Genomic DNA, 63,222 nt, shown 5'->3' on the forward strand with positions numbered 1-63,222 from the left:
CACAGGAGGCGCATACGTGAGGCTTTGCGAATAGTAGTAACGCATGGTGGCCATGTTGCAAAATTCTTCATAGCGGCCTTACCCCACCTCGGAGAGTGGTAGACTTTTCGTCATCATTTTCCTCAGGTATTTTTCCATACGAACCTATTAACAGAAATTGTATTGCAATTTGTTCCCGGTTCAACAATAATTTGCCTAGACTACTTTCCATCTTCCTAAGACTTCACTTCTCTTGCTATCTCCCCATTCTTTTCTATTGCCATCGTAATACCCCCTTGTTTCCTCTTAAGTTCCATCAATTTCATATCCTTGTACATTTCCTCATATTTCCCAACCCTTTTTAATTCTTCTATGTCCTCGCATTTTCTTCTTATACTTCCTTTCCCTTCGTAACTCGTTGTTTAACTTCCTGTGCATGTTTTTGCCCTCTTCTGTATTAACCGGATTCCAGGTCTTCCTTTCCCTCATTTTCTGTAACCCACTGTTCCTTAAACGTGTTGTGCTCGTGGTAATCTACTGCTTTTTTCTACATCCTGCTGTATGCAAAGTGTAATATGCTCCCATCATCTGTTACTACCATCACCTATCCTTTCCTTGTTTGAGCATTTCTCTTAAAATTTTTCAACGAAAAGATTTCTTACTTCCTCGCTTTTCAACTTTATATTATTCTAGATCTTGTTGCCTATTTTTTTTTCTGACTACATTTTTCAGCGGAATATCCACTTCAGCCGGCATACGGTTATGATCATGGAAAATGTCAGTCCTGAAAAGAGTCTTCCTGTTCTTCAAGCTATTCTGATACTGTCCTGAATTATAACATAGCTTTTTTTTTTTTTTTTTTTTTTTTTTTTTTTTTTTTTTTTTTGTATCTTCGGTCGTTTGTGGAGGATTTTCGGGTGTATATTCTTCTTCTGTGCTGATTGAACCACGTGTTCTCAATTACTAGCGAATTTTATCTACAGAAATTGAATAATTCCTCTCCCCTTTCATTTCTTTCGCCTAAACCATATTTGCCTACGACACTATTTTCCTGTTTTTCTCCCACAACTGCATTGAAATCTACAATTACAATTACACATGCACCCCCTTCTTCCCGTCTATAATTTCTTCTGTTTTCTCATAATTTTCCTCTACTTTTTCAATTATATGCGAAGTCATCGTTGCATATGTCTGTATCACCACTAGATCCTTATTTTTTTGATTTTAAGTCTTAGGTAAGGATCCATTATACCTTTATATACGTAGTTTATTATGGTCTGTATAAACTTAAACTCATATGTTGATCTTAACGTATTTTTTGATTATTTGTAATGTGCCATCACGCAAGAGAAACAAAAAATAAATATAGTAAATATTTTTCGTCAACGAACTATTACGTTACCTCAGTCACTGATATGAGTACTACGAGAAACTCAGTTGCTTGTCTTTAAGCATTATCTATTATACACATACACAGAACTCTTAAAATTTACGTACAATGGTCACCCATGTTGAAACCGCTCTTACTACCCAGAACCCTCAGATATTTGAATGTTATGAGTTATTTTTCTCTGATAAACTACAACGAGATACTGAGAATACAAGCGAAGTTAACGAAAAGTACAAGTTTATTGTACACAATCTTATATACATAATGTGACAATACATTACAGCTAGAATTTCTTCTACGGTTTGTATCTTCAGTTACACCTACGAATTGTAGTACTCTTGCAGCTCTGGATCCTTTGGCTTCAAAATAGTTTTGTCTTTAAGATTAACAACCCAACCTGGTTCAAGGCCATAGAAAACTTGTCTGGGATCTTTACGTTCTTGTAACATTTCATACGCTGGGTCCTTTTCTATTTCTGGTAATTGGTAGCCATATTTCTGAGAAAGAACTAATCTTTCCCAAGATACCTTTTCGGGATCGGCTAAGTAGCCGCGATTTTTGGGGTCGGTGTAATATTCCACTAAATCAGGTGGTGGCAGCATTCGTTTCGGAATTGGCTCTCCTACAAAATACATATAAATATACATTTATTTAAATTTTATTGCCATTTAATACCCGAAAGAAGAGATAAAACAAATAAGATAATACACTAATGTATGTATTTTAATACATTAATTTATGTAAAAAGCAAATATTGTAATTTGTATCTTATGTCGTGGAGCTTTATTTTAATGCAATAATTCACAAACTTCATTTTTAATTTTTGTGTCTACTGGTATTTACAAGGATTAGAACATTTACTAAGTCTAAACATATCATAAAACAAATAAACATTTTACACAAAACTTCCTTACTTACAGAAAGTCAAGTGTACTAATCCTTCTTCATTAGGACCAAAGACCTTAAATTGAACTTCAATAAAGGCTAGATAAGCATGGAACAACACAATGAGTTACAGCTAATAATAATAATAATAATAAAATACTTATACCGAATGTTATTGCACCAAAATTTTCATAGCATTTGAGTAGGTAAACGACATAAAACATTCATTTAGTTTAGGGTAACCAAACATCTTTAACAGGATTGTCCCCTTTTTCAAAAAGTCATTCGATGTCCAGGGAAAGATGCAAACGGGACGAAATGTGTATCTTTTTATATAAAAAGCATCCTGTTTTTGGCTCGTAGTTACGTAACACAATTTTAAACTCTGAGTTTGCGTTCGGAAAGATTCTTAAATTTTGTAAAATAGCTCGTATTTTTCGGACATTTGACTCTGTAGTAAACTCTATGTTTCGATATGCAATAGCCTTTCATAGGCAGATAATTGAAGATTACTTCCTTCTCACTTGCTTGAATAATGACATAACAATAACTATACCAACGTAGATTGACAAATTATGTCAGTTTGCCGATTGTCCCGTTTCATTATTCCCCCCCCCCCTAAATCTGGTTCCCCTAAACAAGAAAAAAATACTATAAAAGGTAGAGGGAAAAAAGAACTTATGAAAATGAAGGCAGAGAGAAAGAGACGAAAAAGAACAGGGTACACAAAAGAGATTTTAAAATTCATACAACTTTTGTATAAGGAAGTTCTTGCAAGAAGCCCCGATAGCTGAAACTAACTAGCGGTATATACCAATTAACAATCCTTGAGATGGAAGAATAAGTCTTCCAATTTTTAATACTGCAAAGACTTCATACACAATAAAATTGCTCGATGTGGGCACCATCTTCTATATAGCAAAGCTACCAAATGGTGTACTGCATGTCCAATCGGTAAACAAGTGTTTCCCACAATATGTTCACTATTTTCGGTGTAATGGATGCAACACCGCAACAATTCTGCATCTCAAATCAGATAGGCTCCTAGTTAGTTGTGGAACATGTTTTACATATTCCTACACACAGGGATCCCACGAGTGAATCGGAGGGGCTTGGAAACCACAAGAGCAAAATTACGTTGTTCGAGCTGTGAAAAAATATGTTCTCCGCGTTCGATTGCTAATGTTAGGTTCTTTTTTATATGGGACATTCTACACACGTAACAGATTTTAAAGTACAGCAGAAATTCATATTAATAAACGCAAATTTTTTCCACGTACGTACATTTTAGTAAAAGAGTGCTGTCGGGGTAACTTTCGTCGTTAAGAAACATACTCTAAAACCAATTATATTACAGATCTAACTAACAAATTATTGAACAGTTTATATGCATGCTACAATCAGAAGAACAAGAGGTAAATTATTAAAATTTAATTTCTGAACTGGGAAAAAGTGGGTCTGCGACTTATTTCCGAAATTAACAGAGATATTTTACACTACTTCATGAGAAAACATATATACATATTTACGCAACGAGAGAATCGTGTGGAAAACTAAAGTACAACATTGATGAAACTAAAGTAAGAGTTTCATCATTTATATAATCATACGAATGCTATTTCTTTACCTCAAAAAATCACAAAACAAAACCCATATACAAGTTTCCTTTGTTTGGAGTTTCAGGTCTGTTTTAGAGCGTGGATCTGCAGTCTGTGGATGGAAAATTGGCCTCTCGCACGAAAAGACAGAACCTTAACCATTTAGCAGCGACCGAGCTCTCCTAAATATTTAAGAGCTACTACATGAAATTCAGTTTCCCATATTGGAATTCTATACCTAAACATCTTACTCCACTTACCTTTTCTGAAGAATCTCTCAGGGTTGAGAAGAGCAAGAAGACTGCGAACGTCGAAATAGGCGGTCGTAATCACTCCTCCATTACGCTCAATCGCAGCTATTACAGGCTCCGATGCCCACTGTACTTCAATATTCACTTTAGCTTGAAATATATCAGCACCCTAAGAAACAAAAAATTACTTTTTAAAAGAATATACTACCAAAATTACTTACTTGATATCAGAAAATTTTCATTTGTCTTTATTATAGACAGAAAACGCTCGGAAAGCACTTTTTATAAGCATTGTTTTAGCACTGAGACTATAGAGACATGTTCAGTAATGGAGGCTTACTGATCTCAGTCTATCACGCGAATCAATTTGAAATAAATTATTATTTTCAGCAACAAAAAATCTTAGTTTATACATTATGGAAAGTACTATAGTATATAAATAAAAGTTAATTATTTACAGTTAACTACAGAAAAAAGTGAACAAAAATATTGTACTGGCAACATCAAAGTAGTAAAAGTAGCATAAATCTATGGCTCAGGTGGGCGTCATGTAGCGAGAATTAAAAAAGTAGAAATGCTTTCAAAATTTTAAGTGGAAACTCATCGGAAAAAGAAAATTAGGAAGACCTAGGCACAGATAATAGGACAATATTAAGATGGGTCTCGCAGAAATGGAATCTGTATTCAGTTGGCTGAAGACAGAAGTCAATGGAGAGCTTTTTCTGAATGCAGTATTGAACTTCCTAGTTCCCTAGACCATAAAGTGAATTACCATAAATCTACACGTCAATATCTTTACACATTTGAACCAAAACATGTAAGTAAATATATTGATACTGAATTGTTTCTTTGTTCCCCTCACAAATTTTACAATATATTATAAATATACACCTTTTCATTCACATCAATTTGTACCTGCCTTTCAAACATTCTTCCTGTGTCGATAAAATCCACGAAATATTCATAATTACTACTGTTGACACATTCACACACACAAAAGTGAAGATCATTTTATAAAAAGGACTTAAACTATTGCATACCCCTGAGGATGAGTGACTGGAGTGTCATTCGAAATATTAGAGGAAAGATTGATGAGAAACATTACTAGAAGAGTGATTTGAGATATAAACATTTTTTTTTTTTTTTTTTCAAATAATTTTCAACATACCTCATCTGTAAGTTGAACTCCGAATTGTCGTGAGTCAGGATAAAATGTATATAAACAGGTATTGCATATAGCTGCAAGGTCAATGGGTTTTGAACAATCAATTCTGTTTGTATCAATCATCTTCTGAAGCTGAAGAAGCGAAACAGGAGGATATTCTCGCCTTAGGCTAAAAAGAAAAATACAATTACTGTAGTTCTTGTACATTTTTAACTTCTGCAGAAATTTCACACTTAACTAACGAAAACTATTTAAATCCCTGACAAACATTAATTACGAGGTGCATGTAAATATTATATATATCTTTTACAAAACAAGAAAATGATAGAAGAAACTTATTGTGATTGATATGCAAGTACATACCCTGCCTATTTTCGAAGTGATCACCATGAACCTCAGGCATTTTTAGTAGCGTGGCACATACCCTCTGTGTAAAAATCTACTATATGAGAATGCAACCAATCCAGAACTGATGTCTTGAGCACTTCACTGTCGTTGAAACGCTTCGACGAAAGCCACCTTTTCAGGTGACGAAATAGAAAGAAATTGCTGAGACAATCACGGGGGTGTAAGGGAGATAACTGAATATTTTCCATCGAATTTTCTAGACAGTACCAGCAGCTGGGTGTGGGCAGGAGTTTTCATGGATCAGAATAATTCCAAAGCGTAGCATTTCTCTCTGCTGATTTGGATAGCAAGTCGCAGGTTATTCAGTGTTTGCCAATACACATCTGCTGAAATTGTTCGTCCTGGTTCCAATAATTCCACAAGATCACACTCTTTTGCTTTTTGCCAAAATTTTGTGAACTGATGATGTTTATTTGAATTTCTTCTCTTTAGGAGAACCACAGTGCCGCCACTTCATTGACTGCAACTTCGACTATCCAGTGGTGTAGGATATCCAGGTTTCATCCCCTGTCACTAAAAGAGGTCATCCCCCATCCTCTCCCTAGCGGGCCAAAAAAAAAAAAAAAAAATCACGTGCAGTTGTCATCCTTTGCTCTTTGTGAGCATTTGCCAGTATTTTTGGCATCCATCTCGCATGCAGTTTGTGATAACGCAGCTTGTCAGTTAAAATTACATGCATTATTTTCACAAACTCTTCTGGAAACTCTCTGGCGAGTTCAGTTATTGTGAACCGGCGATTGGATCTCACTTTTTTGTTAACCCGTTTCACCAAGTCATCTGTCTGAACACTAGGCCTTCCGCTACGCTCATCGTCATCGAAGATGGTCAACATTTGAACGCCTTCCCGAAAATCTTTGTAGGCACAGAATACTAGGGTATGCTCAACTTCATCAGTGTTACCAAGCCCACATAAAAGGTTATCGGTCTTTTTTGATATGCTCCTTGTAGTTAACTATATGTTTGGACCTTTAATATTCATAAATATCAGATGTTCAGTAAATTCGAGCTTCTCGAAGTCTTTTGTGTGTATGTGGGTGGGTGGGTGCGCGCGCGCGTGAATGTTTGCGTATGAACGAAACAAGATTTGATTTGCATTGCTTATATAATATGTATATCTGAAGAGGTTTATCATATTAAAAGCTAAAATCCTATCGTTCAAAATAATAATAAATTTACTTATCAATTATTTACATTTCCTTTTTCTTATGCCATAACGCTTAAGCTATAAAGTTAAAATCAGTTTTGGAAATACATGTCAGGCTACTTTAGATAATTTTTTTCCTTTTTCTTAAGCAAGAATGGCTCTATTCTTCTGGAGAAACAGAGAAAAATTTAAGCAGGATTTTCTAACAGATTTTTTTTTTATTCCTGGCAAGTACACGATACTGATACGCAAGTATTCGTATTCACAAGCCTATCCAATTAGAAAACAAAGTGATGTACACATCATTATTATGTATTAATTATACTGGGAATTACATTCATTTAGGCAAGTCAGCAAAAATCACTGAAAACAATGTTTCGAAGGGTTAACACTTGATCCCGCACCATTTACACTGCTCCACAAAACTTAAGCAACTCGAAGAAAGTGGCAGAAAATAAAACGACACGATCACTGCACCAAGTATAATGAACAAGCGGACGGGCCTGATGCACAATGCAACACAAGTGAAGACGAACAATACAGTTAGGATGTACAGAGTGACCAAAAAGTTCAGCACAACGATACCTCAACAGGTGAAGCTGGATTGTGTGAGGGCATAGGCAGTTAATATGGCGTGTGACCACCACGAACAGCTATACAGGCACGACATCTGGCCTCCATGCTGCAAATCAGAGTGTTGATTAAGTCTTGCGGCAGATGGCGCCACTCCTCGAGGAGAGTTGTTTGCAGGTGATGGAGAGTGCGTGCTGGTGGACTGCGCTGCGCTATTCGCCGCCCAAGAGCATGACACATATGCTCGATGGGATTCAAGTCCGGCGAATTTGCACGCCATGCAATACGCGTAATGTCTTCGCTCTCCAGATACTCGGACACAAGATGTGCACGGTGTGGGCGGGCATTGTCATCCATGAACAGGAAGTCTCTGCCAAATGCTCCGCGGAAATTGCGCACATGTGTATTGAGAATTTCATCCCGGTACCGTTGTGCTGTCAAAGTGCCATGTTGCACAATATGGGTCCGTTTTCCCATCCAGCATAGTTTCACCCCACACCATAATGGAACCACCACCATAGAACGGCCGTTCAGCGATGAAGTTTGGATGACAGCGTGTCCCTGGCTCTCTCCATACTAAAGTCCGACCAGAATATGACGACAGGCTGAATCTCGACTCATCGGAAAACATGACACGCGCCCACTGGTGTTCCCCCCATGCAACATGTTCCTGACACCATGTGTAACGCGCACGTTTGTGCTCTAGTTTCAATGGCACACACAGCAAAGGCCTTCTAGCATACAGTCCTGCTCTATTGAGCCACCAACGAACAGTTTCACAAATCACGCGTTGTCCTGTAGCCTGAAACAACTCATTGGCCAGTTGAGAGCATGAAGCTTGACGGTTACGTTTGGCAGAAATTGTGAGAAATCGGTTCTCGACGGCCGACGTCTTCTTCGGACGGCCTCCTCCATGACGTCTACTGACTTCACCTCCTTTTTGGAAGCGACACCACAGCCTCGGCACAACAGGTTTGTTCACGTTGAATTCCTGCGCCACTTCCACTTGCGATCGGCCCAATTTCAACCGCCCAATTATTCGCCCGCGGTCAAAGTCACTCAAATGTCGTCTACCAGCCATTGCAAGGTGTGTACCCCACACAAGAACCACTAACTCAATGCTTGGAGCATCGGACACTACTGGGCTGTGGTGTACGCATCATGGCATAAGTTGTTCACCGCGCTTGCAACGGTGCTGCTTATGCGATAGAGTGGGTGTTCGCCTTGCCTGTGTGTCTCTGTGTATGTGCATGCCACTAACCAGTGTTGAATGGCCCCACACGTCACTTATACCAAGTTCTCTCGAGTTGCGTAAGTTTTGTGGAGCAGTGTAAATGTCCCGCGATCAGCCGGTGTATCTATATACAAAAATAATAGGTTTATATGTTTGTGGTCAAGAAAAGTTTATATGTTTGTGGCCAACCCCTTCGACAATGAGATCTCGAAAACCATAAGTACTAGAAACATGCCGTTTTTAGCTAGTCGATTCCAAATTTTGTGTAGATTTGCCAGTTTCAAAAACTTGACTTTATTTTTCTATTCCACATTAGGCGTAATTTTGACCTTATTAGTTAAATATTGCCACTAGGACGTCAAGGTTGATGGACATTTCAGGCCCTTTGCTTTAATCTGAGTGACAAAACCTATTGCAAGCTGGCAACTTGGAAGACTTGTGGATCCACAATGAGGCGTACTCGGATATGGAATTATAAGAAAAAATATTTGCATCTTTATTAACTATTACTTATCCAAATTTGGGACAAACTCACCCCAACAATTTATATATTAAAATACTACATTTATATGTTTGTCTATAGCAATTCACTCACTTTGACAGTCTTCCTGTCCTTTACTTGTTTGTAAAGAGACTTGTACAGATATAGTGGGAAGGATATTCACGTTCATATTAGAACTGTGTGCTGTGTAAAAAGCGCAAGTTCAGCTAGTATTAAAAAACTTCCATACTTTTTTGGAGTACCTAATCTTTACGAAATACGAACACACACACACACACAAAAAGACAGCCTAACATTCAGACATTTTATTAATAGTTTCAATGTTAGCAAATATATGAATAAATACTTCACATTTGTTAAAGATATTTTCTTGTTCTTGTGATCATGGGCGGCGATTAGGGGGGGGCAAAGGGGGCAGTTGCCCCCGCACTTTTTTGAAGTAACCCATTAATGTATATAGTTTCATTGATAAAAGTAAAATTTTGTATGTATTTACTGGTTCATAGAAAAAATTGTGCCATATATTTGCCGTTCCGTGAGTATGTATTGGTTGTCTTCCCATGGAGTAAAGAAAACTACAGGAATTGCGTTTTAATTGCCACAGAAAATAACCCCAAAATTAATCTATTGGAGCACAACAGTTTCAGCATACTTCCACTTCTTACAAGGGCTCGATATACAGTGTCTTCCAAAAGTCCTGCAAAAAAGTAAAAAGCTGTAACTTTGTAACCATTTATTGTATTTGTACAAAACTTTTAGTGGACCTGTTAGAAAATCTGAAATTTTGTTTCCAAGCATTTCTTCAACGCCAAACCTCCAGCTGAGCACCATTTACTTCCAAACATTGCTGAAGTCTTTTCGGGAATCCAAGAATGGCATTTCATCCGTAATACTCCCAATCACATCACGTATCTTCTTCCGGAGGTCCTGAACATCTTTCGGTTTTTGCTTGTAAACTTCTGTATCATTTTCTTACGAACGATATTGTGCAGCGTTGTTATTGCCACTCGCAGCTCCAAGGATCTGCGTTTCAACGATTTCTTTGGACTTCGCAACACGCTTTCCTGCACGGACTGAATCACATCAACACTGGTTGTTGGCCTTCCACTACGAGGCAAGTCCAAGGAACTTCCGGTAGCTAGGAACTTATCGTACCATCTCTTGATACTTGAACCTGCAGGTGGTTGTTTCTGATATTTTTGTCGGAATTTTCTTCTCACCAAAACATTAGATTTTAACTTACAAAACCACGCCACACACTGCGCTTTCTCTTGAGTAGACGCCATCTTTGTCACGTGATTTGCAGTTATGATGTCAACGTTTACATCCGCTCATTGTTGCCAACAAAAATTTTAACATTTCCACTAAACATTACAAACAAAATACAAAATTGTAAGTAGTACTTTCAAAGTTACAGCTTTTTACTTTTTTGAAGGACTTTTGGAAGAGTCTGTACAGTATTAGTGAGCCGTTTTGAAACTAATTCAGAGAGCATTTCGCGAAAGAAAAAAAAAAGTTTTTCACAAGTTATTTGTTAATTGCAGAAAAATTGACAGTTCCTAAAATGTCTTTTCTTCTTTCTAAAGTAAGGGAAAAAAGCATACCGTAATAAGAAACAACTTCTATCTTTTCCATTCTTTTGTAGTGCAATACATGAGTGAAGTGGTGTGTTAGGGGTGTACGAGTGTATATACAATTAAATTTAGTGAATTCAACATAATTCTAGGTTTTAGTGTTATTTTGAATAACTGGAGTATGGAGTGATTCTAAGTATTGTTGTGTTTTGATGTGCTCTAAGAAAGTGAAAACTGCACCTAATGGCAACGAACATGTTTCGGGAAGTTGCAAAAGCAAATATTTCTTTAAATGTCGTAGCATATGCTTGTAGTATTTACTGTCTTTCATTTTCTAAGAGTAATAATATTCATTTAATAGCATGTGTGGAATTAAATATTAAGTTGTTCATTAATCCCTGTTTCAATATGACTTTTGCAAAACAAACATCATCATTTATTACTATGATTAATATTATCCTTTCTATTTATTTGTTATTAAATAATCTGATCACACAATTTTCAGACAGAATTTTAAGATATTCATGAGCAAGGAATCAAATCTCTTCTTACACTTTTGTTATTTAAGAGTACAAAGGGCTAGTACCTACTGGCGTTGCTCTTGCTCTTGTCAATTTACTTAATAAAATATGAAATACAAAGTATAGTATTTTAACTGAAAAAGATAGTATCCTATTAGTTATACAACCTTTCGTCAAACAAAATATTAGAAACAAGCAGGAAAACTAACATTTATATGCAAATATTCAGATCATGTCTTGACCCCCTACTTTTAACGTCCAACCGTCGCCACTGCTTGTGATATCAGGTTGTCTAAAAAGTATTGAGCTTTAGAAGATCAAAACTGAGAAAATACATTCATTGTAATAAAAAAAACATTTGAAAACCATTGCATGCACTATTTTTCGATGATCTTCTGCAGCTTTTCCGGTAACATCATAATCCCGTTGCTATAGAGCTTTTGTGGTTCAAAAAACTGTGACACATGGTTTTCAAATCCTCATTTGAAACTAAGTTAATACCAATCCGGAGTTCTGAAGAGATTGAAATAGATTATAATCTGATTGTGTCGGGTCCGGGCTATTTGATGAAAGCATTAAAACGTCCCAGCCAAGTTTTCTAATTAAAATATATGCGAACTGGCCTTTCTGTTGATTAGTTACGGCCATGTACTGCTAGATGGACTAGCACTAACTGTCGTGAGTGCAGGTCCAAGTCTATCGTTCTTCCCGGCAGCAGCATTTAGTGGTTCACGATGCCTTCCCAATCTCTCAAAACTCATAGCATCACTTTCCTGGGCGTCAGTGTTCCCGCCACAGACTGAGGAGCTTCTCTTCGCTTCGATTACAACCTTTTTCGTACAGTTATCGTACGTTATCCACTTTTCATCACACGTGATCAACTGCTTTTGAAACAGCTCGATTTCTTTACATTTCAGTAGAGATTTACATATAGAAATTCGATCGATTAAATTCTTTTGAGTCAGATCATGTGGCACACAAACATCAAGCTTCCTTTTTGAAGGCCGCTTTCTCCAAATAGTTAACTCTGTTCGTTGGTGGATGTTTAGGTCACTGACATGCCAATCTTGCTCGTCTTTTGCCAGGATATCATCCACTTTTGCTATGATTGGTCGCCCACTGCGATGAGCACCTTGGATATAGAAATTTCCAGAACGAATGCGACTGAACCATCTTTTGATTGTTGCTTTTGACAACGAATCTTTACGAGCCTGTGCAGCACTTGCGCCTTTACTGAAATAAGATTGTAAAATGTAGCCCAGTTTTGTAGAAACAACACTTATCTTCCCGGCGTAATACCTTGCGTCTAATCATAAGAATTCCAACAATTTCTGCACATCTACTGGCTTTAACTATCAGCTTTCGAATAACGTTAAAACTGTCACGACTCATGTACTCTAATATTTGGAGCACTAACATCATCTCACGCGCAAAGGCTCAATACTTCTTAGACAACCTAATATGTACCTTACGCTAGTAAATGGACAGGTTTTTCAGCACAATAACGTTTGCTGATGACACAGCACTGATAGCGGAGAACGAAAATGACTAAGGAATCACTTTCAAACTTGAACGACCAAAAGTGCACAAGACCAGGACAGGAAGAGGCAAACGTATGGCTACATGGAGAGAATATCGAAGACGTTAAGACGTTCCCCTATTTAGGAAGTTTAATATCCTCGACCGGAAGAAGAGAAAAAGACGTAAATTCCAGAATAGCGCAGGCTAAACAATCTTTCAATAGCAAAGAGGACTGCTATCATCAAGAAATGTGTCGTTGGACGTTCGTAAACGATTTATTAAGACACTGGTTTGGAGCGTGGCGCTTTACGGAAGAATTTTCCGTGGACATTGAGAAAAGCTGAAACATCCAAGCTGGAAGCATATGAAATGTGGTGTTGTTGCAGAATGCTGCCCATATCATGGATCGAAAGGAAAAGGAATGAAGACGTACTAAGGGAAGCTAATGAAGGACGACATATCATGACGATAATACGGAAAAAGAAGAAACAGCATGCTTTGCCACCTTATTCGGCACTCCGACTGAATCACCGTGTTGATAAAGGGAAAGGCAGAAGGAAAACCAGGAAGAGGAAGACCAAGGATAGAATATCTAGATGCAGTTACGAAGAGACCTTATCAAAGTATAAAACAGCTCTCCCAAGGGAGAGAAAAGTTTTAAAATTTCCATGTTGCTCACTATGCTCACCTATGCTTGAGATGAACAAGATGATGTTTAAATCGAAAATAAAGAAGGTGCAAATTTCCGGAAATTTAATTTTTCTTTCGAAAAGAGCTCATATAATTTTATTTCAAGAATTTTCTCTTCTTTTACGTATTTTCTGTTCCAACATATATAGAACTGCTGCAATCCTGACTCCGTCAGATATACACAATGTATATCTATACAAAGCAACGTTTTCTTGAATAAACAAAAAATTTGTGTAAATTTGTCAATACTTGTGCTTTCTTCTTCGGCGACAAAGACTCTATTTCCTTCTTAGGATAAGTTTTGCTACATTCAGATACAAAAGCATTATCATGCATTTACATTTACCTTTTGTGGCACCTTAATTTGCAAACTACCCTTTCCTAAATGCTTCGAGAAAGACGACAAACTGTAAATCACCAAAATTATAAGGCACTACACAAGACGAAGACACAAATATTGGCAAGTTTATACATTTAAAATATGTACTCTTGGTACGCTGTAACATAAGATTAATGCAACTCTTTCGTTTATTTCACCATTAGCAAGTTTGAGCCTTTCTTCTACATTGCAAAGAGTTGCGACATATTGCCAAGATCACGGTGTGTGAAAATTCAGTCAGGAACGCTAACTACAAGGATTTTCCTTAATTATTTAATATTGAATATGTATCTTATTAAATAATTAAACAATCAAGCATTGGCTGAAAACCAAAGCAACCCTTTCAAAAATATGCAAATTTACGTTGCAAAATTGAATTCATCTCTTTGGATATGTGATTCCTAACAAACTTTCTGGGCACTTTTTGTAAACCAGTTTTAGTCAATATTGAATATGCGTTCTATTGAATCAGTAAGTAACTTCAAGATCTCACTGCAAATTACAACTTTACAAAGTTTGGGAAATTACGCTACAGAGTTAAACTCATCGCTTTGAATATACAATTCCCACATACATTCTAGATGCTTAAGTCAGCTTTAGTTAATACCAGATATTTGTTCAAACTACATTTGAGGTTGACTACACTAGACGACTGGCAAAGATTAAACAATAAACGATCATAGAACAAAACGATCATTTACAGTTTTAATCCTATCGTCACCTAATGTAGTTCCATCTCTAATTCTGAACCCATTCTATAATTTTTATTAGTTCAGAGTATACGATAATGATTTTTCTCTTTCTCTAAACATCTTCTGAATAATCAGTTATTAGGATATTGAATAACTCAATATTAATTTACTTTTTAATCAATGCTTATCAATATCACTACAAAGAACACACGAAACTGAACAAAAATATTTAGTGATTGAACTCATAAGTATACAGATACCACTCACTGAAACCAGATTGAACTCACTGAAAATAAATTAATCACACCATAATCTTCACAGCACGTCAACTCACGAGTGCTCGTGCCCTATGAGACTTGTTGGCAGTCAAATGAACACAACCCAACTAAAGGTGGCAGAGTGGTAGAGCAGTCACCTCTGGTACGTGGAGTCCCTAGTTTACTTCCAGGCCTATATAACACCATCATGTTTATGGATTTTCTCGGGATCCTCCCGTTTCTCTCACATTCTCTTTCTATCAATTCCTTCACAATTATTCATTTTCGCGAATCATCTATATCCTTTAGCCTGAAAGCCATATTCGTGGGATGTGGGACTAGAAATTTCATTCCACGTCATTTCTCAATCCAAACAACAGATCACAAAGGTTACGTTTCCTCAGTTTCCATGAAAACGAAACAAAATATTCGTTTTGTAATTTGGCACGCAATTCTTCTAAAGATTAAACTATCTGAAACACCGAATAAAACTACTGAATCCCTTTAGCCAATACTTACTGATGTCCTTTATAGTATGACAGTTCGTAAGGAAATCGTAAATAAAAGGGATTGCTTCCAGTTTCATATCCAAGACGCATATAATTCTGGCGTTGACCTGATCCTTTATTGCCACAGCCATGCTTGTCTCCTCCATGTTGTCCACGACCACGCTTCTTCTACAGAAAGAGGAAAAGAAAATCTAATTAATATAGCAAATACAATACAAAAAAGTTCTATTAGGTATGATCTTTATTAATAAAACTGATCTTGTAATGCCTATATATTTATCGTATGAAAACTTTCAGGAACTCTTCTGTTTCCTTCATCAGTAACGTGCCAGACATTTTCCTTACACCTCATACGACTATTTAGCGCTCTATGAACATATTTCAGAGAATGTGTAAGATAACTTTAATTTAGTACAATGATCGCATATTCTCTTCAGAAATTAATAATAATTTCAAATAAATTTTAGACAAACCCAGAAGATCTCGACAATGACATCTCGAAAGCCATAAATACTAGAAACATGCCGTTTTCGCTGGTCGATTCCAAATTTTGTGTAGATTTGCCAGTTTCAAAAACTTGACTTTATTTTTCTATTCCACATTAGGCGTCGTTTTGACCCTATTAGTTTAATATTGCCACTAGGACGTTAAGGTTGATGGACATTTCAGGCGATTTGCTTTAATCTGAATGACAAAATTTATTGCAAGCTGATAACTTTGAAGGCTTATGGACCCACAATGAGGCGTACTCAGATATGGAATTATAAGGAAAAAAATATTGGTATCATCTATTACTTATCCAAGTTGGCCACAAACTCCTCCCAACATTCTCTATATTAAAATAATACATTTATACATTTATAGGTTTGTCTATACCAATTCACTGCCTTTGAGAGTCTTCCTCTCCTTTACTTGTGTTCGTAAAGGGTCTTGCACAGATATAGTGAGAAGTGGGAAGGAGATTCACGCTCATATTAGAACTGTGCGCTGTGTAAATAGCACAGATTCAGCTAGTTGGTATAATCTGGTTAAATAACAGAGTGAATTTTACCATAAGACCTCCATTTCATTCCATGAAATTCCTGAAAGCTCTTAATGGATTTGACCTTCAAAAACTAAATATTAATTAGGAATACTTTCAACTTAATAATGCAGGAGCTAAACATTCTTGACAGTATGTGAAGACAGAACCACAAGTTGGACGAAATGTACCAGTAAACTATCAATAAGGGAACAAATGTTGTTTATGGAATTTTGATGGACTAGAAATATTAGTCTCATATCGCACACACACACACACAAAAAAAAAAAAAAAAAAAAAAAAAACCTGAATACTGAACAGACGGTTGTATGGACGAACAACGAAAAAAGTTGAGGAATTGTTCGGGTTCAAGAGAGATAAGGGCACAGGAGATGCAATTGGATTATTAAGAGTGATCGATGAAAGTTTTTTAGAACAAAGAAGAGAGATGTATGTTGTATTTATTGATCTAGCAAAGGCCTTCATACCGTGTGAACTGGAAATTGTTGTTGGAAGTTCTAAGAAGGTAGGTTGGAATAGAAAGATCAGAGGCTCATAAGAAACTTATATATAAACCAACAAGTAAGTGTGAGAATAGGGGAGGAAATGACAAAGAAACGTGTAACTGGAAGGAGTCCAACAGGGACGCTGTCTCTCATCAACATTATTTAATATGTATCTGGAAGAGAGAGTGAAAAAGAGCCAAAATGATCAAGACGGCATTACTATAGGAAGTAGAACGATTAGATGTATAAGGTTTGCAGATGATACGGCACCTGTGGCAGAATCTGAAAAGAAAATCGATAAGATGTTAGACAATTTGAGGAGGGATTGTGAAAAATATGGGATAAAAATAAATGTTAGAAAGACGAAAGCCATGATTATTAGAAGCAGTTGGTGTCAAATATAGAATAGGAAGAAAGAAAATAGAACAGGTGACTAAATTTCGATACCGGTACCGGCTATTATTATTACTGATGATATGAAGTGCGAACGTGAAATAAAAACACGGATAGGAATGGCGAAAGGAGACTTCAGGAGGAAGAGAAGTCTATGTTGTGGGACCTTGAATAAAGAGTAGATATAAAGACCCATAAAATGCTTCGTGTAAAGTATTGTACTGTATGGGACAGAAATATGGACATCACGTAAATATTACTGGAAGCTTTGAAATGTGGGTGTGGAGAAGATTTGAGATAACTTGTTGGGTCGAGTGGAATGAGAGAGTTAAAAATGGCGGAGAAAAAACTGAGAAGGAAAAAAACTGGTTGGGACATGGGCTAAGAAGGAACTGTATCATGAGGAACGTATTAAAGATTATGGTGGCAGGAAAACGAGGGAAGGAGCGAAGGAGAATACAATTGATGGACGATATCAAAACAGAAAAACTGTACGTGAGACGAAGAGGTCAGCGGAAGACAGTGGAGGATGGAAGCTTCTCAATTATGGCAAGTGACCCTACAATAATGGCAATATACTTCTAATGATGATGTAGGTCACAACTCTTAACGTCATACACTCAGTACAGTCCAGCAAATAAGATGGGATACCCAGACAGTCAGAAGGTAGTGCGCTGTTGAACAGGGTCGTATGAACCTGCACCATGAAGAATATATAAATGCGGGTGATTTTTGCTTACGAATTGGAACTTATGACATTTTGCACAACAGGCCGCAAAAAACATCAACAACGTATTTGGGTCAGAAATGACGAATGTGCGTACCATTCGCCGTTGATTTGTCAAATTTCATTACGGTGACACAACACTCGTTCAGTGGTCCTTGGCAACAGCCAACATATGCGTATGTACGGATACGCTCTTCAGGAATACCGTGGAAGTGGACACTCTGAAAAATATTCGTCCCACTGCAGACGAGATATTCATACACCGTATCCTGTGGCTTATCGGCTCCGACACGCTATAGCGCGGGCCCACCTGCTTCCCCTGCGCTGACTCGGTTAAATGGCATTCGTGGCTCGGTTAAATGGCATAGGGATCACTTAACATAGGTTGGTTTGTTTTCTGTAGTTTTTATGGCACACATTCGGACGTCGTATTTATACACAAATCGTAAAAGAAAAATAATTTTTCAACAATTATTTTAGGTGGATCCTGAATCTCATCTATGTCAAACAAGATATTTTTATGTCGCCAAGCGCAAACATTTAGGGGACAATAAGAAGGTAATAAGCGAAAGAATTACCGTAAACTGGAGTTACTTGGAAAGTTTATTACTATTATTATTATTATTATTATTGTACTACCACTTGTTAGAGCTTAGTCCATGTTACCTTTTCCTGCAACCATAACAAAATTTTACTGTGATTGAAGCCTTCCTGGTTCACCTCCGGTGCTTGGGATCCCTGGTTCGATCCCAGCTCGCGCCGTGTGGGCTTTGTGGTTGACAAACACCGTGCTCTAGGGTTTCTCGGGGTTCTCCCGTTTCCTCCCACTTTCTTCATTCTACCATTTCATTCATTTCTCATAATCACCGTCTCCTTTAGCCTAACCGGCATGACCGTGGGACGTAAAACTCAAAGATTTCATTTCATTTTTGAAGCCTTCCTGCAGCCACGATGTGCTGTTTCCAAGTAGCCCAGCTTTTGGGGGCTACTTGGAAAAAAACACTTGCAAAATCACACTTTCCTGAAAAGATTGATATGCAATATGCCTATGTTTCTTTCACAGTAATGTGTTTCTAGGCTGTTTGTAATATGCTTTTATAAACGTGGTAGATTTTTAAACTATGCAAGAGAAATTTCGGCAAATGCCAATACACGCAAAAGTTCTTGAGACTTATTCAAGACACTAAATAATTTTATGAACTTTATGTATGTATCAGATCAGTAATTGCCTTACATTGGTTTACAAAACTGCCTGGTACCATTTTTTACAGGTGTACATTTACGTTAAGTCTGCAAGAATATCATTATGATACTGTTATAATAATAATAATGTAACACAATACGATAAGGACAAAAATAAATGCCAAGCTAGGCCCTACTGGTAGAAATTCACATATTGAAATTCTTTGCTGCGAACTCATATGGAAAAACAACTTGTCAGTGAATCTGCTGAAAAGGGAAGCAGTAGGCATCTCGACACTCGTACTTGCACAAATTGGTTGGCGCAGCAGAATGTTGTTATATCTCCAGATCATTTTTTGTCCTGTTACAAGAACTTCTTTATTTGTTTCTTCCTCGACCCATCGACGGAATATTTTAGAATCATTTTTTAAGCCTGACGATAAGAATATTTTTATCAAATCACTGAGCATAAGATGGTCCTCCGGGAAAGAGGCATACAAAAGCTTCAACAGAGATTTTGAGGCAATTGCGAAGGCTCTCAAGTGTATAATTATCTGCCAAGATCTCAAGCTTGTTGTAGTCACTGACAAGCTTCTTTCCGAATTGGACAAGAGAATCGCGGTCTACAAGAACTTCTCAGAAAATTTTCCTTCTCAAAAAATCTATGCAACTTGAGTGCTGAAAAAATCACCACAGCAGCGACTTCTCTGTAGGAAGTGTATGTAGCTGACATCGAGGAATCTTCGTTTGTTGTTGAGTGGCTTCATTTAAAAGGACTTTTAGCCAGGGTTTGAAAAAAACGGGTTTTTTGAAAAAGCCCAAACCACCTGGGCCCATATGGTTTTTTTCGGGTATTTTCGGTTTTTTTTTTGAAATATTTCAAAAATGTGATTTATATTTCAAGATTGTCACAACTTGCAACAATTTTCTATTCACTGCTGTTTTGAAAAAATGGCCGCCATTTTGAAATTTTACATTGGATCGCCGAGAAAATCTATATAGCAAATTTAGAGTATCTCGTGCTTCTACTCTGAAAATTTCAACTTGAAAGACCGAAAATTGCGCTTTGTAGCGTGGATAACAGCTATTTTGAGGAGAAAAAAAAGGCCGCCATTTTGAAATTTTACGTTGGTACGCCGCTAAAATCTATACAAGAAATTTAGAGTGTCTTATGCTTGTACCCTGAAAATTTACACTTAAAAGACCGAAAGTGGTACCTGCAGTATGTGTGGTACACCAGAAGCGGATAGCCTCCAAGGGAGGGGGGGGGGAGGGCGGTCAGAGCTAATGGAGGTGAAATATTCATCTAATGATCTCAAGGACGAATGAACAAATGTAGATCGAATCATCCCAGGGGCGCCAGTGACATTTGCCAAATGTTTTGTTGAAGTTCATTTCCGATACTTTGTGCGTTGAATTACGGGAATTTCTCGAGCACTTGTTGCAAGACAGTTCTTTCCAGAAAATTAATTTAAAACAATTAAAGATATAATTCATATTTTATAAAGTAAGCGTTTCAAAATGTCTTGAATGAAATTAAATATTTTCCAACGTAAAATAAATGGTTTTATTGTTTAAGTATTCACTTCTGATGCATTGTGCGTTCAATTGCGGGAATTTCCCGAGTACTTCTTTCACGACGCCTCCCCCCCTCGAAAATGCAGCTTGCTTTCTTTACTGTACATCGAAACTTCAATTATATAGTACAGAATTTTGAATTGAGCACTTGAAATAGTACGTGTTAAGTAGTTTTCTGAACTCCGAATATTAAGCTTTTAAATTTGACAAGAATTTTTACGCTATTCCTGGTGTTGATTCTACCGAATGCTTATTTCAAGAGTGGCAACAAATAACTGAACTAAACTTCTGTTGTTGGAAAACCAAATTTCACTGAAGAATACTTGTGTTACCATCAAAGGTAATAAAAAATAATACTAGTAGTTTTTCTAATACACTGCATATTTATTGGTAGTATCGGCATCTATGACCTTAAACCCGTAGACGGATAACGTCCCTCGGCGTTGCCGAGCACACTATTCACGGAAAGTATTTCTAACATATAAAATTGCATATTTTACTTCAAACAGGCTATAAGCGTAGTCCATACATTAATTTGTTCTATAATCATCTCAAGCTAAGGTAAGGTTTCTTATTCATTCAGAACTTTATAAAGGTCTTATGTTGAAAGGTGTTGTATACTTTAACGCGAAAGCATCTAATTAGCCCAAGGAAAGACCAAAATCTGATAAAAACCACTTTCAATCTGATCACCTTAGTTGTACCAACAATATACTAACAAAAAGCTCAAAAGCCCAGGTGGGTCCACTTGGGCAAATCTTTTAGTTCAAGAGAAGTTCGGAAGTGCTGAAGAAATGTCACTATCGCAACTTAACCGATTTCTCATATCGAAAGATTTTCATCTTTATATATTAACATAAATATTTGCCTTAAAGTGTTTTTATGTACACCAACAACTAAGTGTGCGGCGGAAAGATCATTTTCCACACTGTCATGAATCAAAAACTATTTGAGATCTACTCTTTCTCAGAAAAGACTGTTCATCTAGTTGATTTAGTCATCGAAAATGATTTGATTGTTAAGGGTCTTCACTACAGCGAAATTAAACTACCGCTAATTTTAGAGATTTTCTTAGTATCTTCAAAACAAATAAAAATATTCGAAAAGCAGAAACGTAGTGAACTAGACAACACGATTTCGCATGTGATACCGTTATCACAACTCATCTATCTGCAACTGTAGATAGATTTAGCATTTTTGGCGAGTTCTGTAAATAGTGGCATACCAAAAGCAGATAGGTGAATTGTGGTAAAGGTATCACAAGTAAAATCATATTGTCTAGTTTATTAAGTTTCCGATTTTCGAATATTTTTATTTGTTTTGAAGATATTACAGAAAAACTCTAAAATTAGCGGCAGTTTAATTTCGCTGTAGTGTAGACCCTTAAACTTGATTTTGATGACGTTATTAATGATTTTGCCAATGTCAAAGCAAGATGTAAACTATTTTGATACACAAAAATTTCAGAAACATCATTTTGTAAATTTTTAGGTACAATAATATAGCTCTATATAATTTAAGATTGTTTTATATTCTGCCGTTTTTACACCCTGTAATGTTGAATAGGTTAGGCAAAAGCCAGGTAAGTTTTAATGAATCTACTCCAAATGCTGGTCAGGTATAGGAATTAAAGTATATTGCATAAAATGAATTATAAGAAATAAGAACAGTAATAACTAGTAACAGTAATAATTATAATTTAGTAGCAAACGTAAAAGTAATATTTTTAGAAGTTGATGCAGGAGAATGGACGTTTTCAAGAGCGATGCAATTGGTGTGGTTAGGGACGGCAATTTCGCTAGAGCCCATGGGCGCAAAACATGGAAATCCATGTTATTAATTTTATCAATAGATCGGACTTACCCTAGGTCAAGTGTAGGTAAATGCCCTAATGACCACTGGTTTTTAGATATGTTTATTCAAGATTTAGGAGTAAGTTAATTTAATTTATTTCCTACCCGTGGTGAAAACATCCTTGATTATGTGGTCTCCTCTATAAATGATTTTATTATCACTCTATACGTAGAAATTTGTGTTTATCTGATCATGAATTTCTGGGTATTCGGACAAATTTCCCCCGACGGAATCAACCCAAAAGATACCGGGTAGGACATAATCCCCTGTAAAAAAATGCGCCTAGGACAAAATCCCCCTGGACAAATTCTCATCAAGCCCTTCTCTTCAATGGGTTTATATATAATTAAAAAAGAAATCGCACGCGATAATATTTGCTGACTTGTAAGAGGAAATATAATAGAAAATTATTTAGGAGCAATAACATCGGACAATGCGGTGACTAAGTTTCAAAATCCTGTGGGTATAACCATCTGCCGGATGGTACGAAGATCGACGTAAGTCCAAATAACCTATGTAGACAGGAATCTCTGGAAAAAATCATCCCTTCTACATTAGTGCCTATCCTTGAAACTGTATTTACACATTACCCATGAGTATGATTTTATGGTGAATAATTCATTTCTAGTTAAGAAATTTGGCTATTCATTAGTTAAGATTGCCAAACTTCAATCGAGTGAAAACACATACGTCCATATTTGTCACAGCAGAAGGATACCACTCATGTATTTTTTTTTTTTTTTCGTTTACTAATTGATATAATCATTTAATTGAATATGGTAATCTGATTGAAGACAATTTATTATTTCTGTTTGCTTAACTAGAAGTAAAGATTTCCTTTTCATCTCAGATCTCCACGAAACAATACAATAATGATGAAACGTGCCGGTTCGCCTCATGAAGCCACTGCTGTAATATTTGGAGAGATTGTAAAAGGAATATTGAAGAAGCAATGTCATTGTTGCCTAAAGAGGAAAGCGCAAAACTGTTACTTAGGCGTCAACATTTTGTCAAGTAATCATATGCACCTGATTCCTTACACGAATTAGCAACTGACCCATAGTGAATCACGACGGGGACGGAAGATGCAGAAGGATTTCTCATTTCTTATTTCTTATTTTTTATTTCTTATTTAAAATGGCGGAGTTAAGGCATAACTTTTTCTTTCACTCAACCATTTACATTTGTCTTTTACAGTCGGATCACATAATTTTCTTTCTTTTTTTTACGACGAGAATAAATGTGATATACAGTTAGGCACGTTAAAGAGTTACCGACATACAGAACAGTTACCGACATACAGAACAATACATAAAATAAAACATGAAAAATGAAAATGAAACTTATTACATATAAAACAAACACTAAAACAAACAAGAGACAATGCTAAAGATATGTTAAACTATATAAGGAGAAACAAAGACACCAATCTTGATTATATATAACATGAAATACATTTCTATGATTCACTACCTATAGATAAAATGATGCACCACTTAAGTGATTGTGTATAATGTATACGTTCATACACATGTATCAGAAGGGAATAGAAAAGAAAATAAGAAGAAATAGAAAGAGAAATAAACGAACGACTGCATGGTAGCGCAAGGAATAGTTTCGTGTGTAACAACTTTTTTTTTTCTTTTAACTTACTGAAGACCTTCATTAGAAAGATGTTCTTTAAGTCGACGTTTAAAAGTCAATACTGAACCAGAGTTTCTGATGCTTTCAGGGGTGTCATTCCAAGCTTTGGTGGTAAATATTGTGAAAGATTTGGAAAAGAAATTAGATTTGTGCGTTTGAACGGCGAGTGTTGTATTTCCTTTAGACCGGGTATTTAGTGGGTGAGTATCGCCGAGAAATTTAAATTTAGAGGATAGATAAGTAGGTTTCTTACAATTAATTATTTTATATAAAAGTGTTAGAGAATGAATGCGGCGGCGGGTATTTAGATTGCACCATCCTAGTTGCTGATAACAATGGGAGATGTGGTCGAAGCGCTTTTTATTAAATATGAATCGAACGCAGGCATTCTGCCAGATCTTCGGTTAAATCAACATATGCTGCATCACAATAATTTAAATGAGAGATTACCAATGACTGAACCAGGGATGCTTTAATGGATTCCGGAAGAAGGTTTTTTAAACGCTGAAGAGAATGGAGGGATCCGTAAGCTTTCTTGCATACTCTATTAATATGGTCTGTCCAATTTAGGGATTTATCGATCTGGAGTCCTAGGTTATTGACGCTATCGCTTACAGGAATGGCTACGTTGTTTACAAGAACATTCAGTAGGCTTGTAATATTGATTGTGGAGAGTAGTTTTCGAGAACCAAGCATGATAAATTTTGATTTGGTTGGGTTTACTTGCAGTCCATTGTTACGTGCCCATGTGCAGATACTTTCAATGTCACTGTTTAAGTGATCAATCGCGGTGGTTAAATTTAGGGGATTAGTGGTTAGATAGCATTGTATATCATATGATAATGGTCCAGAAAGTGTGAACAAAATATTGATTTTTGCACAAGATATGTTTTTGCAGCTATTGCACGAACAAGACAGATTATATATGAAAGGGACATTTGAAGTTGCTCCCAGGGATTTCCGCCAACTTCATACTATACATGTGGAGGTTTGTGGAAAATCAATTTCAATTATATATGCCTTGCTTGAATGGAAGAATCAAGATACTCACGTCGAGCTGTTTCTCAAATTGAGGTGCCTAGTATCAAAAGCCGCAAAATCATTTTTTTTTAAAGGAAACTGAATTTTGTTTAAAAGCTTAATATTTCATACTAAAAAACTAGTTCAAATATGGGACTTTGTATATGGAACTTCATTGCACGTTTTGCGAGATTACTCGAAACTAAGCGAAACGGATGTGGCGGAGTTTGATACTAGGTGCTTTAATTATTGTTCTTTAAAAAAAAAAAAAAAAAAAAAAAAAAAAAAAAAAAAAAAAAAGCACCGAAGAAAGTGATAGGGAATTTTAATATACTACGTACAACAGCTGTGAAAGAAGTATTTGGGAGATGCAATGTAAATACAAGGGTGCTTTTTCATTTGTGTCAATCAGCGAAGGTACCAGAGACGTTTGAAAAGATTGTGTGAAAGATATCAAGGGTGAGAAGTGTCTCTAGAAGACTTCCTTAGAAGTGTCAGTCAAATTGCAAGAAAACATTAAGGGACCTCAGTAGGGCAAAATTAAACTTAATGGACGACCCAATTATAATTAATATAGTGACTGGTTGTAGTATACTGAATATATGTATGTTGATTTTTATATTATTTTATTAGTGTACCTTTAGTTTTTAAATTATATGTATATTTTCACCTTTATTCACTATATTGAATACCTTTATTTGTTCATTTTGTATAACTGTATGATGGCACTTCATATTGAAGAAGTTTGGAAAGCACGCTTGAGTATTCGTTTGACTTGCTGTGAATGCTAGGTCAGCATGTTTTACGAATTTTTCGGTGTACTAATCATTTTGTTGGAGGCGAAAAAGTAGATATAGGTAATAAGGAAAATATTTTTCTGGGATGATAGAGGAGATACGATGGTACTTGCTGTACAGATGCCAACTTATATCACATAAATATTATTATTATTATTATTATTTATTAAAACTTACTTTCCCGGGGGAATTTGTCCAGGGAGATTTTGTCCTAGATTTGAATTTCTGGACGTCGACATTCCCTTGCCTAGGCCGTCATCCAAAAATAACATCTTTGAGTCTAAGCAATTTACATGGTTATGGAAGAAGGCATCGTGGGACAGTATTAATCGTGCCCTTGATTTACTTTCTTGGTGTGACTGAATGAAGGTAATATTAATGATGCTGTCTCACTATTTACGGACATTGTTTCTGCAGTTGTTAATGACTTTGTGCCGCGTATACTGAAACGATCGCGTCAGTTCCCTCCGTGGATTGATGCAGAAGTACGTTTTGCTCTTCGAAATAATCAGAGGGCTTGGTTGCTGTGGAAGCGGTTTCCGAGTGAACAAACGTATAGGTCTTTCTCTAGTGTTAGAGGGCATTCGAAATATCTCTTCCGTATGAAATATAAGAATTATGTAGATAACCTATCAAGTCAATTCACCTCTCAACCGAATAGCTTCTGGATGCTCATAAATTCCCGGAGACAGAAACCCCGTTTCCTGCTAGAAGTCGAATACATCTAAAACAGTTTTGACGGGAAATACAGATCTATTGCCTTTAATGAGTATTTTTGCAATAGCTTTTCTAAGCATGGGACTCCCTCCTTGCTTAAGGTTCGCACTCGCTGACTACAATACTCTCAGGATGAAGTGAAATCATTTATCACTTCACTATCTCCTCGCCGTTCTTCTGGTCCCGACAATATCAGCACAATTTTTCTTTGTAACACAACGCACTCTATTACCCACCCTCTGTCGTTATTATTCAATAGATGTTTCTCGGAAGGTACCTTTCCCAACTTGTGGAAGGCTGCCAATATCATACCTCTCTTCAAGTCCTGAGAGAGGAAACAAGTTTCATCCTACAGACATATTTCTCTTCTTTCTTCTGTGCCTATCTGCGAAAAATAGTTAAAGAAAGATTGTACGGCTTTGTCAAACCTTTTTTAAGTAGCTTTCAACATGGTTTCCTACCTGGACGTTCATGTCTAACTAACTTGTCAGTGTTAGTCACCCATGCTGCACAAGCATTTACGGATAACTCCCAGTTTGATGTTTACTTTGACATTTCAAAGGCCTTTGACGCCATAAACACCAAGTTGCTTCTTTATAAACTCTCTAATAGATACAATATTCATTGACAGATCCTCTCATTCTTGGATTGTTATCTCTCAAGGAGAGAACAACGCGTTACTCTTTCTGGATCCCTATCTCCGTACAGTCCCGTCTTATCCGGAGTCCCTCAGGAGAACGTGCTGGGTCCACTTCTGTTCTTACTGTATATAAACGATTTACCTAGTATCTTTTCGTCCTCTTCTACAAATATACTGCTTTTTGCTGATGACTGAAAACTTTTAGTCATTAGCTTTGTAGATGATGCTTCTTTATTGCAAGCTGACATAGATATGCTAAGTGACTGGTGTATTAGCTGGAATTTAGCATTAAACACCAGCGTATGTTCTATCCTTTCTATTTCTTTAAAAAAGAATGTACCTCTTCAGACTTACAACGTCAACAATATACCTATTAAATATGTGTTCCTTTATGGACCACATCTCATCCAGAGTGATGAAATTATAGATTTCCCAAAATACAAAGTCTCCGTGCCCTTACAATATTTTATAAGGCTTATATTTCCCCAATCATTGAATATTGTTCATCTGTATGGAATATGGCAGTACCCACTATTAACCTATATTGACTCGGTCTTAAACTTGTTTATAGCCACAGTTAGATTTAGAATTCCCGAGTTGCGTGATCACACGAGACAAGAAATAATGTCTTTAATGAACTTATGTACCCCAGACAAACGACGCCGAACTGCAGTCCTACTTTACCTATATAAGGTTATCAATGGTAAAATTGATTGTGCATTTTTGCTATCACAGATTAGCTTTCGGGTTCCTCCCCGGCGCACTCGTTCTCTTAATTTGCTAACTTACGAGACACCTAGATTGTCAATTGTAAAACGCTTGCTGTTTTATAGACTAGTGAATGACTACAATACATTGCTAACAGGATGTAATATTTTTACTTCTGAACAAAACTTTAGAACTCAGCTAAAAAGAACATTCTAAATTTAGAGGTTAACCTTCTTTGTATTTTTTATTGTTTGTTTTTATTTTATTTGTTATTCATGGTGTCTAGCAAATTTCTCTCAGCAATTTCCCCACTTTTTCCGAATATTTCCAAATTTTTCCCGACTCATTCTAAAAAAATGTTTCCGTAAAATTTTTCGTAAAAAAATGTTTTCGGAAAATCCACGGTGTACGAGATGCAACGCGTACCACGTAACCGCTTCTACGTAGAAAATAGCAAAACGGTTGAGATGGATCGCGATGTATTTAGGAACACTTTTTTAAAAAACACGATGTAAACGTACTATATCGCGATGCATTTAGGAACGCGAGGTTTATCGGAGTCGCTCCGACAAGCGTCAGCATTATTTCCAACATGTGAAATTTAATTCCATTTTTCCCGACTTTTTTTCGCAAATTCCAGACAAATCCCCGAATTCCCGACCATTTTCTAAATTTAAGACAAATTCCCGACTTTCCCGACTGCTAGACACCCTGGTTATTGTTATGTTGTTCAGTTTCAATCAATTAGCTTAATGCTGTATGAAATTGTGAATAAATAAATAAATAAATCCGGCCCTGGGTGCGACCGTAAGGAACAGACGCGTCACCGACAGTGTGTATTCACATACACGAGAATAGCGCAAAAGACCATATATGGTATAAAAACATTTAACGGCAAAAGTGTACTTTGAGCAGAACATTCATAGGAACTTATTACGAACCGAATCGAACAGAACCTAATTTAACAGAACCGTACTTATTACATACAAATAATATTGACTTTATTCCTTCTCCAATACCACATTCTGTGACAAAATTACTTATTCTGCTCAAAGTGTACTCTCACCATATACCTTTCGTGTTGGATTATGTATCTGTACGTTACCAAAGACGTTATAGGTAATATATCGATAGGGTTTCATTGCTTGCACATTTGTGTTCCAAAGTAACGTAACACATTACTAACGTATATTTCACATACAGCTTATGTAGATCCTTGACTCACGGACACTTTTATGGTTAAGCGTTATGAGTTAGTACATTGACTTTAAACACTTTTGAGTGATTCCATTTCAAATCGTCCAGGGTGGTCCACACGACTGTCTCAGATTTAGTTTATTTTTTAAAATAAGAAACTACATACAAAATTATTAGACCCATATTTTTTCTTTTTGCTGAAAAAATTTTTTCTTCGATATACAGCCTTCCAAAATGGCTCCCCTCCTCTTGGATTGCTCTAAAAACTGAAAAACATGTCAAACTAAAAATTTTATTGTAGAGAAACGAGTGTACTTAATAACATAATCTCAATAGCGGGAAGAGTATAAAGTTGTATGTTTCGGTGGACGGCCAAAATTCGTCTATTGGTCCAATAGGAATCGCGCAATTCACTCGCAATGTTGCCAACTTTGGTGAAATTTTTGCTAATTTCAAACATATTTTTTTCTGTCCTCACGAGCAATATCAACCATCTGCTTCTAGCATCGAAATCTACTCCATAAGGTCTCTTGAAAATGTAAAGGACTTACGTTTCTGATTATTACATCCCACGTTATAGCATGATGAAAAGCTGAAAATTTCATTAAGACGCCATGTTTGGACGCCATTTTCTCAAAAACCCCACCTTTTAAAAATCTGAATTTTTTACATGTATTGGAGAAGTACCTAAGTATTTAATATCCGTTAACCGTTCATGCGGCTGAAGCCCCTAACATTCGCAATTAATTATTGAAATTTCGATTTTTGTACTTGGAATGTAAATATTTCCTATGGGCATTTAGGTCCTATACATAAGGCAATTTGAAAGGGAGTATGAAAATTTTGAGAGATGAATCCTGACATCAAATCCAGTAAAAAAGTTCCTATAAACATGAGTCAAATTCCGCTTTGTTTTCGAGTTACAGGGTTTCCAACTCGGGACCCAAAATCGGCTTGGGACAATGGAAAATAAAATATATATTTCGCGTTAAATCAGAAACTGTGTGTTAAAACTTTGATAAAGTTCAGAAAGTTGATTTGTATCACTATGATGATTTTTACGTGCGTTGCAATTCGGTTGGCAGTGTTGCCAACTTGGTAGAACTTTGTTTCCAAATGACACTCCGTGGATTTTATTTGATATTTGGTATTCATTAATGATTGTAAACATCACGTGAAGCACAATTTTTCATCGTCACAGTTTTCGAAAACTTACATGTATTTCAGTAAAAGGTATTATCTTGTGCGTTATTGATAGTTTGTGTGATTCGGTGTCGTGACTATCGTCCTAGTGTTCTCTGGAACCATGAAAATTGTATTCACTGGTAGCATGACATTATAGTGCACTAGTTAAGTGTTTGTGTAAATAACAATGGGGAAGTCCTATTACAGTAAGAACCGTATTAAATGTGTTGATTATGCTAAAAGCCATAAGAGGATTGTGCACAAAAAGAGTTATAGACAAAAATTTTATCTTGCGGTAAAATATATGGATTGCGTACAGCGTGTCTGCCCAAACGTACTATTAGGGGAGGATGATTATTTGTGTCCTGTACACAAGGCGATTTGAAAGGCAGTATGAAAAATTTTGAGAGGTGAATCCTTCACCGTAGTCTAGGTTTCACCGATAACGGCCGTTTTAATGGCGACACATCCATGTTTAGCATGTTAACTGTCTGGTTAATGGTTTCCAAAACTACATTCAGAAGAACAAATTCTTTATCTTGCTGGTGCATAATTTCATATTTATACCTTTCGTGGTCACCAATATCTCACACATATTCACGTTATTCACGGTAAATATTCAAAGCATCCTTTAAAGAAATAATCATCCTCTCTTAATACTACGTTTTGGCAGACGCGCTGTACACAATACATATATTTTACCGCAAGATAAAATTTTTGTCAAGAATTTTTTCTGTACACAATTATCTTATGCCTTTTAGAATAATCAACACACGTAATACGGTCCTTACTGTAATAGGACTTCTCCATTGTTATTCATACAAACACTGTAACTAGTGCACTACAATGTCACGTTACCAGTGAAAACAGTTTTCATGGTTCCAGAGAACACTAGGACGATGTTCACGACACCGAATCACGTAATAAAGTGTTACGTGCTTGCAGCAGAACTTCTTGAACAAGTTCGAACTTGATGTGTAGTGTTACGAGATGTTTTGCAATAATAAAAAATAAATGTTTTTCTTCTTTTTATTATTATTATTATTATTATTATTATTATTATTATTATTACAACTTACACAGACGTAGTTTTTATTCGACATTTTGGTTTTACTAATGATCGCAAACATCAAGTGAATTTCACACTTAATGTTGCAAACTATCAATAACGCACGAGATAAACCTTTTAATGAAATACATGTAAGTTTTCGAAAACTGTGACGATGAAAAATTGTGCTTCACGTGATGTTTGCAATCATTAATGAATACCAAATATCAAATAAAATCCACGGAGTGTCATTTGGAAACAAAGTTCTACCAAGTTGGCAACACTGCCAACCGAATTGCAACGCACGTAAAAATCATCATAGTGATACAAATCAACTTTCTGAACTTTATCAAAGTTTTAACACACAGTTTCTGATTTAACGCGAAATATATATTTTATTTTCCATTGTCCCAAGCCGATTTTGGGTCCCGAGTTGGAAACCCTGTAACTCGAAAACAAAGCGGAATTTGACTCATGTTTATAGGAACTTTTTTACTGGATTTGATGTCAGGATTCATCTCTCAAAATTTTCATACTCCCTTTCAAATTGCCTTATGTATAGGACCTAAATGCCCATAGGAAATATTTACATTCCAAGTACAAAAATCGAAATTTCAATAATTAATTGCGAATGTTAGGGGCTTCAGCCGCATGAACGGTTAACGGATATTAAATACTTAGGTACTTCTCCAATACATGTAAAAAATTCAGATTTTTAAAAGGTGGGGTTTTTGAGAAAATGGCGTCCAAACATGGCGTCTTAATGAAATTTTCAGCTTTTCATCATGCTATAACGTGGGATGTAATAATCAGAAACGTAAGTCCTTTACATTTTCAAGAGACCTTATGGAGTAGATTTCGATGCTAGAAGCAGATGGTTGATATTGCTCGTGAGGACAGAAAAAAATATGTTTGAAATTAGCAAAAATTTCACCAAAGTTGGCAACATTGCGAGTGAATTGCGCGATTCCTATTGGACCAATAGACGAATTTTGGCCCTCCACTGAAACATACAATTTTATACTCTTCCTGCTATTGCGATTATGTTATTAAGTACACTCGTTCCTTTACAACAAAACTTTTAATTTGACATGTTTTTTAGTTTTTAGAGCAATCCGAGAGGAGGGCAGCCATTTTGGAAGGCTGTATATCGAAGAAAAATTTTTTTTCAGCAAAAAGAAAAAATATGGGTCTAATAATATTGCATGTAGATCCCATATAAAAAATAATAAATGAAATCTGACACTATGATGGGGACCAATTTTGGTTTGCCTGGACGATTTGAAATGGAATCGGTCTTTTACTTTGTTACTATGGTTAATGGCTACCTTATAGGCGAATCCGCGTCTAACCGGTTAGACTTTCGTTAACGTATTTGGACGATGTTTACCAGAGGGTCCAGCTATTTTTTTTCACATTATGGTAGTTAGATTAGTTTATATTATATTAGAGGCTACGTTAGATTATTTTATATTAGATTATATTAGTGTACGGGTCCAGCATAATTTTCGAAATAATGAGAAAATCATGCAGTTTTATTGTACAGATTCATAATCTAAGTAGTAGTAGTAGTAAAAGTGGCGCAGTTTTATATACGGATTCATAGATGGTAAAATGTACAGAAAAATTTGGTCAAGTCTTTAATTTGCTCATATCAAGAACAAAATCCAACCAATCCTGCTGGGCTTCTAACCCGTTCCTACTACTACTGCTACTTTTCCCGTCAGTTTTACTATACGGATCACAGTATTAGTAGTAGTAGTAATACTAGGGCAAATTAAAGATTTCCCCAGATTTTTCCTTCATTTTACTATCTGTGAATCCATATTGGAAAAAGTGCACCTAAATTTTTGTAAATTTTACATATATGTGGATTACTACAGTAAATCTGCATCATTGGCTATCCACATTGATTTACTATACGAATCCATTGTATAAGTAGTAGTAGTACGAGTAGGAACGGGTTATAAGCCCCGCAGGGGTTCGTTAGGTTCTGTTCTCGACATTAAATGGTCAAATTAAAGACTTCCCCACATTTTCCCGTGCATTTTACAATCTGTGGATCCGTAAAACTGCACCGTGAAATGTGGGGAAGTCTTTAATTTGCCCATTTAATGTCGAGAACAGGGATATAGTATACATGACGCTGCATCAGTTCCCGAAGGAGCAGGACGCTCATACTTTTAGGAATTATTCATTGAGTATGTACGTACTTACAAAGGGGGTAACAATGCGACTTCTGTTTACTTATCGACTGATACGAAAATAAAAAAAAGAACGTACGTGTACTTTATATCTGCATGTGTAGTGTCCTTGTACTTTATCTATGACTGTGTGTGTGGGTGGGGGGAAATTTAACGCACACCGCATGTCTTGTGGATATGGATATTTCTTACTATTGCACTACGTAGAAAATTTATGGTATTTCATGTAGAAGTGGTAATAGAACACAGAAGAAACGCAGATCAGGGGGTTCTCGTGTATACTGAGGCTTTTAAGCTTTTCCTACTGCTACTACTTATACTATACATTCGTATAGTAAAACTGCACGCATTTCACAATCTGTGGATCCGTATAGTAAAACTGCACCAAAATCATACTACTAAATGTACACTACGTGTCTAAGATGTACAGCTTGATCTCTGTAAATACGTTCGTGTCTGGAACTCAACCACAATTACCTTCCTTCTTGCACCTGGAATATCACGCAAATTGGCTAGTGATACACGAGGAAGACCTCGTAGAACAGTTAAGGCATTATCAACAAGGTTTTTACCAATCGAGCTCATTATTATTACTGATACTTTACAGTTATAATACACTTATTACTCATGTTCCACCCATGCTTGGAACATTAACATTTCTTCTTCTTCTTCCTCTTCTTTCAAAACAATCGTTTCTCAAGCACAAGGGAAAGAAGGAGCAATCTGGCGTTTGTCGAACGGAACTTCGCGTACGTTGAACAGTCTTTGTTGGCAACTATAATATTAAATTTTGAAGTACTATCATAGATAATGGTAAAGTGCAAATTTTATTCATGGTTCACATATACTGTTTATTTGAAGTTTAAAGTTTTTGTGCAAATGAAGAATATGCGTCCCAGCAGATGCACATTTAAATCTGGCGTAAATTAAGAATATGGGTCCCAGTAGAGTATACACTCTTCATTATTAAAAAAAAGCGTGGAAAATTAAGCGTGCAGTTTTACTATACGGATCCATAGTATAAGTAGTAATAGCGTAGGAGTAGGGGTAGGGGTAGCATTAGAAGTAGGAACGGGTTAGAAGCCCAGCAGGGGTTCGTTGGGTTCTGTTCCGGACATAAAATGGCCAAATTAAAGACCCCCAAATTTCGTACATTTTACAATCTGTGGATCCGTATAGTACAACTGCAACGTCAGACTGTCAAATTAAAAATACTTCACTTTTTAAACTCTAAATGATTCCCTAAGACATTCTACAACTGTATTTACTTGGCATATGCATAAGTAATTGCGTACCGGTTGACAATATGCGTATAAACTGATGTGAACGATCGTGCAAGTGTACTTTCGGCATACTACTCGAAATAATTGTTAGAAAATGTTAATTCTTTCAATAATTCCCTTCTTATTGTATCCTAAATAATTTGCGTTGAGCGACATGAAAATATCTCACTTCGCATAGATAAAATTCAGGGGACCATTAGAAGTAATTGTTCAAAAATTACAATTCTTTTTACGATTTGCGTATAAAATACTTCGTCCGGATGAATTGCATATTAACTATAGTTTAAAATAACCCAACCATTAAAAAGTAAGAATGTTATCTAACTTTAGTGAGGGCAGGGCGAGGTTTTGGGCCTGTTTCCGAAAGTAGCAGGCGTGTCAGCAACTGTAGGTATATGCGTATGCGAGGGTAGTGAAAAGAGTTTTGCCAAGGGTATGAGTTTCAATAACAATGTCTTCATACAAGATTTGCTCCACTTATACACAAATTATAGCTTCTGTACACTATGCTAGGGTGAACAGATTTTGACAAGCGAAAAGTAGGACACAAATAGTAAAGTATATGATAGTTTGCCACGTCGGCACTACGTATGCCCTTATTTCATTAACGTTAAGCTTAAGCTAATCATCCGTTTTTTTATTTTTAAAAAAGTACTGAACAAAAGTATTGACATAATTCAACACAGTTCCAAATGTTTTCGTGAATGGTAAAGTGGTTTATTTTTATGAATGTACTGTACAGTGAAACTTCCTGTAGGGCTAAAGACTTTTTTAAAAATCGATTTTGGGAGTGGGGGCTTTTTTTAAGGAATGAGAGAACTTTTAGACCGACACGAGGGAACTTCTACTTGTACTTCGCCAGCATCATTGTCGTAAGTTCAAAAAGAAACCTCTCTTACCTTACGATATCTGGAAAACAATGGTTTGTCAATTGTTCTGAGGAGTGTTAAAAAAACACATTGGTTCATCATTCACGAAAAGAGTGGCTGTGATTCACAGTGTTGTAAATAAAGAATGAAACATTAAAATATTGCAAATAAGTTAACTCAGGACATTTTTCGATTTTCTAGGCGTCTTCGGAACACGCAGGACAGCTCTTTGAAAAACGGCACTGTACTGCGAAAATCTTACACACAATCATAGTCAACGTCTTGCGAATAAAATCAGAAAAATAAATACACTGCTAAACAAGACTGCACTTATTTAATATAAATGTGTAAATAACGTGTAAATGTGTTTTCATATTAAATAAGTGCAGTCTTGTTCAGCAGTGTTTATTTTTCCTGCGAAAATCACTATGCAGGAATACTGTGCCGGTGAAAGATAGTATCTAATACGTCATCTTCCTTATGTACTCACAATTTCCATCTGTCGAAAAGCACTTGTAATGAATTTACACTAGTAATTCTACACTTGTAAACGTAAAATATAACTTCTTCTATCGCCTGCAAAAATTTGTTCTCTATGAAAATTTTGTTTTCATACAAAGTAGTGAATTTTATCCGTAAATCTTCCAGAATGTGGTGTGCCAAAAGTAAACCAGCACCGAAATGATTACATGCTATTCTGTTACACTATATGCGATTGTTCCATAAGGGAATACACTCGTACGGCCTTAGAAATGATAACTTAAGGGTGGCAATTGCACTCATGGGAGCAGATTCACCTTCCCCATACAGGTACAAGAGAAGGTTCTAGAATGCTGGTTTGCATATATTGGTGAAGGTTGTTTAAGCCAGGTTGGTTTCTCTCTTTTTTCAAGGCTTAATATTCAATTCACATAGTGATTAGTTGAAGAAGGCCATCTTTTTTTTTTTTTTTTTTTTTTTTTAATACAATTTCGTTAATTTCTGATAATATTAGGTTAGGACGTGTTATGTTAGGGGTAACTACTTGTATCGTTGTATTCATATTCCCTTATGTTCCCTTTCGGTAAGCATGTACAGTCTTTACAGCATTTGTCATTTCTACAACATGTACTTCTATTCCGTTCCGTTAAATGACATACACATTAATTACGTTTTCCCTAATCACCTTCCCTTTTAAATTTATTAAATTTATTTTTTAACTAGTTCTGGCTCCCTTCATCTAAAGATAGCCCCGAGCGAGTGAAAGTGGGTTGGTAACCAGGTTGATTACTTTCTTAATACGACTCAATTGAATGCGGACCAGTGTTCTAGAACCCTGCCCAGGTTAAAATATATATATATATATATATATATATATATTCAAGTGTGCAGGCGGGACATAGAGCCCGGTTCCTCGATTTACACCTAGCATTCTTTTCCTTTGCTTCAAGAGAGCTCGGTTTCTCCTTTATACCAGCGTTTGTGTGCAAAGAGTTATATATACATATATATGTGTGTGATGTATATAAAATCAGAGGGGTGCTTTAGTTTTTCCCTGTATATCGTCCTTCCTTTCCCTTTTTCCTTCTGTTTTTTCGGGTTCCTCGGGTTTAATTTATTATTGGTATTATTACTGTTATTATTATTATTATTCGTTAAAATAGTTTGGTTTATGTCGATGTGGCCACACGTGTGGCTGTTTCACTATAAATGTGGTTATTGTTTCTGTTGTTTCGTAATTTTGTTGTTCTTCTTTCTGTTTTCTTTATTATGTATCGTCTTCCGTGTCTCGGTACTTTTTCTGTTATAATTATTGTTTCACTTGCTTCTAATTCTTGTTTGTTTGTTCTTTGGTTCAATCTTTCGTCTGCGTTAAAGCCTTTTTGTGCGTGTGTGTGGTTTGTTTCCGATCATCTCTCTTTTGTGGTTTCTGGTTGGGATGTTTGACTGTTTTGGTTATGTTTTTTTTCTTCCCTCATGAGTTCTACCTTCAATTTTTTATTCATTCTGTGTTTCCAGTTTCCTTGGTTGGATAGGTTTCTGTTTATCCCTTCGTTTGGTATTTTTACTTCTCCTGATTTCCCTTCTTTTCTTTATTATTTTTCCTTGTTTAGTTTTTCAGTTTTTCTTTTTTTTTTTCTGAGTCCTCTCCTAGAGTTTCTCGTTTGTTTGTGGGCTTGTGGTGTATTTTTGTCTCTAGGAGACAGCATTTTCTTTTATCTTCCTACATACCGGTAGTTTGATCGGGTTTGGTTTGTTTCCATGGTGAGTCCCCACACACCTATGATTTTTGGCAGGTTTTTCTGTTTCAAGTTTTTGTTTTGTGCCAAGTATTATTTTCACGATGGACTTCAGTTCTGTTTTCGTATAAAGGTTTCTTAGGGCCCGTTTCTGTCTGAGTTAACTCCATGTGAACATAGTCGTTCGCATGGGCAACCGACAACCGGTTCCCCTATGGTTGTATGTTTGCGCAGGAGAAATGTTTTGTCACCAAGTCTAATGTAATAATATACATAAGACTATCCAGCCCTCTCTTCTCTAGTGATTCGGCTGGTGGTTACAGAATTTCTCCCTCGCATTCTTTTTTCGCCCAGCATGTCTCGAGGTGTGATGGTTTGGTGCGAGTGCTATTCTTTTTTGCTTTTCATGCTTAGCTGTAGAATTTAGGTGTCTGTGGTATATAGGAGGTCTGTGGGATTTTTTCGAGCTGTCATTATTCTTTGAGGAGTGTTTGTTGTGTCTTTTATTGCTATTTGGTAGAATTATGTTTCAGTTTCTGTTTGAATTTCTCGGGTTCCTTTTCAGAACAATCTGAATTGTTTCGTGTGTTAAGAAGTGGAAAGTCTTTTCCCACTACTTTCAGTTGGTTGCGGGTTGGAGTTTTGTTTGAGAGATTGCGTATTAATGATTCTTCTCATTTTTTGTTTGTTTTCTGGTTCCACTTGCTTTTCTTTTATCTTCTTTTTTCTTTTCGTCGTTATTTCGTTGGGTTTGTTGTTGGTGGTTTTTGAGTATTGCTTGGGTAGGGTATGTAAAATTTTAACTCTGTTTTGAAGTTTTCGTGGTCCTGAGAGAGACCCTTGTTCCTTTGGTGTTAGCTTTCTTTGTTTTATTTTTGGGAAGTTCTTCAGAAACTCGTAAGGTCTTCTATCGATTCCCTTCTTGGTTTTCGTTGTGGGGTGTTTTTGTTTCCGTCTTTCTGTGATTTGGTTCTTTTCGGTTGTGGTTTCTTGTTGTGGTGGTTGGAATATTTCTTTTTGGGAAGTCCAGAGCTACTTGTTTTTCTCTGGACTGCCTCTTTTTGTATCATGTGGGCTAAAGCAAGACTTGCGGGTCTCTAGGGCAAGTTCCCCCCCCCCTTTTTTTAAATGTTTGTTCTAGTTGTCTGTGGTGTTCAATGACTCGTCTTTTTTTTTTTTTTTTTTTTTTTTTTTTAAAGTATATTTTGTGTGTTTGGTTTCGAAATTGGTTGGTACTTTGGCGTATTCAACCAAGTTCATATCTGATTCTTTGAAGCCGTATTCGGGGTTTTCCAAGTTGGGACCCCTATTTTTTGTTTGGCTTCGTAGTGTTGCGCAAGGCGTCGTATTAGACTAGCTTGCGTAGTGTTTTTAATGTTCTCTTTCCTTTCTCCGCTCAGCTTTTAGTTGGGCCAAGGGGTTCCAGGTTGTTTGCTGGTTTTGGAGTATTGCTCCTTTACTCTTCTTTTCTTTTCTTGTTTGGCCTTGGTTCACTTCCTCCGGTCTTTGGCTTCTCCATTGTGTTAAAGGGTATTCTTTGTTTTGGGTTTTCCGGAGTTTCACAATCTTGGAGGGTTCGTATTAAAAAAGTAATACTACCTTTTAGTGTTCCTAGGAGGCAGAAATAGTTTCCAATATTTCGGGTACATAATCGAGAACCCATTTTCAAACTATAGAGGCTTAAAACATATGCAGTAAGATTTTTCCACTATTAGTAGACATTTTAAATTTCTGAACGCAATAACGTAATTTTATCAGACAATTTATTTTTAAACAATTAACTATTATCTGGGAGTGGGCGATTCACAATTATATCCATCCCTGTAAAATTATGTTACATGTGAAGTCCACTTCCACAATTATTACCGGTTACAAATATGCAATATGTATACGTAAATATAGACCATGTATTCATGACTTTTTTTTTTGCTTATATCTTGCAGATATACTACCTCTGTTTTACACACCTGTTGTAACTTTCAATAACCTTGTGTATATATGTAAGCATAAACCTGTCCTTACATTTAGACGTACATGTAACTTGATATGTTTTGATAAACCGTAAGAAGATAATAAAAACGATAAATAAATAATTCGCATACTACGTTATAGATTTAATATTTTGTGTACTTATGATATAATTAAGTAAATAAAGACCATCTTATGTGCCTTATTTGTTTTCATCTTTTCACCCTGTATTTCGCTTTCGTCTGCTTTTGCCAAATTTCCTAAGAAAAAAATCTCTTATGTGACATCGTAGTTTCATTCTTCTTAATATCGGTAAGTAAGAATTAGTTCATAGTTTTAAATTTGTGAATATTAAGATAATGTTTGAGAAAATCGTGTAAAATAACACTGACCCACAGCAGATACTGTATTTGGTTGTTAGTAGTGGTTCTTAAGTGTTCTCATTAATTATATTAATATTTATTAATTTAAGACTGTTGAATTCTTACTTACCGGAGAGGAGGAAGAAAAATGAAACTGCAGTGTCACGCAAGAGGACATTCGAGAGTTTTCCTTAGGAAACTTTTAGGAGTAAACGAAACAGAAATATCGGGTAAAATGATAGCAAATAGCACACATAAAGTTAGTGTTTAATTTAATTAAGTAATTCACAATTTTAATCTTTTAATAAAATAGCATTAACACTGTAAACTGATACTTCAATAAAACGTTGCATAGAGTATAATAGAAGAAAGAGAAAATATGAAGACAGTAATTTTTATATGCCAGTGTAGAGTTGTTTTAGGAGTTTATGTATATTAATATATGTAGCATATTTTTATCATTAATCCGAATACATTATTCTTTATTAAATTTAGAAATGATGGATAAAGCTAAATTTAGCAATTTATTTATTTATTTATTTATTTATTTATTCGTTTTGCGTTCAAGCGAATTTACTTTTACCATTTATTCACGATTTTCCTTATATGTTATTACTGAAATCGCTGTATTATAAGTAAGTTTTTTCTTTCTTTCTTTCAGGGTGATTGGTTTCAGAAGGAAATCTTGAACAAAGAATGAAAATATTCCATTCGAAAACATTGCTATATTGTTTGAAGATTGAAAGAGAAATTAGGAAATTATTTAGTACCAGTGTTGGAAATATGGCTAAAAGCAAGTATGAGTATGTGAAAAGCTTTGAAGCAAACGATAGTTGTTTGCCAAATACGTGGATTGTTGTTCGAATTGATGGTAAAGGTTTTCATAAATTTTCAGACGTTCATGGCTTTGAGAAACCTAATGATAAGCGTTCATTAGACCTAATGACTCGTGCTGCCGTGTGTGTTATGGAGGAATTCAGTGATATCATAATTGGATATGGACAAAGTGATGAATATAGTTTTGTTTTCAAGAGGAACACAGGCGTTTATAAACGACGAGCTTCCAAACTTATGACAAATGTATGCAGTCTTTTTTCTTCTTCCTTTGTGTATTATTGGAAGGAGTTTTTCGTGACTGTTCCGCTGAAATACCCTCCTGCATTTGACGCCCGTGTGGTGTTGTATCCAACTGATACAAATTTAAGGGATTATTTAAGTTGGAGACAAGCGGATTGCCACGTTAACAACTTATACAATACAACATTTTGGAGCCTTCGAAATAAAGGAGGAATGAGCAGTTCAGAGGTTTGTTTGAAGTTTAGATTTTTCATATATCTAGTTACAACGCTTCATCACATGAAGGGAAAAGTAGCTGTAAAGCGTCTAGGTCGGAAGTGATTTTTATTGAAGGTGCACGTTTATGCACCGAAGCTAAGAGAGATGGAATGAAGAGATGAATGATAATGGTGGAATGATGAATGATAATGAGGCGGAACTGGAGGACTCGGAGAAAACCCATGCACACGGTCTACCACAAATTCTACTTGATGGGAGCTGGGATCGAACTTGGGATTTATGTGAGGAAAGAGGTCATCCCTATCCTCCAACCAGAGGGTCAAGAAATTAAGTGCAGTTATTGTTCTTTTCTCTTTGTAAGCATCTGTCGGCATTTTTGACACCCACCTTGCAGACACTTTGTGATAACTCAGCTTGTCAGTCACAATATGATGCACTGTTTTCGCAGACACTTCCGGAAACTATTTAGCAAGTTCAGTTATTGGATCGCATTTTCTCGTTAACATATTTCACTAGATCGTCCGTCTAAACACTAGACCTGCCTCTACTCTCATGGTCATGAACATCTGAACGCCCTTCCCGAAACTCTCCGTATCATTGTCTAATCTTTCCTTCATTCGTTATTGTCGGTTCAGAAATCTATGACTGATCTTATTTCACATTTGGCGAAATTTTGTGTTATGGCAGCCATTTCACCTTACTCCTGCTCGCACGTACACAGCACCACTCGGATGATTCTCTCTCTGTTGCAAACACAGAATACTAGGTATGCCCAACTTCTCAAGTTTTGCTAATCCTACGTAAAAAATATCGGCATGCATCTCTAATAAACTGAGTAATGGCATTTAAAAATGCATTGAGTTGGCAACATTGTTAACCTTGTAGTGTGAAACGTTGTCCCTTTGCTAATATTTGCATGGTACAGAATTTCAGCGTTTTTTGTTCATTATTCTAAAAATTATATAGGCGTATCAAGATAAATAGTCCACTCGACATATATATGTAATTATTTCATAATATTGTTAGAGATTTTGACTGCCGTTTGACCATGCTGGGTATGAGTCAATGCTGCTACCTGGGTATCGGGCGAAATGGGTCCCTGAGCTATCAATTTCACGGTGATATGCGTGGAAATGGGAACTTGTTACGATGAAGTAGAGCGATTACAAGAATCGTGTTGTAGTCATAGCGCTACACAAGGTGAGTATGCCACCACCACGAATGTTCGCCACTCTGAAACCCTTGCAAATCAATAAACGATTTTTATACCACACCATCCATCGTTATAGTGAAACGGGAAGTTCAGTGATTTGGAGCGTAGTGGCAGACTGCGCAAATGAAAGCACCACGGGCAGTTAAAGCCATAGCTGTAAAAATTCGGTGAAATCCCGTCATGACTCAATCAGAACCTGAGACTCAGAGCCTACAAACAATGTACAGGTCATTTCCTGACCGATGCATTACGCTAGCAGCGAGTGCGAAAGCCAAACATCTCCTCAAGCGTTACACAGGAAATGGCCACAGGACAATTTTCTTTCCGACGAGAAGCTGTTTACAATGATCAAATTACTCAAATTTATTTTAATGCTCAAAATGATCTTATATACGCATCAGCACATCAGTGAGAGCTGCTGAATATGTTTCCAAGGTGCAAAGCCCATCACCCAGCATCAGTCATGGTCACCGAGCATCAACGGCACAACACGGCTCATCTTTCTGAGCAAGGGGTGAAGACATTGGTTATCAAACCAGTGTTGGAGTCCATTGTGAAACCACTGTGTTACCCAACCAACAGTGAACCTTCCAACAAGATTCAACTCCTGCGTACAAGGCAGGTCAACACAGGAGTCGCTACGTACAAACGTGTCAGACTTCATCTCCACATCAGACTGGCCTTCTATCAGTCCGAATCTGAACCCACTCGACTACAAACTGTGGTCAATTCTTCAGTCAATGGCCTGAAAGAAGTTCTTCAATCAATGGCCTGCAAGAAGAGACACCCAAGCTTCCATGTATCCATCGTGCAAAGGATATCAACATTGCGTTTCATTTCAGAAGCTCTGACAGTATTTATCAAATAGAACTAGAATACAGTCATTTTGCAGAACTGTATTTAAATAACATTTCATAACTTTTATATTGAGAATAGCTTTCGCACATTTGTTTTCACAAGAACATGGAGCTTTATCTTACCTTGTCCTCATATTTGCAACAGTGAGTAAAAATATTACTAGTTGATACCCATATCTTCTAATTGTAAATAATAGTGTTCATCTCTGGTGTGTGAGATCACTGATTCGACCCAACTCGCACCATTGTGGCTTTGTGGTAGATAAACACTGTGTACGTGGGTTTTTTCGGGGTTTTTCCGTTTCCTTTCGCTTTTTTCATTCCACAATTTCATTCATTTTTATCATCACCGTCTCGTTTAGTCAACACCGTATAACCGTGAGACGTAAAACTAAAAGATACATCAATTGTAAATAAGTAATTCTCGGTCACTATAAACAGCAGAGGTAATCGTTGCGTTTTTCGAAGTTCATGGTGAAGAACGCCATCTTTATTCAACCAAACACACATGATTTTCTGTGAACGGGCACCATACTCGGCACGGGGAGTTGATTTCTATGATAGGCTGAACCACTCTTTCCTCTTCTTCATGTTGACATACAGGCATCATTTCTCGTCACCTGTGACAATGTTTGAAAGGAATGCTTTGTGCCTATCACAAGCCAACCAGTACGGGGCATGCAATGACGAACAGATGTTTACTCGTTGATTTTTGTTATTGTCATTTAACACATGTGATACCCATGTACCCAATTTCTGTACCCTACTCATCGAATGCAATTGAAGTACAATAGTTGATTGATCACATTCAAAAACTTGCACAATTTTCCGCGTTGTTTGACGAGAATTCTCATGAAGTAACTCATTCAAGCGATTTTCGTCAAAATCTGAAAATCTTCCAGAACGTGGATTATCAGACAAGTCAAACTGTCTTGCTCGAAAGCGGGAAAACCATTTCTGTACTGTTCTTTCGGCAATTGTTTCATTCCCGTACACTGCACAAATTGTTATCGCAGCTTCTGCTGCACTGGATCCTCGGTTAAACTCTTAGAGTAAAATGTGACGAAAATGATCACTTTACTCAACTTGACATTCCATATTAGTTTGTCTGAAGTATATACAATAATATGTTCACAATCAAGAAAACCTGTGTTTCACAACACACAAACTCCAAACTACGGTAAAACAACGGAATAACGATAAACAATCGCTTCACACCGCACTGTTGCCAAGCCAAAAGAAAATCTCACGAACTTATGCATCTACCTTGTGCTAAAAGATAGAGAGCTGCTAGTTGGTGTCTTCCTTTCTAGTCTCTAGTAGACTTCTGCGGAAGACTTCTTTTTTTAAGATTGAATGCTATTTGTTTAGGAAAAATAGTAGAACTTGCATTACTCTTGAAATAGTATAAATATCTCGTTGTAATTTAATATATTGAACTAAATTTTATTTAATGTCTGTTAAAATGAAGTTTAAGTCTTTGACATATGTAGAATTATTTGATAACGTAGTATGATTTATCAGTATGACAAATTATCCATTTTACTTTCTTTGCTCAACTATGTAAACTTAGTATAGTATGTTTAATGAAATATCTTCCAACTCCATCTTTTCTCTTTGATTATAATTATTAGAGTGATGAAGTATTATTACTATGTTTTTCTATATTTCATTTTGTATAGTAATTGTTGCTTGTATTTTATTTGTATATTTATTATTGTAAATATGCCTATATTCCGATGTTGTCTATTGCTAGTGAAGCTCAAACTATTCGATTCGATTCTATGCGGGAAACGTTAAGAATGATGTCTGTGTGTTAATTAAATGTTATTTATTGCTTGTAAAGCTCAATGGCATATACTCTTCAATTCTATTCTACTGTAGGTGGGAAATGTTAAGAATGATGTCCATATTTGAATGGGACGTTGTCTATTGCTCTTAAATCTCAATGACAATAAATTGTTCGATTCGATTGGATGGGACAAGCTGTAAAGTTGATGGGAACGAAATTTGATGGTTGCGAATTTTTTCCCAAGAAGTGGCTTATTTATGTCATACTAGAAAAATATTATAAACGGTAAATATATAGGTCTAAATATGAACACTTAAAATAAATAATGATAGATATACAAAACTTATTAAGTGGGAGGTTACTTATACAAGAGTTGAGCATGCCTATTCTTTTGACTAGCATAGATTTCAATTACTCTTTGTTGAAGTTAGGAATTTCGCCAATTTCCACTTTATGAATTGAACACACAACGAGTGAATTTAACTTACTTTGACCCACACTATTCCTGAGACAAATTTTATTTACTTTTAAAGTGTTGAAACTTCGCTTTGCTTCCGCTGTTAAAACTGGAGTAATTAGTGGAATTTATAGTTTGTATACTTCAGACAACGGTTCTTCAAAGGAATGTTTCATGAAATAGTGAACAATTAACAGACTGAAGGAAATATCTTTAAATGTATAATTGAGATAGATCACTGACAGTTCATTTTTCAATTCGTCTTATCAAATAATCGGACTATAACTTGAAAAAAATATTGACTAAGTTGGCTGGAAAATTTTCTCTGAACGAAGCAAAGTTTTTCGGGTCAATAATTTCGAAACTACTAAATATATGAGAGTTCTGGAACCGTCCCACAGTGGGGCGAAAACGCAAAAAGCTGGCCAAAAGTGAAAAAAAACGAAAGTTAATAATATAGGATTTTTTTTATGTAGTTGGCTAGAGTGATGTTAGAAGGGCCCAAATCCATAAATAGAATAGGGTTTTTACTTTATTCCGACTACCTGAGCCACTCTTAAGTAGACCCTTCAGAGGTCAAATGTGTAGAGAACAATAGAAGAATTGTGACCCGTCCGTTTAAATGGTTGTAACTTTCGAACGCGTTCATAGTTTTTAAATCTGTAAAGTTTTCCTATATCGTACTGGTAAGTAGAATAAGTGTATGAAGTGAAAAATTAATAATAATGATGTAATAATTTATAATTTGAATCGCAAGTCAGGCAAAATTTTCACATTTGTTTATATATTTTATTAACTTAAAGCGTTGAAAACATTATGTGCACCCTCGTGCACCACGTTCATATTTTGTAGAATGGTAGTCTGAATATTAATTAATGCTGTAAACAAAAACGTAGCTGCCAAAACGTGCCAATTACGAAGCGTGTTGATGTTAATTATTGTTCATTTAATGTTACAGTGACAATCCGTTGCAGTTATCATAACGGAATCAAATACCAATAATTTGTGTCATTTAAGTAATAATACATTTCTAATAAATAAGAACGTAAGTAACAAGTAATTGTTCATCAAAATATGTGAAAAAAGTGAATGTTGTTAAAGATACATTGTGAAAATTACGAAGTATGTTGACATTCTTTTTATTCCGCCCTTTTGATTTTATTAACTTTAGTTGCAGAATCGTAATCAGCAACCTGAATAACCCCTTTATCGCCACTTTTGAGAACATTTCTACGACCTTTTCGACTTTTGCAAATTTTATTCCGCCATTTTGGATCCGCCATTTTGTGTTTTTCAACTTAAGTTGCAGAATCGTAATCAGCAACCTCAATAACCCCTTAATACTAAATTTCATTCAATTTGAATATAGTTATCATATTTTGGGCATCTTTTTGCGTTTTCGCCCCACTGTGCGTCCTTTCACTTCGTTGATCACTATGTCACACACTTTTTTGACATTTGTTGTCAGTTTTACTTCAGAGCTAAAGTTTAGATCTTTTTCTTGAGGGAGCAGAACACTTATGTTCATAAACATATCATCTTCCAGTAGTTTCTCTTATTTCAGAAACAGTTGATTCCATATGTTGTAATGGATTACATATGGTAACTGCATTGGCAGTCTGCTTCTGAATAGTGCTATACAAAATAACATGTTTCATAAGCTCAGAAAAAAAAATAAGTCTAGATTGCTTAGTAAGGCAAAAGACTTCCTTATTGTTATAGCATCCTAACTATCTTCTTCCTCAATCTTCTCAAAACATTCCAATAAATGTGATTTGTTTTTATGAACTCTGCTTATAATCCGAGTCTAAAAATTAATCTTGTTTAAGAAACTAGGAATCCTTTTATTGCAGACTGATCGCAACAGATCACCTGGCTTAGGCTATGAAAAGAAAAACGTCCTATAAAAGATGGTATAGGAATAACGGAAAACAACTAAGAAGAAAAATTTCGGGTGGGTCCTTGAATAGAATTAATAAAGAAAAAATGATGTTTTTAATTTAAAGTTAATAAAAAGTTAATTTAAAGTTAATAAGTTTTAAAAGTTAATTTAAAACATTTCGTATCAAATATTGTTCTGACGCGGCAGAAAAATGGACACTCCGCAGATGTGACTAAAGTGATTTAGAGGCTTTTCGAAATATGGATATGGAGAAGAGTTGAAAAAATTTACTTAGCAAGGGAATGAGGAAGTGCTGAAATAATAGAGGCAATAAGTATGGTGGATGTAATGAAAAAGAGGAAGAGAAGCTGTTTGGCTGAGAAGAAAGTATATTCTGAGGGACTTGATAAAAGATACAGTAAATTTAAAAAGAGGGAAGATCAAAATATTAAACCAGATAGTAGCTAGTAGGGGACCATCTACATGGAAGCTTCTCACACGGGAAGGTCTCACAAATTGTCACTCAAATCTGTTTGCCACATAGCACATCTGATAGAGCATTATGAGAAATGAAAATGAGCAAAATTTAAGGTGGCATGGATCAGAAGGATAGGAGCTACGGGGCTTCAATATTTGAATATCATGGAATTATGTACGTTTAAAGTAAATATCTTCAAAACAATTAAAGCAATCAAAACAAAAGTTGTACAATATAATGAGAATAAAATACCCTATCGAAAACCAAAACAGTGTTGCTTAGGAGAAGCAGTGTTGCCAACTCAGCATAAAAATATTTTGTTTGAAATAGCACCATATACAAGTGTGCACAGATTTAAAATGCACTATCACTAAATATAACAGTGAAGTGTAGTGGTACAGTGTTGCACACTGTTGGAACTACGTGTGCTGAAAATGTACAATGGAGAAAAGTAATACGTGGCAACAGATAGTAATAAAGGAATGTGGGTCTCATACTATGAATTCAGTTAAAATGCATAACACCGATAGTATAACATAGCAAAATATCAGCATTATCACAAAATATTGATGCATTTGAAAAACGAATTTAAGTGATGCCATTTTTACGTCCTGTGTCAGCTCCGAAGCTATATAGGACGGGACCTATAGTATAAAGTGGGATCCGAACCACTACGAAAGAGAAAGGTAACAATGAAATGTAAGGTGAAAAGTATAATGAAAACATGTCCGATGCGGGATTGGAACCCGCAATCCCCAATATGTCGGTTGTTTGGCTTTCTAGACCACACGGTTATCCGGGCCGACTAAAAACGAAATGAGGTAGTAATAAAATAGTTATATTTCCAATGTGAATGTGGTAATATTACAGTGTACAAACATAATCATATGGTATGTAGGAGAGGGAGTAAAAGAATATGACACTTAACACGATAAGACATAAACCAAGAAAGTACTCTTCCAAATATTGATAAGATAATCTGGAGAACCAGTTTACAGATTAGGAAACATATGTTTCTTTCCTCACGTGTATCATTTTGTTTTCGCTTATTCACCGGGGCTACAGAAGTATAATGCAAAACCCTCACTCTTTTCTAATGCATTCCTTTATTAGCATCTGTCGCCACATCAAATTTCTCCATTGTACATTTTCAACACACGTAGTTCCAACAGTGTGCAACACTGTACCACTACACTTCACTGTTATGTTTAGTGATAATAGTACATTTTAAATCTGTGCACACTTGTATATGGTGCTATTTCAAACAAAATATTTTTATGCTGAGTTGGCAACTCCGCTTCAACTATGGCAACATTGTTTGTGGTTTTCGATAGGGCATTTCGTTCTCATTATATTGAGGAACTTTTGTATTGATTGCTTTAACGGTTTTGAAAATATTTACTTTAAACGTACATAATTCAATGATACAAAATTTTTTGGATATTCAAATTTTGAAGCCCCGTAGATCCATAGCACCTTAAATCAGCGTTTCCCAACCTTTTTCAACTTGCGGCACACTACGGGTGTTACTTGGATTCTCGCGGCACACTTATAGATATTATTATTTGTAAATATAAAACAGTGATATTTTTTTCTGTAATTATTGATCTTCTCACAGAGAAGAAAGCTCTATCACTGTTTTTCCCCCGTGGTAAATCATTATGCTTATTTTTCATTCTAATTTAAAAATAGAAAACAATTGCAATGAAATATTGGACTCACATTTTTAAAAATACGCTTTCTTTTTAAAAACTGTATCCAACATTTTACTAAGAAGGAAGATCACTAAATAAGGAACGAACAAACAAATCTCTTTTACTTTTAAAACACAAATATAGGTAATTTGTCGAAAGGATTTAACGATATTTTAAATTTTCAAATTACGAAATAGTCTGCAACAATAAAGAAGCAATAATCGTCATAACAATGATAACAAATACTTTTTTCAACATTAGAAACGTACAGAACAGTAACCCGGTGTGAAACTTAAAATTTGTGTATTCATAGTAGAGGTTCATAGTAATGTGAAATATTTGGTCTAGGAATTAATTCGTGCGGGTGGACAAGAGATGGCGCAACGAACGGAGCGTCCCACAGTTCCGTGTATCCACAAATGTGTTGCAAACCCCTGTCATCGCGTATCGTTCGTAGTATAGGGCAGTGGATTAAAGCGTCAACAACACCAGTTTGTAGTTAAGTGAACATGGCGCAATTTGTGCCTGATAAAGTGTTTTTGCGGGGTGTCCTGCTGCATTACTTTAGCATGCAGAAAAGTGCGACTGAAAGTAATCGTATTTTGGTGGAAGTGTATGGTGACCATGCTCTAGCTGAGCGAACGTGTCAGAAGTGGTTTGCACGGTTTAGAAGTGGTGATTTCGGCTTGGCAGACCAAGAGCGAGCTGGACAGCCAAAAAAATTTCAAGACGAAGAATTGACAGCATTGCTCGAGCAGGATTCGTGTCAAACGCAGGAACAACTTGCAGCAGCATTAGGCGTTGATCAAACAACAGTCCCCAAACGCTTGAAAGCCATGGGAATGATTCAAAAGATGTCACATTGGGTTCCACATGAATTGAAAGACAGAGACGTTGAAAGACGAAAAACCATTTGCGAATTGCTGCTTCAACGACAGAGCAGAAAGGGGTTTCTGCATCGAATTATTACGGGTGATGAGAAGTGGATCCATTACGAGAACCCTAAACGAAAAAAGGCCTGGGTGAAACCAGGTGAACCAGGTCCATCACAACCAAAACGAGATATTCACTGTGCAAAGGTTATGCTGTGCATATGGTGGGATATGAAAGGTGTGGTGTACTATGAGCTGCTGCAGCCGGGTGAAACTATGAATGGAGAACGTTATCGAAGACAATTAATGCGTTTGAAGCAAGCTCTGGCCAGAACACGACCAGAATGGGAGAACAGACATGATAAACTTATTGTTCAACATGATAACGCTCGCCCACATGTCGCAAAACCGGTCAAAACCTATTTAGAAAATGTCGGATGGGAAGTTTTACCCCACCCGCCGTATTCACCAGACGTTGCTCCTTCGGACTACTACTTGTTCGATTGCATGAACAACGATTTGATTGGACAGCGGTTTACTTCTTCAGAAGATATCGAAACATGGGTCTCTGACTGGATCGCTTCCAAGGATGAGGACTTCTTTCGCCACGGAATCCGTACATTGCCTGACAGATGGGAGAAAGTGGTGGCTAGCGATGGACAATATTTTTCTTAAGGTATTTATGTATTTTGTGTTTGTACTACAGCTTCAATGTGTGCGTACCAACCGCACGAATTAATTCCTAGACCAAATACAAATATACATTTTTCCCCTACGTTTTGCAATTTGATTGCTATAAAATTAATAATTTTGTTTCGATTCCTCGCGGCACACCAGCGGCCCATTCACGGCACACCAGTGTGCCGCGGCACACCGGTTGGGAAACGCTGCCTTAAATTTTGCTCATTTTCATTTCTCATGATGCTCTATCAGATGTGCTATGTGGCAATCAGATTTGAGCGACAACTTGTGGGACCTTCCCTTCTCAGTTTCTGACAAGTGACTATCAGTAATGCCAGAACACCTATGGCGAAAATGATATACTTTCACTTTCTACCTGATTCAGGCTTCAGCAGCGAAAGCTAAAGTATAGATTACCTTCTTTAGCACGTTTGCTGCGGTAGTATAAAACTGAATTTTTATCTGTCGGTGCGTTACGAGTCACCAGTGATTCATGCACATATCTTAAGTTGAGCTTCTCTCCACAGATGACGACACGGTATTTCAAATTCACACTTCAGCTATCTGTTGACAGAATCTGAAGCTACATTACACCAATCCAGGGCGCGTCACCAGTGACTCGTGTAGATCACACGAGCTACCAGTGACTCGTAACGCAGCGAACGTGTTAATAGTATATGACAATTCACAAATAGCAAGTACGTCACTATTAGGAGTCACGTGAGTCATCGGAAGAATATTTGTGTCATTGTTAGGACAAATCAAGAAATGATAAATACAATTTGCTGCTTTAACAGTATATATGTTTCATGCACAGGACATAAATACTGTAAATAAACAATCTATTCTAGCAGAATAAAAACTTTCAACTGCATCAAATTAGAAGCGAACGACATGCCTTTTAACGCCATAAAAGTTCAATTTTCTCGATAACTACGCATGTGAATTTTTCCTCAAGCATATCGTTAGTTCGGCACGATGTGATCTATTGATCGATATATGTCTTAATATTTGGTTAACATTATAGTTAAACAAAAATTGAACTTTAAGAGTTAATCATAATTTCGGACTACTTCTCACTAACCATATTATATGCTGCCATTTTACTAGCGTTATAATGAAAAGTTTGATCAGTGTATACTTCAATATCAGTTCCATCTTAATAGAGCACGGTTATTGTACAGCATTGATTTTTGGCTTACAAGAAAATCGATTTTTTTTGAAAGAGTACGCATGAGGATTTAAATTCACCCATATCGTTTTGTACAGCTTAGTGAGATCTATCGATTATTATATGTCTCATACAAATTTCTTCTCCTTAAACACTAATAGTAATGTAAATCCTACTGCTTTAGTGAATGAACCTTGTTAGGTGCATTAAGCGTGTTTTGTTTATTGAAAGTAATATGAATATATTTTTATAATGTATTTTTCAGGCAGAAGAAATACTTCGAGGAACACTGTCAGCGGATAAAAATGAGATCTTGTTTACCCAGTTTGGAATTAATTACAACAATGAGCCTGAACTCTTCAAAAAAGGAACAGTGTTAGTTAGGAAGAAAATCCCTACGGAGGAATGTAATAGGACGAAAAGTCAGATTCTTAACTTGAATTGCGATATTATAGGTGATAAGTTTTGGAAAGACCATCCGGAATTGTTGTTAAAGTGATTCGAGTTTTCCAGTGTTTTACTTTGAATCGACCAACAAGACTATACATTGAGGGTAAAAATAAAAAGAAGAGCAGCAAAGAATTAAGAAAATAGAATTCATGTCCAGGAAGCGCAAGATTTCACTATGTTTACTGTGAAATTTACTTTACTTCTAGAGGAATGTGATATTGTGTGCGTTGCTGGCAGAATTCTAGCAGAAGTTTTACATTCCTGGTCGCTGCTGTTTTATTGATCGATGTATATCCACTTTTTTCAGATCACATTAGGTTCACATCTGTCTGTAGAGAAGGTAATCTTATATACAAAAGATCACAAATTCAAATTATGTCTAGGGATTGTTATTTCAATCAATTGGATTTACCTTCAGATTATTCGAAAAATCAAAAAAATTCTAATTTAAAATTATACTTTTCATATAAGATATTATTGTCAATCAAGTCAAATGTTTGCTTTTTTCTTCTTTCTTCCTCAAAAGAACTGTATAGCAATAACTGCGAAATAATATATATACTACACAGGGTGTCTACTGATACTGGAAATACTGGAAATATACTGCAATTTTGATCCACATACTGGAAAAATCATGAAACTGGTAATTTATCAACAGTACTTTTTGTAATTGTTTTAATAATCTTAGAAACAATTTTGTATTTTTTCAAAGCAAGAGTTGTATACATTTTGAAATTAGACATTTAAAGCAATGGATGGAGTGGAAGGCTGTGAGGGGAGTTGGGAGGCCCTTTAAAAAATGTTAAAAAATCATTGTATTTGAAAAATATCAGGGTTAACTAAATTTATTAAAAATAAAATACTATTTTGATCGTAAAACAATTACAAACCTGAAATCATCAAGAGTGTGATTATTCCTAAAGAACTTTAAAAAAAATCATTGTATTTGGTACAGGAATTTTGCTGCTGATGATACTGAATATACTGGAATTTTGAAAATGAAACTCAGTAGACACCCTGATACACAGTATATTAAGATTTTCAAAATATGCTGATGTACAACGTGGTCATATTATGACATCATAAAGATATCACGTGTTTCGCAGTTAAAAATAGTTTGTCAAAAACTCTACCACTCAGGTTCATAGTACTTCCTACGTTCTAGAATACTGTCATGGGTTAACATGCCCTTTTATTTTACAGTTAAGTAAAGAAAAATAAAAGTGGAACAAATTCTACTTTGAATGACTTGTATGGAAAATTTTTGTATATCTCTTATATTGTCATTATTTTATTTTCTATTGATTTTTGTACAATTTCCTTGTTGCAGAGAAAATTGGCTGACAACAGATAGTGTTAGCCAAGTACTGTTTTTATTACAGGTTTTCATTGGATTTCTCATGTTCTTAGCTGTTCGTCGGAATTCATCACCTTAGCTTTATATAGGGTAACAGGATGGCGCAACATGGTAAACCGGGAAGTATCAGGGTATTTGAAAAGGCGGTAAATATCAGGGAATTCTGCTAAAATCAAGGAACTTCGATTTGTCAAGAAGAGATTTGACAAACAATTGAAATGAAGATGTTAAAATTTCGGGTGTGCTTGTTTTTTGATTGGTAACTTCAAACTTTAAAAGAGTTACTGTGTTTTCCACTAACGATGTGTAACAAACTTACGTTCTGTAGTTGTATGTATTACCGTTTGTTTTCACTTGTGCACTGGAACACGATATTGGTGAATCATCCACAAAATGTAGTTGGAGCAACATACCAATGATATGATCAAAATTTAGTTGGACCAATGATAAATTCATTTTCGACTCACATATAATTCCAGCCTTTTTACTTTCGATCGACGAAAGGAGAGAAAAAAAGTATGGTTATCGTGAAAAAAAAGTGAATTGGAGATTTCAACGGATTTAGACGTTTCATGTCCCATAGATACCAAAATATATATATATATATATATATTCGACATCTGTTCATCTGTTTGTGCGGATGTACAGTCGCATAGTAGTACGAAATGCCTAAAACGTGGCCAAAAATGAAAACATGAAAGTTCCTATTTGGTTACTTTTAAGTATCAGATTGGCTATAGTGACAGTTCGTCTCCTTAACTTCACCTATGGAAACGGTTTACCGTTCATACCAGAGCTAGTATTAGAAGTCAAAATGAACCTACTTTTGTGCGTCTCCCTCGTAACAGCTGATGAGCGCCAGAAATATAGCTCGCGTTTCATATGAAATATTTCATTGTGTACTTTTCCGATCTATTTAAATCAAAATGGACGTTATTCCAGGAGGTATGTAAAGTATTTTAACATCATATATTATTTATAATACATTGTTTACTATATAAATTTTCATTAATGTTTATATCAAAAAATTGTTGAGATTATTACAAAGTGGATTTAAAACTGAACTCCAAAGTTACATATGACGCTTCCTTCCGCTAAATTTTGTATTGACACATAATCTACGATTGATTTACTACAAGAATGTGATAAAAACACCTGCGCTTTTTTTTATGTAAAGAAAGAGAAAGAATATTTCAGAATAACATAGTAGGAATGGATGGTTGATGCATACATATTTTAGTTTCCATTATTTTATAATTCATATGAAATATATACAATAAATTGGAGTAAATAAAATAAAATAATTTAGTAATAAAAGAAGTAATTATTTGATAACCTTAATTATATTAATTTCAGGTTAAAAAGATTAAATCATCCAAGTATCGAGAAAAGAGATACTTGTTCTGATGAAAAACCATTTGAAAAGCTATCTATAAATCATAGTTGAAAATTTGGAAAATCGCCTATCTTCGAGGAGTGTTCGTTGTATTAAAATATGTGACGATATGAAGAAATATGATGATGAATGGCTAAGTGTTATGTTATCGTTTTGTGTATCTGGTAATACTGAGAAGACACCAAGGAATCAAAAAGGTCGACCACCTTCTTCGGCATTTTTATCTTCAAGCGAACGTTCAAAGCGAAGAAGAACTGATGAAATTCGCAATAATAATGACATTAATACATTGGCATACGCTACGCAAATGAGTCTTCGCTGTTCTGTAAAATTGAGCGCTTCAAAAGTTGTCAAAGATGTTTTGTCTTCAAGTCCATAGAGCGCAGAAAAGTATGTGAAAGCTATGACATCAATGTCTTCACACACAACGTGTATACCAATGATGAAGCTCTAGCTCTTTTTCTTGATATAGAAATATCAAGAAGAAAATATCAAACTTTGAGAAACAAGGCACTGGCAAAAGTTTCTAAATTGTACCCGCCATATTTAAATGTATTAATTTGATCCGTCATATTGGGTCCACCATTTTCAATTTTTTTATTTTGATATCAAATTTGTATTCAGGTGAAAACCCACAGTATTTTTTTTTTTTTTTTTTTTTTTTTTTTTTAACTTTATTGACAGACATTTTGAATTTTGACCACGTTTTAAGCATTTCGTACCACTGCGAGTCGTCTAGAGGCCATACGGTTTAATGTATCTCAACCAAATTTTAAAGTTTAGGTTTTTAATTATGATTCTCCAGTATTTTTTTTTCTTTTCTAATTTTTTCCTACCCCTAAAAATAAGTGTAGTTTACTGTGAAGAGTAAAAATTAAGAAGAAAATACTTTTCTAAAAAAAAAAAAAAAAAAAATTACTAACGATTATATGTAATTTCTCTGGGGAAAATCGAGAATGGATAATTTACTCTTCTGGGTGATTCTTTTTCTGACGATATTCTCAGAAGTGACTCACATGATTTTGTTCGTATTTCATAACTAAATATTTAACTAACTCTATGGCCTATGGAACCCGGATCCAGTTTCTGCTTCATATTTTTATTTCTGCGAGATCTATTCTAATATTATCCTCCCATCTGCACCTAGATCTTCCTAATGGTTGTTTTCCAATTGGATTTCCAGTTAAAACTTTACAAACGTTTCTACTTTCTTCCATTCTAGCTACATGAACTGCCCACGTGAGTCTCCGACTTGATGATCCTAGCAATGTTTGGCAAGCGGTATAAATTATGCAGTTCTTCGTTAAAAAAGTTTCCGCCATTCACTACTCCAGTTCCTCTTGGGTCTGAATATTCATCTCAGGACCGTGTTCTGAAATACTTTGTTTGCGTTCTTTCCTGAGAATAAGCCACCATGTTAAGTACTCATACAGCATAGCAGGCATAATTAGCGTTTTATATACTATTTTAAGTTTCAAATTCCTCGACAGAATTAGCGACGACAAAAGATTTTGAATTGAATAATAACACGAATCACCTGCTTTTAGTCGATATTTAATTTTTTAGTGAATATGGTTTTGGCCAGTTAATATTGATCCTAGATATTTGAAAGTATCCACTTTATCGAAAGTATTATTTGATATTTTAGAGCATCCGTAATTTGCAGTATTACGATCCCGACGAACTTCCATGTATTAGTTATCTCTGCATTTACTTCTAAATCCATGTTCTTGCAAGCGTTTAATAATACCTCTGCATTTCTTTCTATTCTCCTATCATCCCCTATTTTTCGGTGGAAGCCGAGATTGAACCAAACACCACACGCCAGAAGTGAGTGCTCTACCGCAATCCCCTGAAAAGTTGTGGTCGTCCTGAGAGTGCCACAGTTCATTTTTTTTCTCTCTCTATGAATCACATGAAGTGAAAATTTGATTGACTTCAGCTATTTACATTTTTGTATAGTGTCGTTTCGTATCACATTATTTCTTAAAATGTGTAGATATGTTCTAAACTTTTAAGAAATTATGGTGGTACTAGGGAGCAACACTATATAAAAAAATACACTACCTCGTCATTGATGCGGACATCCCCTGAATAACAGGCACTTCTGGCGTCACGCTTCGTGTGGTAGTGAGGAGACAGTGCGTCATCAGGAGAGACCTACCGAAGCGTTCACAGTCGAAATGATAGAACAGTGATAATTAATTACAGCTGGAAGAGGCACGTTCATTGGGGATCACTGATTCGACCATTTCAATACTTGAGATCTGCGGGTTTCAGGTTTCACTTGCTAATGTATAAGGTAATGAAATAGGAACTAGATAAAACGCAGTTCCGACCAAATAAGGCACAAAAATTGTCTGATAGGGGCTTGTAATATCTTAGACGAGCAACGCCCGCCGCCGATTACAGTAATAAAAACAAGGCATGAGAGGACAGTGAAAGAATATCTTATGGAGTGCGGGATTACGCAACATGTGGCAATCAAATGAACATGACTAGGCCAGGCGTATACCAGATGGAATGGGGTGCATTGTCCCTACTGTGAAATTTTGTGGTAGAGAAATTATGGTGTGGGCCTATTTGTCATGGTTTGGACCACAATCCCTAGTGTTAATACCTGGATCCATGAATGCTAACGCCTATCGTGCAATTCTAGACAATTCTGCACTATCTACCCTTTGGCAACAGTTCGATAGTAGGCCATTTATTTTAATCACAAAGCGGTTTGAGGATATAAAGGTGCAAGTGCTCTATTGGCTTGTCCAATGCTCTCACCTCAATTCTATTGAACATCTTTAGGACAAGTTGAAACGCCGATTGAAGGCCATTACACAACGCCCCAAGATCACCATCACACCATTCGTCAGGTTATGAGAGAAAAGACTAACATCTTATGTAGTCTACGGCAACCTTGCGCAAAGACTTCCTAGAAGGGTCGAGGCTATCACCACGACGAGTAACGGGCATACGGAATACTAAAGATATGACACATTGACTTGATCCCTAGTCTTCCGTAGCAAGCGCTGCAATCGGCTGACGGAATTCCACTCCCTTTCTCTCGCTTAGCAACAGCTGAACCCTTATTGGCTCAAGCGTGAGTGTGAGCTTTAGTTCGCATTGTTGCCACGGCTCAAGACATTTTGGCAGCACAATAGCTCCTTATCAGCGCAAGATGAACACTTTCCTAGTGGCAGAGCTCTCTCGTGGCTAAGCAGTTAGCGTATGCGCCTTTGGCATGGGAGACCCGGATTCGATTGCCGGCAGCAGCTCACGTGGTTCGGATCTCACGTTAAGCTGTAAGTCCACGTCTCATATAACCTCGCTGCTGAAAGGGACACTAAACTTAAATCAATCAAAAATAAAACCAAAACTTTCGTAGTAGTGTCCAGTCATTAATGGCAAGCTAACATATTTATCTGCTGTATTGCGTGATTTCGAAATCTAATGTCTAAGGCCAGAGAAGGAAGAAGTTTTGCATCGATTTATTATTGCTTCTGTATACCCAGAATAAGAGCGAATATTAGCTTTCAAGAAAGCTCATATTTTCCAAAAGTGACAAATCATTTCTGATACTTGGTCCAAATTTGGTAACGTACAGCTGATGTTATAAATTTTCTTACAGCTCTAACTTTTTGTTGATCTTGGTGCAAAGTAAATAAGAAAAATATAGGGAAAGCACAATGTTTCATAACATATTTTTTCAAGCATTCCCTGTGGGCATCCCTATAATATGTATAAATCTAGTCTCTAAGAGTGTAACAAATATTTACAAAATTTGAATGTGAAATTTATATACAGGGTACCCAAGTCCCTAACCATTTCTGGGAAAACGCTAATTTTTGTCTCTTTATTGCAGGGAATCTGGAAGATGTTGACTAACAACGAATAGGCGTTGTAAGGTGGATACTCAATGAATTAATGCCTGTCTCTTTATTACAAGTAATGTGAAAGATGTCGACCATACAACACCGAATATACTTCGTAAGGTGCAGACTCAATGAACTACCCTTTGCTGAGGTCTAAGAACGGTTTCGCTTACGTTACCATAGAGAAGCCCCAACGCGAACAACCATTAGAAGTTTGGTCAACAGGTTCCAGCGAACTGAAAGTGTTCGTGACGAGAAACGTTTTGGGTGGACATAGACATCACAGGAAACTGTGGAGACCATACGATAGGCGATCGAGCAGAGTCCAAAAGCGTCGACATGTCTCAGTCGGAAACAAGGCATGCGCTTCGTACTGAAGAAAAAGGCTGATCACATCCACGTACTTCCATCATCTTGAACCTGAAGACTATGCGGCACACATCGTGTTCAGTGATGAGGCTACCTTTCATACCTTGGCCTCGTTAATCGCCACACCACCAGGTATGGACTGAAGAACAACCAATCGATCATGAAATTGGAATGTAACACTCCCAAGGTGAACGTGTGGTTAGGAATCACTCAACAGCGCATTTACGGTCCATTCTTTGTTGAAGCAACAATCACAGCAACATCGTACCTGGACATGCTTCAGTAATTCCTGCAGCTGCAACTGTTTGCCACCAACATTCTGGATTCGGTAGTGTTTTAATAAGACAGCACATTGTGTATGATTACCTCAACGAGATGCTGGATTGGACAAGGCTCACCAACGATTTTGGATACATGCTCGCGTGATCTAACGCCCTTGAACTTCTTTTTATGGGGTCACATCAAGAGTCAGATGTACAAAGTGAAGATTAGCGGTCTGGCGTACTTGTGTGAATGCACTTTCGACATCAGTGCGTAGAATTATCCCAGCAATGTTGCAGCGTATGTTCAGGTGCACCGCGGAGAGATGGTAACTTTGCTTGGATGTGGTGGGCGGTCATGTTGAACTGCTGTGATTTCTTGACTTACCGTGTCTTCTTCGGTATTATAAACACTTCATTTGAATTCAAGTGCTCCTTCCCAGAAATGGTTAGAAACTTCTCGGGCGTTTGTATATTGTAGGGATACACGAAGAACATTTGTGAAAAATTGGTTTCTTGATATACAAAAAGTAAAATATACCCAACTGGATAGTCATCGAACCTGGTTCTCCGTTTGACTGTGCTGATGGATTAACCATTATGCTATCTACTTAGCTCCCTGAACAGTCACGCATTCTGTCGTTCTTGAGGTCTGTGCTCAGCTATTCAGCGACTTTATGAACTGCACCACAACTGTTGTGTTTGAACAATCTAGAATCTACAACATAAAACAACTCTAACGGTTGGAATTCTTCGATAGGTGAAAATTCATGGCTGAGCAACCACCGCAAGAGTGAATAGACAAATGCATGTTCAGAAAGCGGATTGGGTAGCATAGTGGTTAATGAATCGACACGATAAGCTGGAGAACTGGATTCGATTATTGATCCAGTCGTGCATTTTTTCACTTAGTGTTAGATAAAGTATGATATTTCTCTTACGTATTATATCCAAGGAACTTTGTTATATAACATTTTTTAAATATATTTTGTTCATTTAGATTGCACTAAAGGCTATAAAAAATTATCACTTAAGATTTTTGGAAACTTGTAGGAAGGTTGCATAAACATGAATGAATACTACGAATACAGGGATGTAAACTACTTTAAAGTCAGTAATTTTGACCTCAAAAGTAGTTTGCATCCCTGTATTCATCCATGTTTATGCAACCTTCCAAAATCTTAGTGGTAAGCATATATTAACTCAGTTATTAACAAATTTTGCAATATAATGTCAGGGACGCTCATCAATATCACCGTTAAACTTTGTCCGTGATTGTACTTTTAGTTCATTATTCTTCAAAGGACATTCAACGAACAGCGAAAGGAAATGATGGATATTTCAAAACTAAATTGTGATTAATTAATGGATGCTTCATCTGTAAAATTGCTATGTAATTCCATCTTTGAAATCTTTGCCAAACACTGAAGTCAGCTAGCTTTCACAATTCAACGAGTAAGATCATGCATTGACAAATATGATGACAGAAGTGAATTTCAGAGGTTCACATCTTTACGTATTTCACCACGAGTACAGGAAGTTCCATAACCTCGCCTCGAGTCGAGTAACAAAACTACTCGGCTTTTCCAAAGTCAGTGCACTAGTAGCATCGAAGACCTATCAGGAGGAACACCTTGTTACTAGTGTGGATCATATTGTTCATCTAGACGACATCAATAAGCAAAAGGTATGTACATGTTTCATATTTGTCAATGCCTAGTCATGAGTCAGTACTTGGGAAGTTTCAAATAGACACTACTGATCAAAATTACACACATTACAAACATTCCCCACACATCCTATTCTTTTATTTCAACCGAAAAAATTAATCACGAATTTATTGGTGTACAAAATTATCAATGTCTAGATTATTAAGAAAGTTTGGTTATTGCTATGACACCTCTTGCATACGTCCCGTTCTATGTAGATCATAGATAACATAGCATAACCGCAATAATATATTAAATTCAAGAAATGAAAAAAATATCCAGATTGTCTTTGTAAAACTGTGTAAGCAAAACCACGTACATAGAAAACTGAATTGCAGTAAACTCATTTTCATAAGATGAAAACAATTACAGCTGCTCAGACTAATTTCCTTTGCCTCCTTTTACTCATACAAACTTATGATGATATACCTTATGATAATGACCACTCCTCTTTGAGTTTTTTCTTGAAAAAGGTAGTAATTAATGAAGATTTTAGTTTTCCTACACTTTTCTGAATTTTATCAGCCTTTGTCATCTTTGTGGCAGTGTCAAGCATTACTTGTCCTACATCGGCTCCAAGATCCTTGTTCTTAATAGCCTTTGAACTGTTCATTTGTTTCCTTCAGAACCTATCAGATATTTGTCTCTCCTCTTCTTCATCCCTTAGACGTTTTAAGGTATATTCTTTTTCTTCAATTGTTCCTTTCTCAAGTTTTTTTTTTAGTTCTTCAGCTGCTTGTTGCTTTTCCTTTGCTTCTCTTTCTTGTTGTTTTCCTTCAATTTCCTCCGCTGCTCACAGAAGTGCCAGATCTAAAAGCTCTTTAGATATATATATATACAAAAGATGTGCCTTCCCATCATATATCTTATGTAGAGCTCCCTTAATATGTAAATGAACAATGAGAACCCTCTCTTGACATGTTAGCCCTATCAGAGGTCATAATGCGTAAGAAGGTAGAAAACCCTCTTTCAACTTTAGCTGAGCCATGTGAAAGTGAGAGGGCTGCTTTCACAATTTTAAACAC

At 36.1% G+C, this 63,222-nt stretch overlaps 2 protein-coding genes across 4 annotated transcripts; one reads left to right on the forward strand and one right to left on the reverse strand.

The window, feature by feature from the left end:
• Positions 1-1,589: 1,589 nt before the first annotated feature.
• Positions 1,590-34,376, reverse strand: mRpL15 (mitochondrial ribosomal protein L15). The gene is made up of 5 exons (XM_081743889.1): positions 34,171-34,376; positions 15,283-15,440; positions 5,272-5,437; positions 4,113-4,272; positions 1,590-1,991 (listed from the first exon to the last, which is right to left on the reverse strand). The coding sequence occupies exons 1-5, from the start codon at positions 34,276-34,278 to the stop codon at positions 1,690-1,692; spliced, it is 894 nt and encodes a 297-aa protein (XP_081600015.1). The 5' UTR covers positions 34,279-34,376; the 3' UTR covers positions 1,590-1,689.
• THG (tRNA-histidine guanylyltransferase) lies at positions 34,337-54,830 on the forward strand. 3 transcript variants are annotated; one of them, XM_081743897.1, is made up of 3 exons: positions 34,337-34,442; positions 41,056-41,699; positions 53,053-54,830. In XM_081743897.1, exons 2-3 carry the CDS (start codon positions 41,091-41,093, stop codon positions 53,284-53,286), a joined length of 843 nt encoding a protein of 280 aa, XP_081600023.1. In that variant the 5' UTR covers positions 34,337-34,442; positions 41,056-41,090; the 3' UTR covers positions 53,287-54,830. The 3 variants fall into 3 exon arrangements, with proteins under 3 accessions (XP_081600023.1, XP_081600019.1, XP_081600025.1); XM_081743893.1 differs by having other exon boundaries at positions 34,375-34,506; XM_081743899.1 differs by lacking the exon at positions 34,337-34,442 and adding an exon at positions 36,462-36,715.
• The last annotated feature ends 8,392 nt before the right edge of the window (positions 54,831-63,222 follow it).

The sequence above is a fragment of the Thermobia domestica genome, chromosome 2 (genome assembly GCF_964235325.1).
Source record: "Thermobia domestica chromosome 2, izTheDome1.hap1.1, whole genome shotgun sequence".
In the NCBI taxonomy this organism is placed as follows: domain Eukaryota; kingdom Metazoa; phylum Arthropoda; class Insecta; order Zygentoma; family Lepismatidae; genus Thermobia; species Thermobia domestica.

Coding starts and splice junctions, on each gene's coding strand:
- THG (XM_081743897.1), top strand. CDS start 41,091: ATGAAAATATTCCATTCGAAAACATTGCTATATTGTTTGAAGATTGAA. Junction 41,700..53,052: donor GAGGAATGAGCAGTTCAGAG/GTTTGTTTGAAG, acceptor TGTATTTTTCAG/GCAGAAGAAATACTTCGAGG.
- mRpL15 (XM_081743889.1), bottom strand. CDS start 34,278: ATGAGCTCGATTGGTAAAAACCTTGTTGATAATGCCTTAACTGTTCTA. Junction 15,441..34,170: donor TTCCAGGTGCAAGAAGGAAG/GTAATTGTGGTT, acceptor CTCTTTCTGTAG/AAGAAGCGTGGTCGTGGACA. Junction 1,992..4,112: donor TGAGAGATTCTTCAGAAAAG/GTAAGTGGAGTA, acceptor TGTATTTTGTAG/GAGAGCCAATTCCGAAACGA.